Source organism: Rattus norvegicus, chromosome 16 (genome assembly GCF_036323735.1).
Source record: "Rattus norvegicus strain BN/NHsdMcwi chromosome 16, GRCr8, whole genome shotgun sequence".
Classification (NCBI taxonomy): domain Eukaryota; kingdom Metazoa; phylum Chordata; class Mammalia; order Rodentia; family Muridae; genus Rattus; species Rattus norvegicus.
Genome location: NC_086034.1, coordinates 77,513,354 through 77,564,199, shown reverse-complemented (window position 1 = coordinate 77,564,199; position 50,846 = coordinate 77,513,354). Strand labels below are relative to the sequence as shown.

The 50,846-nt window shown below is 42.3% G+C and overlaps 2 protein-coding genes across 2 annotated transcripts; both read right to left on the bottom strand.

The window, feature by feature from the left end:
• Positions 1-21,172: 21,172 nt before the first annotated feature.
• Positions 21,173-23,214, bottom strand: Pkml1 (pyruvate kinase M1/2 like 1). The gene has a single exon (XM_039095246.2). The coding sequence runs from the start codon at positions 23,124-23,126 to the stop codon at positions 21,531-21,533; it is 1,596 nt and encodes a 531-aa protein (XP_038951174.1). The 5' UTR covers positions 23,127-23,214; the 3' UTR covers positions 21,173-21,530.
• An 11,067-nt stretch (positions 23,215-34,281) lies between these two features.
• On the bottom strand, positions 34,282-37,366 carry Defb40 (defensin beta 40). Its single transcript, NM_001037511.2, has 2 exons — positions 37,203-37,366; positions 34,282-34,495 (listed from the first exon to the last, which is right to left on the bottom strand). The coding sequence occupies exons 1-2, from the start codon at positions 37,261-37,263 to the stop codon at positions 34,335-34,337; spliced, it is 222 nt and encodes a 73-aa protein (NP_001032600.1). The 5' UTR covers positions 37,264-37,366; the 3' UTR covers positions 34,282-34,334.
• Between the last annotated feature and the right edge of the window lie 13,480 nt (positions 37,367-50,846).

Below are 50,846 nucleotides of genomic sequence, written 5' to 3'. Positions count from 1 at the left end.
AACAAAACAACAACAAACAACAAACCCTATCATTTGGCCTCATGGTTTTCCTAAACGTAATACATACCCTGGTAGTAGAGGAGAGGAGTCTCAGTCACAAGTTAGGTCACAGGAGAGTCTGGGAAGGAAAGAACTTTGGTGTTCGTTCATTCAGTACCTTGAGAGGTTGTGTCTCCCCCAGAGCTCTACCGTAGCAAATTCCTCAAACACACAACTTGAGTCTAGTGAACCAAACCGAACTGGAGAGTTTATTATTGTCCAGGTCATGAACTCTCTCATCATTGATTCTAGCACATTCCTTTTGCTCCCATGTATATGAGGTCGTCTTCCGCAGGATGGAGTTCAGCGAGAGGCATAAAGTGGACTCTGTCAACACACTTTCTGGGTTAGCAGTTGAGGAACCAAGACTTACAAAAAAGACTGGATAGGTGATTCTATGGTGTCACACAGAGACCACTGGAAGGAACTCAAAAGTGACAGCCCCAGAGGAGTCCTGAGGCTCTGGACCACAGTGTATGTTGGAATTCAGGGGACACTACTGGCTAGTTTCAGGGGTATCTATGGAAAGTTTATCAGGGAGGCTTGCTAAGCTCTCTGGAGACACAATTCCTTTCAAAACTGTCTAGATGAGTAGTGTGAGGTTTCATCATGGGAATAAATAGATACAATCTCAGGTCTGCCACTTTCTCTTGTGCTGTTTGAATCCCGGTCCTTCAGGGAGGCATTTAGCATAAGAACTGAGCTGTCTAGGAGGTTATATCTCTCTTTCCTACTTTCATGACTAGAGACATTTCTGCAACTTAGTGGTTTCTTTTTTCTTCAAAACTGGGATGACATTATTATTAGGCAGTTGTTATGTAGCTGAAGCAAGACAAGAAATAAAACCTCACGGAAGGCGGTTCCTAGGCATGATCCTTCACATCACAAAGTGAAAGGAAAACTATGTCCCAGAAAGGGACTTGGAGGATTGGAATTTCCTGCTCCTAGTCAAGTAGGTGCTTGGTTCTAATGGTTATGTTTATAGAGCTCCAACCATCCCGTGACAATTTTTTGGTTAATTTCTCACAAGCGAACCTTCATTCCAGTTTGAGAGTTTGGTAACCTGCATTCCTCAGCAGAGTATGGGGAAACAGGGTCCTTCCCTGAACTTTCCATTTTGTGAGTAGCTATGGCCATGGTCACCATGAACCCTGAGGTGAATAGGGCAGGGCAGCCACTCCAGAGATGTGTGCTAAGAGTGCTCCCATAGATCCAGTTGCATCTGTCTCAGCGTAAGGCGCCACGCTGATGAGAGGTGGAGTAAGAACCCGCTTTCCTCATCTCTGATGGCATAAGCATGGCCTCACATCAGATATCTCTAGAGGGAGGAGGAGTAAAAAATCAGGGACCAAGGATCAGGGATGAGGACACCAAGCTCGACTGGGATGGAAAGGAACACCTGACAGAGATACCTGAGAGGTCAGAGGGCAGTGAGGCTGCATAAATAAAGCGATGCTAAACTAGGTCACTACTGGAGAGCATAGTGTGTGTGTGTGTGTGTGTGTGTGTGTGTGTGTGTACAGACATATTATTCTCTTTTTGTACACCTACTTTGAATTTTGTAGATTTTTTCAATTTAGGAGTTATATGACTTTTTTTATCTCTGAAAATATGTCCTCTGTATTCTTTGGTAATTTATTTCCCTCATTGTTTCCTGTACTCTCTATGATTTCTTCAGTCATAGAAATTCTTGAGTGACTATCAATGCATTTTTAACTCTAAATTTGTATCTCTCCCTCCTTCCTACTTCTTCTGCACTATAATTTGTCTTTCATATATTTTTTAAATATTTTATTTATTTATTATATATATTTTTTTTATCTTTTTTTATTTTTTATTTTTTTTTATTATCTTGAGTATTTCTTATATACATTTCAAGTGTTATTCCCTTTCCCGGTTTCCGGACAGACATCACCCTCCCCCCTCCCCTTCCTTGTGGGTGTTCCCCTCCCAAACCTCCCCCCATTGCCACCCTCCCCGCATAGTCTAGTTCACTGGGGGTTCAGTCTTAGCAGGACCCAGGGCTTCCCCTTCCACTGGTGCTCTTACTAGGATATTCATTGCTACCTATGGGGACAGAGTCCAGGGTCAGTCCATGTATAGTCTTTAGGTAGTGGCTTAGTCCCTGGAAGCTCTGGTTGCTTGACATTGTTGTACTTTTGGGGTCTCGAGCACCTTCAAGCTCTTCCAGTTCTTTCTCTGATTCCTTCAACGGGGGACCTATTCTCAGTTCGGTGGTTTGCTGCTGGCATTCGCCTCTGTATTTGCTGTATTCTGGCTGTGTCTCTCAGGAGCGATCTACATCCGGCTCCTGTCGGTCTGCACTTCTTTGCTTCATCCATCTTGTCTAATTGGGTGGCTGTATATGTATGGGCCACCTGTGGGGCAGGCTCTGAATGGGTGTTCCTTCAGTCTCTGTTTTAATCTTTGCCTCTCCCTTCCCTGCCAAGGGTATTCTTTTTCCTCATTTAAAGAAGGAGTGAAGCATTCACATTTTGATCATCCGTCTTGAGTTTCCTTTGTTCTAGGGATCTAGGGTAATTCAAGCATTTGGGCTAATAGCCACTTATCAATGAGTGCATACCATGTATGTCTTTCTGTGAGTGGGTTAGCTCACTCAGGATGATATTTTCCAGTTCCAACCATTTGCCTATGAATTTCATAAACTCGTTGTTTTTGATAGCTGAGTAATATTCCATTGTGTAGATGTACCACATTTTCTGTATCCATTCCTCTGTTGAAGGGCATCTGGGTTCTTTCCAGTTTCTGGCTATTATAAATAAGGCTGCGATGAACATAGTGGAGCACGTGTCTCTTTTATATGTTGAGGCATCTTTTGGGTATATGCCCAAGAGAGGTATGGCTGGATCCTCAGGCAGTTCAATGTCCAATTTTCTGAGGAACCTCCAGACTGATTTCCAGAATGGTTTTACCAGTCTGCAATCCCACCAACAATGGAGGAGTGTTCCTCTTTCTCCACATCCTCGCCAGCATCTGCTGTCACCTGAGTTTTTGATCTTAGCCATTCTCACTGGTGTGAGGTGAAATCTCAGGGTTGTTTTGATTTGCATTTCCCTTATGACTAAAGATGTTGAACATTTCTTTAGGTGTTTCTCAGCCATTCGGCATTCCTCAGCTGTGAATTCTTTGTTCAGCTCTGAACCCCATTTTTTAATAGGGTTATTTGTTTCCCTGCGGTCTAACTTCTTGAGTTCTTTGTATATTTTGGATATAAGGCCTCTATCTGTTATAGGATTGGTAAAGATCTTTTCCCAATCTGTTGGTTGTCGTTTTGTCCTAACCACAGTGTCCTTTGCCTTACAGAAGCTTTGCAGTTTTATGAGATCCCATTTGTCGATTCTTGATCTTAGAGCATAAGCCATTGGTGTTTTGTTCAGGAAATTTTTTCCAGTGCCCATGTGTTCCAGATGCTTCCCTAGTTTTTCTTCTATTAGTTTGAGTGTGTCTGGTTTGATGTGGAGGTCCTTGATCCACTTGGACTTAAGCTTTGTACAGGGTGATAAGCATGGATCGATCTGCATTCTTCTACATGTTGCCCTCCAGTTGAACCAGCACCATTTGCTGAAAATGCTATCTTTTTTCCATTGGATGGTTTTGGCTCCTTTGTCAAAAATCAAGTGACCATAGGTGTGTGGGTTCATTTCTGGGTCTTCAATTCTATTCCATTGGTCTATCTGTCTGTCTCTGTACCAATACCATGCAGTTTTTATCACTATTGCTCTGTAATACTGCTTGAGTTCAGGGATAGTGATTCCCCCTGAAGTCCTTTTATTGTTGAGGATAGCTTTAGCTATCCTGGGTTTTTTGTTATTCCAGATGAATTTGCAAATTGTTCTGTCTAACTCTTTGAAGAATTGGATTGGTATTTTGATGGGGATTGCATTGAATATTTATTATATATTATGATTACACTGTCGCTATCTTCAGACACACCAGAAGAGGGCATCAGACTTGTTTCAGATGGTTGTGAGCCACCATGTGGTTGCTGGGATTTGAACTCAGGACCTTGGGAAGAGCAGTCGGTGCTCTTAACCACTGAGCCATCTCTCCAGCCCTGTCTTTCATATTTTTAAGTTATTGTCAAATACTGGCTTTGACAGTCAAAGTGTGGAGTTGGGAGGGGGCTGATGAAGAATTCCATTGGGGGCCACAAGAAGCTGGTGGAAAAACTCTGTGGGGGCTACAAAAGATCATTGGAAAAAAAGAAAGGGAAATCACGCATGTACATGCACACGCACTGGATGGATGAAGCAAACTTCAACAAGATCAAAGGGCAAGCTCCTACAAGTAAGCACCAACAACTTTATTTTTCTCCCACAGCATATACATCCAGCAAAATCTTTCAAACAGCATAGAAATTACAACATAATTGCATTCTATATTTCTTTTAGTGAGTGATTATGAAAAACCCAGTGTGTTCCCTAATACCTTTACATAAAAATTATGTAGTACAGGTAATGAAAACAAATTGTTCTCCCAAACCCACACATGTTTGTAAGTATTGCGCGTAAATCTTAAACTGATAATATTTTCTTCAAATTATCTGATTTTTTAATACAACATTTTCTTCTTGCTTCATGGATCCAATAGCTCATGGGCCATTCACACTTGTTTCCTGAAGTGGTGCTGTTTTCCCTCAGGGGTTGCTTGTGCATTTACCTTTACAGAGCAAGACCAAAACTGTGTTATATGGAGGTGAAACGTACGTCCAAGCGAAATGTACTTCCAAGGTGTTTCACTAGAAGATGACATCTTGCCATAGGGAAAATTGATAAATTATGAGTTTTAAGATATAGTGTACTGGTATATTTTAACTACAGTTGAACATGGGCCTATAAGAAGGCATAACATAAATCATTGGAGCTCTACTTCCAACAGAAAGACAGGGCATCAAGTGAGGGATGGGGTTGCTATCCCACAGCCAAAACTCTGACCCATAAGTCTTAAGAACTACAGGGATGGAAATGGAGAAGAGCCTGAGGAGAAGAAGGTCCAGCGACAGGCCCAAAGTGGGTTCCAGATCAAGGGGAGGCCCCAAGACCTGACACCATTACTGAGGCTATGGAACATTGACTAAAAGGGACCTACCATGTCTGCTCTCCCAAAGACCCAACAAGCGGCTGAAAGAGTCAGATGCAGATATGTGCACCCAACCAATGAACAGAAGCTGCTGATCCCTATGGTTGAATTAGGGAAAAGCTGGACAAAGCTAAGGAGGAGGGCAACCCTGTAGGAGTCCAGCAGTCTCAAATAACCTGAACCCCCGAGGTCTTTCAGACACTGGATCACCAAAGAGGCAGCAGACACCAGCTGAGGTGAGGGTTCCAACACATATGCAGCAGAGGGCTCCTGAGTCTGGGTTCAGTTAGAGAAGATGCACCTAACCTCAAGAGAGAGACTGGAGGGCCCAGGGAGTTTAGAAGTCTGGCAGGGTGGGTAGGGTGGGGACATCCTTGTGGAGTCAGGGTTGGGGGGAATGCAGGGGGAGAATGGGGAGGAGGTCTGGAATGTGGAACTCTTAGGGGTGGACTGGGAGGGGAATAAAATCTAGAGAAAAAAAGAAAGCATAATATATTTCTTAGTGTTGGTTTTCTTTGTTGCCTTGGCTGGCCAAGGGTCCCTAGTGTTTGCCCCAACAGGATGTTCAGAATATGTGTTTGACTTGCTTTGTGTTCTTTTACATTGTGATAAGTCAGGAAAAGTCTTAGAAAACAAAGTTAACCTCACAGACCCAAGAGAAGAGAGGCAGAATAAGAATGTAGGGTTTTCCAGGGGGATTCTGGTAGTGAGGCAGAAGACTCATCCCAGCCTCAGGGAGAAGAAACTTAGTGGGAGTTTCTTTAAGGAGCACAGTCCAATGCATGGTTTGCAGTGGTAAGCTCTAGTTTGGAAAATTTCTGTGGGTTTTGAGCTTCAGAGTTGTCCATGGTTCCCTGGATCCTGAATATTGAGTGACTTAAAATAAACAAGGAAGGACCGACTCCTGCAGTTTGTGGTTTGATGGGGGAGGAAGCTCAAGTCCGTCTACTTTGTGTGTTACAGGAGCCCTTAAGGAGCCATGTTAATTTTAAGAAATGATGGCCCCGTGGAGAAGCATTTTTCTTCATAGCAGAAAGTTGGTTTTAATTTTTTTCCTTTTTGTAACAACAGAATATATTCGTATGAAGCAAATGTAAATATAACACAATGTTTAAGGCTGAAGATGTTAAGGAAGTGGGTTATTCTTTACCTACGTCGATCATGTCAGAGAAAGCACACCTTGGGAGGAGGGCAGCAACTCTTCAGTAGAGCCCCTGCGTAGGAGGACTCTGGGGACTCCATTGTGTACTCTTTCCAAGTCTTCACAACTAGTGAGCCCCTTCCATGAATTTAGCCCCATTCTCTTGGCATCCACACTTGTCTTGCTGGAGTCTTTTACAAACAGATTTTTGGATCTAAACTTCAGCCATCCATGCATTATTTACTCAATTAATTAACTAATTACTTAATAAGTATCGAACATATTTTTATTTATTTTTGATTTTTAATACAATTATATCCTTTTCTATTTCCCTTGACCTCAAATCGTCCCATATGATCCTCATTGCTCTCTTTAAATTCATGCTCCTCCCTTTTTTCACTAATTGTTTTTAGTATACATATTACTAAATGTAATCTGTTCAATCTGTATAACACTACTTTGACATAATTTTTCAGGGCCGACCTTTGATATTGGACAACCAGTTGGTATGGTCTATCCTGCTCTCAGCATTCTTGGTTGACTGTAGTTCTTTGTGTAGGGTTGAAACCTTGTGGGCTTTGCCCCTATCCACTTGGCATGCCCATTGGTGTCCTCCTTGTTCAGCTCATGTGTAGACAGTTGTGTTGGTAAGAATTTGTGGGTATAGTCCCTGACATTCATAAGAGACACAATCTGACAGCAAATCCCTGATTTACAATCTTTCTGTCCACTTCAGTGTATTAACTCTGAACCTTAGGTGTGTTTTAGAAGAGTCACTTGGAACTAAGTTTCACAATGCTGCATTTTAATTATTTCCAGTGGTTTTCTGAAATGGTCTCCACCTTTTGAAAAGAGAGGTTTCCTTGGTCAGGGGCGAAGACTATACTTATTTGTGGGTATATAGACAAATGTTTGGAAAGTAGTTAGAGATCATACCACTTTAGTAAAGTAGTAGTTGTAAGCTCTTTTTTTCAAGATGCACAACTTCACTAACCCTGGGTAGCTAGCTAAGTTTCCAAGCATGATTTCCCTCTTGTTGAGCAGATCTTAAGTGCAATTAGAGAACTGTTGGTTACCATCAATCTGTGTATATCATTACTGTGCTGTTTGAGTTTTGAATTAGAGATCCACCCGCCTCTGTCTCCTGAATGTTGGGATTAAAGGCATGGCCCTTGATTAAGTTTATTATAAATATATATATTATATATGTATGTATTTATTTATCTCATTTATATGAGTACACTGTAGCTGTCTTCAGACACACCAGAAGAGGGTATTGGATTCCAGTATAGATGGTTGTGAGCTACCGTGTGGTTGCTGGGAATTGAACTCAGGACCTCTGGAAGAGCAGTCAGTGCTCTTAACTTCAGAGCCATCTCTCCAACCCTGATTAGGTTTATTACTAGATGTTTCTTTTTCCTTTCCTTTCCTTTCCTTTCCTTTCCTTTCCTTTCCTTTCCTTTCCTTTCCTTTCCTTTCCTTTCCTTTCCTCTCCTCTCCTCTCCTCTCCTCTCCTCTCCTCTCCTCTCCTCTCCTCTCCTCTCCTCTCCTCTCCTCTCCTCTCCTTTCCTTTCCTTTCCTTTCCTTTGCTTTCCCTTCCTTTCCTTTCCTCACTTCCCTTCCTTTCCCTTTCTTTCCTTTTCTCTCCTCTCTCCCCTCCCCTTCTCTTCTCTTTCCTATTTTTTTGAGGCTATTGTGAATGAGTGTAGCCATTATTGCCTCTTCTATGTGTTTCTTGGTGGTATACAGTAAAGATATTTATTTGTTCAAGTTGATTCTGTATCCTGTCAAATTTCTGAGTTCATTTAACATTTCTAGAAGTTTTATGGCAGAATTTTTAGGCTATTTGACATACTGTTTGGTTATCTGCAAACAGGGGTAGTTTGATTTCTTCTTTCTGTATTTACATCCCCTTACTTTAATTATTGCTCTGGCTAGTGCTTCAAGTACAATATTGACAGGAATGAAGATCATTCCTGTCTCATTCCTGACTTCAGTTGCATTGCTTCAAGCCTGACTCTATTTAATATATTGCCTGTGGGAGTTTGTATATAACTTTTTTTATATTGAGGTACGTTCCCTCTTTTTCTATATTCTCCAGGACTTATATCATGAAGGCATGCTAGATTTAGTCAAAGGCCTTTTCTCTACCCATTGAGATGATATTGTGGATATTTTTTACCTTTAAATATTCTTATGTGATTTATTGAATTTATTGACCTGCATATGCTGAACCTTCCCTGAATTTCAGGGAAGAAGTCAACTTGGTCATGGTGGATCATCTTTTTGATATAGGTCTGTATTCTGTTTGAAAGTATTTTATTGAGTATTTTTGTTTCTTTCTTTGTTGTTTTCAAGATAGGGTTTCTCTGTGTATCTCTGGCTGGTCTGGAACTCTCTCTGTAGATTAGGCTGGCTTCAAATTCAGAGAGCCACCTGCCTTTGCCTCCCTAATGCTGGAATCAAAGGCCCGTTCCACCACTGCTGCTTAATGAGTATTTTTGAGTCCATATTCATCAGGGATATTGGCTTGAAGTTTTCAGTCTTTCCTCCCTCCCTTCCTTCCTTCCTTCCTTCCTTCCTTCCTTCCTTCCTTCCTCCCTTCCTCCCTTCCTTCCTTCCTTCCTTCCTTCCTTCCTTCCTTCCTTCCTTTCTTCCTTCCTTCCTTCCTCCCTCCCTCCCTCCCTCCCTCTCTCTCTCTCTCTCTCTTTCTTTCTTTCTTTCTTCCTTTCTTCCTTTCTTCCTTTCTTCCTTTCTTTCTGTTGTTTCTTTACCTGGTTTTGATATTAGAGTAATCACGGATTCATGAAGGAGGTTGGGAGTGTTCCTTTCCTTCCTTTCTCCCTCCATCCCTTTCCTTGTCTTCTTTTTTCTTCTTCAAAAATGGCTATGGCACTTATTCAGAAGTCTTGCAGAATTCTGCTGTGCATCTATCTGGTGTTGGATTTTTCTTTTTCATTTTTTTACTATTTAAAATGATTTTTAAAAATATAAATATATTTTTGATCATATTCTTCCCCTCTGCCAAGTCCTTCCAGATCCTCTCTTTCTCCTTATCCATACAACTTTAAGTTCTTTTTCAAAAACAAAACAAAACAACCAAAAATCCCAACACAACAAACTCTCAAAACCTAGAAAACAAAACACAATATTCAAAATTAAAAACATTTTATTTTATTGATCAAACTGTCTGTCTTTGTGCCAATACCATGAAGTTTTTATCACTATTGCTCTGTAGTAGAGCTTGAGATCAGGGATAGTGATTCTCCCAGACGTTCTTTTATTGTTAAGAATTGTTTTCACTATTCTGGTTTTTTTTTGCCTTTCCAGATGAATTTGAGAATTGCTTTTTCCATGTCTTTGAAGAACTATGTTGGGATTTTGATGGGTATTTTGAATCTGTAGATTGCCTTTGGTAGGATGGTCATTTTTACTATATTAATTCTGCCAATTAATGAACATGGGAGATCTCTCCATTTTCTTTCTTGAGAGACTTAAAGTTATTGTCATACAGATCTTTCACTTGTTTGGTTAGAGTTACCCCAAGATATTTTATATTATTTGTGGCTATTGTTAAGGGAGTTGTTTCCCTAATTTGTTTCTCAGCCTGTTTATCATTTGTATAAAGGAAGGCTATGGATTTATTTGAGTTAATTTTATATCTGGCCACTTTGCTGAAGTTGTTTGTCAGCTGGAGAAGTTCTGGTAGAATTTTTTAGGTTGCTTATGTAGACTATCATATCATCTGCAAATAGTGATACCTGAAGACTCAGAAATAAAACCACAGACTTGATCTTTGACAAAAAAGCCAAAAAATATACAATGGAAAAAAGAAAGCATCTTCAGTAAATGGTGCTGGTCTAACTTGCAGTCTATATATAGAAAAATGAAAGTAGACCTACATCTTGCACAAAGTTCAAGTCCTAGTGGATCAAGGACCTCAATATAAAACCAGATACACTCAATCTAATAGAAGAGGAAGCAGGAAAGAGCCTTGAACTCATTGGCACAGGGGAGATTTCCTGAACAGAACGCCAAATGGCTCATGCTGTAAGATCAAGAATTGATAAATGGGACTTCATGTAACTGGAAAGCTTCTGTAAGGTAAAGGACATAGTCAATAAAACAAGTTTTATTGACTAACCTACAGATTGCAAAAAAACTTCACTAACCCCACATCTGACAGAGGGCTAATATCCAAAATATATAAAGAATTCAAGAAACTAACCACCAACCCCCCCCCCCAAACAATCCAATCAAAAAATGGGGTATAGAACTAAACTGAGAATTCAAAATGGCTGAGAAGCACCTAAAGAAATGCTGAAAGTCTGTAGTGATCAGAGAAACGCAAATCAAAATGACCCTGAGATTCCACCTTACATGAATCAGAATGGCTAAGATCAAAACCTCAGGTTACAACACATGTTGGCAAGGATGTGGACAAAGAGGAACACTCCTCCATTGCTGGTGGGATTGCAAACTGGTACAACCACTCTGGAAATCAATTTGGAGGTTCCTCAGAAAATTAGAAATAGATCTACCTAAAGACCCAGCAATACCACTCTGGGTACCCAAAAGATGCCCCACCATGCCACAGGGGCATGTGCTACACTATTTTCATAGCAGCCTTATTTGTGATAGCCAGAAGCTGGAAAGAACCCAGATGTCCCAGGACAGAAGAATGAATACAGAAAATATGGTTCATTTATACAGTGGAACACTGCCCAGCTATTAAGAATGAGGACATCTTGAGTTTTGCAGGCAAATGGATAGAACTAGAAAATATCATCTTGAGTAAGGTAACTCAGATCCAAAAGAACATGCACATAAATCTTTAAAAAAAAGGAGGGGGGGGCTTAGCGGTTAAGAACACTGAGTGCTCTTCCAGAGGTCCTGAGTTCAATTCCCAGCAACCACATGGTGGCTCACAACCATATGTAATGGGATCTGATGCCCTCTTCTGGTGTGTCTGAAGACAGGTGCAGTGTACTCATATGAATAAAAATAAATCTTTAAAAAAAAAGGCTGGAGAGATGGCTCAGTGGTTAAGAGCACTGACTGCTCTTCCAGAGGTCCTGAGTTCAATTCCCAGCAACCACATGGTGACTCACAAAAGGACATGCACGGTATATCCTCACTAATAGGTGGACATTAGTCAAAAAAGTACAAAATACTCAAGATATAGTCCACAGAATTTAAAAAGGTCAACAAGCTGAAGGGCCCAAGTGAGGAGGCCTCAGTCCCACTTGAGAGGAAGAAGAAAACAACCACAAAGGGTGGAGGAAGGGACCTAGGAGAGAAAGGGGATGGGGGGGAGTAGAGGGGACCATGGTCTGGTATTGGGTGGGGGAAAAGACCTGAAGCCCTAAGGGCCAGTAGAAAGAATGGAAACAGGAAACCTCAGGAGGTAGAAGGTTGGAATTACCCTCCAGAATGTACCAGAGACCTTGGAGGTGCTCTCAGGACTCCAAGGGGACAGGGGATAGATGAAGTGCCCTACAGTGGGGAGGGCGAAGTTGCAGAGTCCACCTCCAGCAGAAAGACAGGGCATCAAGTGAGGGATGGGGTCGTTACCCCACAGTCAAAACTCTGACCCATAATTGTTCTTGTCCGAAAGAACTGCATGAATGAAAATGAAGAAAAACCTGAGGAAAGAAGGTCCAGTGACAGGCTCAAAGGGGGAGACCTCAAGGGGAGGCCCCAAGGGCTGACACCATTACTGAGGCTATGGGGCACTCATAAAAAGGGACCTACCATGACTGCTCTCTGAAAGACCCAACAAGCAGCTGAAAGAGTCAGATGCAGATATTTACACCCAACCAACAAACAGAAGCTCCCCGACCCCTGTGGTTGAATTAGGGAAGAACTGGAGGAAGCTAAGGAGGAGGGTGACCCTGTAGGAAGACCAGTAGTCTCAATTAACCTGGACCCACTCGATCTCTCAGACACTGGATCACTGACCAGGCAGCATACACCAGCTGAGATGAGGCCCCCAACACATATACAGCAGAGGATTTTCCGGTCTGGGTTCAGTCAGAGAAGATGCACCTAACCTTCAAGAAACTGGAGGCCACAAAAGTTTAGAAGTCTGGTGGGGTTGGGAGTGGGGACATCTTTATGGAGACAGGGTAGGGAGTGGGGTATGGGATATGGAACAGTTGGAGGGTGGACTGGGAGGGGAATAAAATCTGAAGTGTAAAAACAAACAAACAAACAAACAAACAAACAGCATCTGAGAGATCTCAGGAGTTCAGGTTAGTTGAGACTGCTGGTCTTCCTATAGAGTCACCCTCCTCCTCGACTTTTTCCAGCCTTTCCCTAATTCAACCACAGGGGTCGCTGACTTCAGTCCATTGGTTGAGTGTAAGTATCTGTGTCTGTCTCAGTCAGCTGTTTGTTGGACTTCTCCGAGGGCAGCCATGGTAGGCTCCTGTCATAAATGTTCCTTTGGGCTTGAGTTACCTCACTCAGGATGATACTTTCTAGTTCCATCCATTTGCCTGCAAAACTCATGATGGCCTCCTCCTTTATAGTTGAATAGTATTCCATTGTGTAAATGAACCATATTTTTAGCTAATGTATTCATTTCTTCTGTCGTGTCTTCAATGCCTGACATTCTCTTTCCCATCTCCTGTGTTCTGTTAGTGGAGTTTGCTTCTTTGGGTCCTGTTTGAGTTCCTAAAATTTTCACTTCCAGATTTTCTTCAGTTTGAGTTTTCTTTATTGATTTAATTTCTAGTTTCAAGTCTTGAATATTTTTATTTATTTTTCCTACTAGTTCTGTTTCCATACGTTTCTTTAAGAGACTATTTTTTGTTAAGGACCTTTCATCATAGTCATAAAGGCCATTTTGAAGCGTTTTTCTTGTGTTTCAGCTACATTGGAATATTCAGGGCCCACTATGGTAGGATATCTGTGGAGACATTCTGTTCTGGCTGTCGCTGTGTTTATGCTGGTATAAAGGCTTCTGGGACTTGGATGATTGTAATTTCAGGTGCTCAGGTACCTGGTCTTATCTTTGTCAAGTGTTTCGTTCCTTGTTATGTCTCCTCTCTGGTTACTGGGAGAGTGCGGTGGCTATGTGTTGTCTGTAGGAAAAATTTCCTGGGGTTTTGATGGGTATGGCCACTAGCGATTCCATGTAAAGTTTTTTTTTTTTCTGAAACTTAGGAATGCAATGGCCTGGGGGTGTTGGAGGTACTTTATAAGAGGGAGGAAATCAGGGTACTCTACTAGGATATGCTCAGTTAGTCTCCAGGGAGTGAGGGTAGAGAATGAGGAGAAGGCGCAGCAGAAGGTTTGCTTCATATTTCTCCATCATTCTTTCTGTTATTCTCATTCTCCTCTTCAGCAAAACATCCTTGGTTCCTGCACTTTCCTTCGGTTTGTTTTGTTGGATATAAATTTTCTCAGACTGTTTATATTGTGATTTTTTTCATTTCTCCCTTAATCATGGTGGATAGCTTTATTAGGTATTTAGTCTTTTAGGACTTGGAGTACATTGTTCCAAGCTCTCTGGCTTTCAACGTTTTTCTTCCTTTCTATGTGTTCTTTAGTTTGTTGTCAGGTTTCAATACACATTTTTTTGTTGTGTATATTTACTGTTTTAATTATGATTTTCTTTTCTGAGTTTGTTTACTTTGTGAGTTATGTGCATCTCTTACTTGCGTGGGTGCATCTCCCCATAGCGGGGGAAGTTTTTCTGTCATCTTTTAGAAGATCTGTTCTACGTCATGGATTTGGGATTGTTTCCCTCATCTATGCCTATAATAGTTTTGATCTTTTTTTCATGGTGGTACATATTTCCTGTGTATTCCTTTTCTATCTATCTATCTATCTATCTATCTATCTATCTATCTATCTATCTATCTATCTATCTACCTTATCGTTTACTCATTTGGTCTAGATCCACGACTTCATCTTCAAGTTCTGGTATTTTATCTTCTACTGAAGTCATTCTTTTCAAAAGGCTTCCCTCCGAGTTATGTGGTTGAGATATTGGTCCAAGCCTGGAGTGTGGGTTATATCTGGCTGGGTGGAAATTTGTATGTGACATTGGAGGGGCCTGTGGATTGGGGAATAGATAGGAAATGTACTGGCAGATGCCACAGGTAGGGAGAGACAGACTATACCAGGGCACGGAATGTGGGTCTCAGGCTGGATCTGGTGGGTTGGAGAGAGTGTGTGGTTAGGGAGGGTCAGGGAAACTCACCAGTCTAGACCCTGGAGAAGTATGTAGATGGTGTGCCTGGGCAGAGAGATTTTTTTTGTTTTTTTTAAATATTTTTTTAAAAACATTTATTTATTTATTATATGTAAGTACACTGTAGCTGTCTTCAGACACACCAGAAGAGGGCATCAGATCCTACTACAGATGGTTGTGAGCCACCATGTGGTTGCTGGGATTTGAACTCAGGACCTCTGGAAGAGCAATCAGTGCTCTTAACCACTGAGCCATCTCTCCAGCCCCGGGCAGAGAGTTTTGATGTGGTGCAGAGTTCTAGTTTTTATTTTTAATTGACATGCAAGGTAATAAAGTTCATTAGGCCATTCGTACAGGTTGGTTTTTTGTGTCCACTTGACACAAGTTAGAGCCATCAAAGACAAAGGAGACTCAGTTGAGGAAATGCCTCCATGAGTTCCAGCAGTAAGGCATTTCTCAGTTAGTGATCAATGGGAGAGGCCCAGCCCATGGTGAGTGCTACCGTCTTTGATCTGGTGGTCTTGGATTCTATAAGAAAGCAGGCTGAGTAAGCCATATAGAGCAAGCCAGTAAGCAGCACTCGTCTGTGGCCTCTGTGTCACGTCCTGCCGCCAGGTTCCTTGCCTGCTTGAATTCTTGTCCTGGCTTCCTCCAATGAACTGGAAGTGGGAGCCAAACAAACCCTTTCCTCCCCAACTTGCTATTGATCATGATGTTTCTGTGCACCAATAAAACCCTAGCTAAGACACCACTGTCATGCACACTTTTGATTGATCCTCTTCCTTCTTTTCCTTCCTCCATAGCCTTCCATCATTAATACTTGTCCTTCTGCTTTCAGTATGTTTAATTTTGATCAATCTTCCTCCATTCCCAAATTTTCTCTTTAACCATGTCGTGGTCCTCTTTCAAGTCCCACAACCTATACATAGACATATAACCATACGTATCGGAAGGATGCTTTTTCTTTATTTATTTACATCTAAAACACTGCTTCCCCTCTTGGTCCCTCCCTCACAGGGTCCTCCCTTCTCCCTCCCCTTCTCCTTTGAGAGGGCGGGGCCCCATGGGTATCCTCCCACCCCGGCACATCTATCAGATTAGGCACATCCTCTCCCACTGAGGCCAGACAAGGCAGCTATGGAGACTGAGCTGATGTTGGCTACATATGTGCTGGGGTCTTTGTTCCAGACCATTTGTTCTTTGGTTGGTGACTCAGACTCTGAGAGCTCCCAGGGGTCCAGGAAGACTCTGTTGGTCTTCCTGTGGGATTCCTGTCACCTTCAGGGTCTTCTAAAGTAGCAACTTTCCACCCGATTTCTCTGAAAAATCTTTATCTTTCTCCATATCTCTCCTCTACCCTGCCCTATATTTTCTAACCTAATTTAAGCCTCCCTGTCCCATTTTTCCCCCTTAATCTCTTACAGATGAGTTTCCTGTGTTGTTTCAAAAATTTCCACAATTATCTATATTTGATGAATTCATAGATTCCAGGGAATGCTGGTGTAGCTCTAGTGTGTATAGAACATTGATCAGTGATGACATCTTAAGGAAGTTAGTACCAAGTATCTCATATTTTGGAATACTTTTGAAACTAGCAAATATTAGAAGAGTAGAGGTCTACTCCTAGTATCATTTATCAAAATGGAGGCCTGAAAACATCATCTCAGAAAAGCCCCTTTCCAGGTGAGTGTTTGCCGTACAGTGAAGACCTTCAATATCTCCTGAGACTCGTCTCCAGTCTCAGGTCTCCTCTGGCTCAGATTTGGGGATACACTGCCATTAGAAGGGAGAGAGATGGGGGTAGATGCGATCATATTTTTATTAATATATGTATTAAATTCTAAAAATTAAAAAAGGACTATCCATAATTGCATACTTTATTGGAAGAATGTAATATTTAGATAGAAATCCGTGGTATAGAATTATTAAACCTGCCTTACAGTAAGCAGTCATTTCCATTATTTGTGATGTGACAGTTGAGATTCACTGTCCCATTATATATCATCAATAGATATATTCACTCAGCTGCCACATAGTTTGAGTTTTTTGGCCCCTGTCAAATTAAAAGTACATGTTCTGTGGACAGTAGATTCTCATTTACTACATGGCCCTGTAATGAGTCATAGGCTTTTCTTATTCACCGCTTTTTTTTTTTTGGTTCTTTTTTTTTCAGAGCTGGGGACCGAACCCAGGGCCTTGCGTTTCCTAGGCAAGTGCTCTACCACTGAGCTAAATCCCCAACCCCTATTCACCGCTTCTTAAGTGTGACATTTCCACACGTTAATGTCTTCCTATGGTTGTGTGTGTGGTGTTCGGCCAATTCATCTGTTTGCCACTGGCAGAAGTCTATTATTTTTTAATGTTGGAATGGTATTCTGGCACATATGTATTCCAAATTTTCCTTGTTCCTTATTCAATCAAGCTCCATGGCAGTAAATTACATTTTTGATTATTATAAATTGTTATGACCTAGTGAATGAGTGCAGATATATTTTGGGCAGATTTTCTTTCAGTCCTTTTGGGTATGTATTCATTAGTCCTTTTGGGTGGCATATAGTCCAGTAGTTGTTCTGAGGACATCCACAAGAGAGATAATGATTACACAATAGTTGTGTTGATATTCCCTGCCAGGAGCATCGTGGAAATAATCACTGTATCTCCATCTACTGTCATCTGTTGTTTAGATGATGGCCTTTTAAATGAGAGCTGAATAGCATCTCATTTGGATTTTAAATTTTATTTCTCCAGTGATTAGTGATGTGGAGCACTGTTTCATTGACAACTGTTCTTTGCACACCAGCCTATGAATAAATACGTTCATGTTTTTGGCATTGTTTTAATTGGGCTCCTTTATGTGTTTCTCTTTATTGTCTTATTTCCTACTATAATTAGGATGTTGCACACACATTAGATATATGGATTATTTACATTTTGACTAGTTCCTGGTATTATTCTTACTTTGTTAGCCCCTTTCTGTGAAAAAGATTTTTAGCTTGATTTATCCTCATTTGCTTAATTTTGCTATAAATGCTTACTTTCCTTGGGTCGTAGTAACAGAGCTGCTCTTCTGAGAGATGGTGCAGAGATCTTGCACCATATTTTTTCCTGTTTTATATTGTGAGGTTTTACATAAAAGTCTTCAACCAGTTATCTTTTCATTTTGTATGTGACATGAGACAAGGGGCTGCAAGCAAAACCTAGGATTTTATCCTGTGAGTGACTGAGTTAAAGTCTAGATGGAATTTTTTTTTGGATGATAATCTGTCTATGATTACAATGGTTGTGAAACCATTACTGGCTGGAAAACCATTAACTCCTAATACCAGACTTGAGGTAGGTGGATTTATTCTTTATCTAAATTATAAAGACCTTGGGTGAGTTTAAAATGCTTCTTGAGGTTCTTGTAACTTCCAAAAAGATCTACTTTTATGCCTATGTTTTTGAACCCCAAACGTAGACCCATTGAATCACCTAACCACTTCTGAGGAAATCTATGTTTTTTTGGCTAAGAAAATGGTGATGGTCATTTTTAGATAAGGGCCTTCCTTGTCCTGTGTTTTCTTAGGACTTTCCCAGATCCTCTGTACTTCGACATTCATAGAGGCATTGACTTCTAATTGGTGCATCAAGATGAATCATACTGTGTTATTCATAAAGATGTATACTGTCTTTCCCAAAACTGTTTTTACTTTTTTGATTTGTAGAAACTAATTTGGATATAATGTATGGAAATGAATATTAAGGGTGTAGGGTGTTGAAACCCTTATCTGCAAATTTGGATCAGGTCAGATTTAATAATAAAGTTTTAGTTAATGGATATCTTTTTTTCCATCTTTATTAACTTGGGTATTTCTTATTTATATTTTGATTGTTATTCCCTTTCCCAGTTTCCAGGCCAACATCCCCTTAACCTCTACCCCTCCCCTTCTTTATGGGTGTTCCCCTCCCCATCCGCCCCCATTACCGCCCTCCCCCCAACAATCCTGTTCACTGGGGGTTCAGTCTTGGCAGGACCCAGGGCTTCCCCTTCCACTGGTGCTCTTACTAGGCTATTCATTGCTACCTATGCGGTTGGAGCCCAGGGTCAGTCCATGTATAGTCTTTAGGTAGTAGCTTAGTTCCTGGAAGCTCTGGTTTGTTGGCATTGTTGTACATATGGGGTCTCGAGCCCCTTCAAGCTCTTCGAGTCCTTTCTCTGATTCCTTCAACGGTGGTCCCGTTCTCAGTTCAGTGGTTTAATGATGGCATCCGCCTATGTATTTGCTGTATTCTGGCTGTGTCTCTTAGGAGAGATCTACATCCGGCTTCTGTCGACCTGCACTTCTTTGCTTCATCCATCTTATCTAGTTTGGTGGATGTAGATGTATGGGCCATATGTGGGGCAGGGTTCCTTCTGCCTCTGTTCTAAACTTTGCCTCCCTTTCCCTGCCAAGGGTATTCTTGTTCCCCTTTTAAGGAAGGAGTGAAGCATTCACATTTTGATCATCCGTCTTGAGTTTCATGTGTTCTGTGCATCTAGAGTAATTCAAGCATTTGGGCTAATAGCCACTTATCAATGAGTGCATACCATGTATGTCTTTCTGTGATTGGGTTACCTCACTCAGGATGATATTTTCCAGTTCCAACCATTTGCCTACGAATTTCATAAACTCGTTGTTTTTGATAGCTGAGTAATATTCCATTGTGTAGATGTACCACATTTTCTGTATCCATTCCTCTGTTGAAGGGCATCTGGGTTCTTTCCAGTTTCTGGCTATTATAAATAAGGCTGCTATGAACATAGTGGAGCACGTGTCTTTGTTAAATGTTGGGGCATCTTTTGGGTATATGCCCAAGAGAGGTATAGCTGGGTCCTCCGGTAGTTCAATGTCCAATTTTCTGAGGAACCTCCAGGCTGATTTCCAGACTGGTTGTACTAGTTTGCAATCCCACCAACAATGGAGGAGTGTTCCTCTTCCTGAGTTTTTTTTTTTAATTTTTTTTATTAACTTGAGTATTTCTTATATACATTTCGAGTGTTATTCCCTTTCCCGGTTTCCGGGCAAACATCCCCCTCCCCCCTCTCCTTCCTTATGGGTGTTCCCCTCCCAACCCTGCCCCCATTGCCGCCCTCCCCCCACCAGTCTAGTTCACTGGGGGTTCAGTCTTAGCAGGACCCAGGGCTTCCCCTTCCACTGGTGCTCTTACTAGGATATTCATTGCTACCTATGAGGTCAGAGTCCAGGGTCAGTCCATGTATAGTCTTTAGGTAGTGGCTTAGTCCCTGGAAGCTCTGGTTGCTTGACATTGTTGTACATATGGGGTCTCGAGCCCCTTCAAGCTCTTCCAGTTCTTTCTCTGATTCCTTCAACGGGGAACCTATTCTCAGTTCAGTGGTTTGCTGCTGGCATTCACCTCTGTATTTGCTGTATTCTGGCTGTGTCTCTCAGGAGCGATCTACATCCGGCTCCTGTTGGTCTGCACTTCTTGCTTCATCCATCTTGTCTCATTGGGTGGCTGTATATGTATGGGCCACATGTGGGGCAGACTCTGAATGGGTGTTCCTTCAGTCTCTGTTTTAATCTTTGCCTCTCCATTCCCTGCCAAGGGTATTCTTTTTCCTCATTTAAAGAAGGAGTGAAGCATTCACATTTTGATCATCCGTCTTGAGTTTCGTTTGTTCTAGGGATCTAGGGTAATTCAAGCATTTGGGCTAATAGCCACTTATCAATGAGTGCATACCATGTATGTCTTTCTGTGATTGGGTTAGCTCACTCAGGATGATATTTTCCAGTTCCAACCATTTGCCTACGAATTTCATAAACTCGTTGTTTTTGATAGCTGAGTAATATTCCATTGTGTAGATGTACCACATTTTCTGTATCCATTCCTCTGTTGAAGGGCATCTGGGTTCTTTCCAGCTTCTGGCTATTATAAATAAGGCTGCAATGAACATAGTGGAGCACGTGTCTTTTTTATATGTTGGGGCATCTTTTGGGTATATGCCCAAGAGAGGTATAGCTGGATCCTCAGGCAGTTCAATGTCCAATTTTCTGAGGAACCTCCAGACTGATTTCCAGAATAGTTGTACCAGTTTGCAATCCCACCAACAATGGAGGAGTGTTCCTCTTTTCCACATCCTCGCCAGCATCTGCTGTCACCTGAGTTTTTGATCTTAGCCATTCTCACTGGTGTGAGGTGAAATCTCAGGGTTGTTTTGATTTGCATTTCCCTTATGACTAAAGATGTTGAACATTTCTTTAGGTGTTTCTCAGCCATTCGGCATTCCTCAGCTGTGAATTCTTTGTTTAGCTCTGAACCCCATTTTTTAATAGGGTTATTTGTTTCCCTGCGGTCTAACTTCTTGAGTTCTTTGTATATTTTGGATATAAGGCCTCTATCTGTTGTAGGATTGGTAAAGATCTTTTCCCAATCTGTTGGTTGCCGTTTTGTCCTAACCACAGTGTCCTTTGCCTTACAGAAGCTTTGCTGTTTTATGAGATCCCATTTGTCGATTCTTTTTTTTTTTTTTTTTTTTTTTGCTTCCGCTGCTGTTTATTGACCTTCAGGTGGGCACTATAGCAACAGGCCTGGAGACGCTGCAGAGTACGAGGTGGAGAGTGGAACATCTGCAGGGACAGCAGTGGAGTGCACGAGGAGAGAGGCCAAAGCTGTTGGGAAAGCAAGTCAGGGATAGGGCCAAAAGTCATCTACATGGGAACCCTGGGCCCCCAGCCTCTGTTCTTGCTGTCTCCTGATTCCAGGCCAGGGCTGGGAATTCTCTGGAAAACTTTCTACAGGAGCAAAGAACACAGAGATAATGCTGCCCTTCTGTGATAAAGTCAGAGGGTTTCCAATCCTGCATTCCTCCTTCACCCCTGGCTCAAGTAGGGCCATGAAAAATAGCTGGGCTCTATTGCATGTTTCAGAGGCATTAATTTTTCCTGGTGTCCCAGCCCACCAGCGCCACACTATGGCCCAGAGTGAGCACTACAAGCGTTGCTGGCCTAATGGATAGGATAGGGGAGGGGAAGGGACAGGGGCTAGAAGAGAAGCTCCAGAGGATCATCATGGTACAGGCACTACACGCATGGTGTTGGTGAAGCCAGAGCCAGGGCGCCATCCAGTCAGCACAATGACCACATCTCCCTTCTTGAAGAAGCCTCGGGTCTTGCCAACATTCACGGCCAAGTTCACACGAAGATCAACGTCCTCAGCCCAGGCATCCAGTACGGCATCCTTACACAGCACAGGAAAGATGCCACGGTACAGATGGGCCTGGCGGGCTGTCTGGGGATTGCGTGTCACAGCAATGATAGGAGCCCTTGGGCGGTACCGGGCCACTTGGTGAGCACTCCTGCCAGACTTGGTGAGCACGATAATGGCCCCACTGCAGCACTTGAAGGAGGCCTCCACGGCACCCACGGCGGCAGCTTCTGTGGGGTCGCTGGTAATGGGCGCCAGGCGGCGGAGTTCCTCGAATAACTGCAAGTGGTAGATGGCAGCCTCTGCCTCTCGGGCAATCAGGTGCTGCATGCGAACAGCCTCCAGAGGGTAGTCCCCTTTGGCTGTTTCTCCGGACAGCATGATGCAGTCAGCTCCATCTAGGACTGCATTGGCCACGTCACTGCCTTCAGCACGGGTGGGGCGTGGCTTCTTGATCATGCTCTCCAGCATCTGGGTGGCGCAGATGACTGGCTTCCCAGCTCGGTTGCATCGTCCAATCATCATCTTCTGAGCTAGGAAGACCTTCTCTGCCGGAATCTCAATGCCCAGGTCACCACGAGCTACCATGATTCCATCGCTGGCCTCCAAAATCTCATCAAACCTGCGGACACCTTCATGGTTCTCGATTTTGCTGATGATCTTGATGTTCTTGCCCTTCTCTCCCAGGACCTTCCTAACCTCATGCACGTCAGCCGCCTTGCGGATGACAGACGCAAACACCATGTCCACGTCCTGCTCCACCCCAAACTTCAGGTCCTGGATGTCCTTTTCTGACACAGCAGGGAGGTCCACAGCAGCACCAGGCAGGTTCACGCCCTTCTTGCTGCCCAAGGAGCCACCATTTTCCACTTCTGTCACCAGGTAGTCAGCACCTTTCTCCTTCACCTGCAGGGAGATGAGCCCATCGTCCACGTAGATCTTGCTGCCCACCTCCACCACCTTGCAGATGTTCTTATAGTCCAGCCACAGGATGTTCTCGTCGCACTTCTCCATGTAGGCGTTGTCCAGGGTGATCTTCAGTGTGGCTCCCTTCTTCAGCTCCACCTCTGCGGTGCCGCTGCCCTTGATGAGTCCAGTCCGGATCTCAGGTCCCTTTGTATCCAGAGCCACCGCAACAGGTCGGTAGAGAATGGGATCAGATGCAAAGCTTTCTGTGGCTGCACGGACATTCTTGATAGTCTCTGCATGGTACTCATGGGTTCCATGAGAGAAATTCAGCCGAGCCACATTCATCCCAGACTTAATCATCTCCTTCAGCATCTCCACAGATCGGGAAGCAGGGCCAATGGTACAGATGATCCCAGTGTTGCGGGCCGTGATGGGTGCGGAGTCAATGTCCAGGCGGCACATGTGTTCCAGGAAGGTGTCAGCCATGGCTGCATGGAGCTGCTGGGTCTGAATGAAGGCAGTCCCTGCTTCGCTGTCTGGCTTGGGCATGGTTTCTGAGATCCTCGGGGGTACTTCAGATCCTGTTGCAATACCTAAAGAGGACGTCTGTCGACTTAGGACGGGTCGCTGCTGTGCCCCATTTGTCGATTCTTGATCTTAGAGCATAAGCCATTGGTGTTTTGTTCAGGAAATTTTTTCCAGTACCCATGTGTTCCAGATGCTTCCCTAGTTTTTCTTCTATTAGTTTGAGTGTGTCTGGTTTGATGTGGAGGTCCTTGATCCACTTGGACTTAAGCTTTGTACAGGGTGATAAGCATGGATCGATCTGCATTCTTCTACATGTTGCCCTCCAGTTGAACCAGCACCATTTGCTGAAAATGCTATCTTTTTTCCATTGGATGGTTTTGGCTCCTTTGTCAAAAATCAAGTGACCATAGGTGTGTGGGTTCATTTCTGGGTCTTCAATTCTATTCCATTGGTCTATCTGTCTGTCTCTGCACCAATACCTTGCAGTTTTTATCACTATTGCTCTGTACTACTGCTTGAGTTCAGGGATAGTGATTCCCCCTGAAGTCCTTTTATTGTTGAGGATAGCTTTAGCTATCCTGGGTTTTTTGTTATTCCAGATGAATTTGCAAATTGTTCTGTCTAACTCTTTGAAGAATTGGATTGGTATTTTGATGGGGATTGCATTGAATCTGTAGATTGCTTTTGGTAAAATGGCCATTTTTACTATATTAATCCTGCCAATCCATGAGCATGGGAGATCTTTCCATCTTCTGAGGTCTTCTTCAATTTCTTTCCTCAGTGTCTTGAAGTTCTTATTGTACAGATCTTTTACTTGCTTGGTTAAAGTCACACCGAGGTACTTTATATTATTTGGGTCTATTATGAAGGGTGTCGTTTCCCTAATTTCTTTCTCGGCTTGTTTCTCTTTTGTATAGAGGAAGGCAACTGATTTATTTGAGTTAATTTTATACCCAGCCACTTTGCTGAAGTTGTTTATCAGCTTTAGTAGTTCTCTGGTGGAACTTTTGGGATCACTTAAATATACTATCATGTCATCTGCAAATAGTGATATTTTGACCTCTTCTTTTCCGATCTGTATCCCTTTGATCTCCTTTTGTTGTCTGATTGCTCTGGCTAGAACTTCAAGAACTATATTGAATAAGTAGAGAGAGAGTGGGCAGCCTTGTCTAGTCCCTGATTTTAGTGGGATTGCTTCAAGTTTCTCTCCATTTAGTTTAATGTTAGCAACTGGTTTGCTGTATATGACTTTTACTATGTTTAGGTATGGGCCTTGAATTCCTATTCTTTCCAGGACTTTTATCATGAAGGGGTGTTGAATTTTGTCAAATGCTTTCTCAGCATCTAATGAAAAGATCATGTGGTTTTGTTCTTTCAGTTTGTTTATATAATGGATCACGTTGATGGTTTTCCGTATATTAAACCATCCCTGCATGCCTGGGATGAAGCCTACTTGATCATGGTGGATGATTGTTTTGATGTGCTCTTGAATTCGGTTTGCCAGAATTTTATTGAGTATTTTTGCGTCGATATTCATAAGGGAAATTGGTCTGAAGTTCTCTTTCTTTGTTGTGTCTTTGTGTGGTTTAGGTATAAGAGTAATTGTGGCTTCGTAGAAGGAATTCGGTAGGGCTCCATTTGTTTCAATTTTGTGGAATAGTTTGGATAATATTGGTATGAGGTCTTCTATGAAGGTTTGATAGAATTCTGCACTAAACCCGTCTGGACCTGGGCTCTTTTTGGTTGGGAGACCTTTAATGACTGCTTCTATTTCCTTAGGAGTTATGGGGTTGTTTAACTGGTTTATCTGTTCCTGATTTAACTTCGATACCTGGTATCTGTCTAGGAAATTGTCCATTTCCTGAAGATTTTCAAGTTTTGTTGAATATAGGTTTTTATAGTAAGATCTGATGATTTTTTGAATTTCCTCTGAATCTGTAGTTATGTCTCCCTTTTCATTTCTGATTTTGTTAATTTGGACGCACTCTCTGTGTCCTCTCGTTAGTCTGGCTAAGGGTTTATCTATCTTGTTGATTTTCTCAAAGAACCAACTTTTAGTTCTGTTGATTCTTTCTATGGTCCTTTTTGTTTCTACTTGGTTGATTTCAGCTCTGAGTTTGATTATTTCCTGCCTTCTGCTCCTCCTGGGTGTATTTGCTTCTTTTTGTTCTAGAGCTTTTAGGTGTGCTGTCAAGCTGCTGACATATGCTCTTTCCTGTTTCTTTCTGCAGGCACTCAGCGCTATGAGTTTTCCTCTTAGCACAGCTTTCATTGTGTCCCATAAGTTCGAGTATGTTGTATCTTCATTTTCATTAAATTCTAAAAAGTTTTTAATTTCTTTCTTTATTTCTTCCTTGACCAGGTTATCATTGAGTAGAGCATTGTTCAATTTCCAAGTATATGTGGGCATTCTTCCCTTATTGTTATTGAAGACCAGTTTTAGGCCGTGGTGGTCCGATAGCACGCATGGGATTATTTCTATCTTTCTGTACCTGTTGAGGCCCGTTTTTTGACCAATTATATGGTCAATTTTGGAGAAAGTACCATGAGGAGCTGAGAAGAAGGTATATCCTTTTGCTTTAGGATAGAATGTTCTATAAATATCCGTTAAGTCCATTTGGCTCATGACTTCTCTTAGTCTGTCAACATCACTGTTTAATTTCTGTTTCCATGATCTGTCCATTGATGAGAGTGGGGTGTTGAAATCTCCCACTATTATTGTGTGAGGTGCAATGTGTGTTTTGAGCTTTAGTAAGGTTTCTTTTACGTATGTAGGTGCCCTTGTATTTGGGGCATAGATATTTAGGATTGAGAGTTCATCTTGGTGGATTTTTCCTTTGATGAATATGAAGTGTCCTTCCTTATCTTTTTTGATGACTTTTAATTGGAAATTGATTTTATTTGATATTAGAATGGCTACTCCAGCTTGCTTCTTCTGACCATTTGCTTCGAAAGTTGTTTTCCAGCCTTTCACTCTGAGGTAGTGTCTGTCTTTGTCTCTGAGGTGTGTTTCCTGTAGGCAGCAGAATGCAGGGTCCTCGTTGCGTATCCAGTTTGTTAATCTATGTCTTTTTATTGGGGAGTTGAGGCCATTGATATTGAGAGATATTAAGCAATAGTGATTATTGTTTCCCTTTATATTCATATTTGGATGTGAGGTTATGTTTGTGTGCTTTCATTCTCTTTGTTTTGTTGCCAAGACGATTAGTTTCTTGCTTCTTCTCGGGTATAGCTTGCCTCCTTATGTTGGGCTTTACCATTTATTATCCTTTGTAGTGCTGGATTTGTAGAAAGATATTGTGTAAATTTGGTTTTGTCATGGAATATCTTGGTTTCTCCATCAATGTTAATTGAGAGTTTTGCTGGATACAGTAACCTGGGCTGGCATTTGTGTTCTCTTAGGGTCTGTATGACATCAGTCCAGGATCTTCTGGCCTTCATAGTTTCTGGCGAGAAGTCTGGTGTGATTCTGATAGGTCTCCCTTTATATGTTACTTGACCTTTTTCCCTTACTGCTTTTAATATTCTTTCTTTATTTTGTGCGTTTGGTGTTTTGACAATTATGTGACGGGAGGTGTTTCTTTTCTGGTCCAATCTATTTGGAGTTCTGTAGGCTTCTTGTATGTCTATGGGTATCTCTTTTTTTAGGTTAGGGAAGTTTTCTTCTATGATTTTGTTGAAGATATTTACTGGTCCTTTGAGCTGGGAGTCTTCACTCTCTTCTATACCTATTATCCTTAGGTTTGATCTTCTCATTGAGTCCTGGATTTCCTGTATGTTTTGGACCAGTAGCTTTTTCCGCTTTACATTATCTTTGACAGTTGAGTCAATGATTTCTATGGAATCTTCTGCTCCTGAGATTCTCTCTTCCATCTCTTTTATTCTGTTGGTGAAGCTTGTATCTACAGCTCCTTGTCTCTTCTTTTGGTTTTCTATATCCAGGGTTGTTTCCATGTGTTCTTTCTTGATTGCTTCTATTTCCATTTTTAATTCCTTCAACTGTTTGATTGTGTTTTCCTGGAATTCTTTCAGGGATTTTTGCGATTCCTCTCTGTAGGCTTCTACTTGTTTATTAATGTTTTCCCGTGTTTCCCTAAGTGTGTTCATGTCTTTCTTGAAGTCCTCCAGCATCATGATCAAATATGATTTTGAAACTAGATCTTGCTTTTCTGGTGTGTTTGGATATTCCATGTTTGTTTTGGTGGGGGAATTGGGCTCCGATGATGGCATGTAGTCTTGGTTTCTGTTGCTTGGGTTCCTGCGCTTGCCTCTCGCCATCAGATTATCTCTAGTGTTACTTTGTTCTGCTATTTCTGACAGTGGCTAGACTGTCCTATAAGCCTGTGTGTCAGGAGTGCTGTAGACCTGTTTTCCTCTCTTTCAGTCAGTTATGGGGACAGAGTGTTCTGCTTTCGGGCGTGTAGTTTTTCCTCTCTACAGGTCTTCAGCTGTTCCTGTGGGCCTGTGTCTTGAGTTCACCAGGCAGCTTTCTTGCAGCAGAAAATTTGGTCTTACCTGTGGTCCTGAGGCTCAAGTTCGCTCGTGGGGTGCTGCCCAGGGGCTCTCTGCAGCGGCAGCAACCAGGAAGACCTGTGCCGCCCCTTCCGGGAGCTTCAGTGCACCAGGGTTCCAGATGGTCTTTGGCTTTTTCCTCTGGCGTCCGAGATGTGTGTGCAGGGAGCAGTCTCTTCTGGTTTCCCAGGCTTGTCTGCCTCTCTGAAGGTTTAGCTCTCCCTCCCACAGGATTTGGGTGCAGAGAACTGTTTATCCGGTCTGTTTCTTTCAGGTTCCGGCGGTGTCTCAGGCAGGTGTCCTGCCGCTCCTGGGCCCTCCCCCACGGGAGCCCAGATGCCTTATACAGTTTCCTCTTGGGCCAGGGATGTGGGCAGGGGTGAGCAGTGTTGGTGGTCTCTTCCGCTCTGCAGCCTCAGGAGTGCCCACCTGACCAGGCGGTTGGGTCTCTCTCTCACCGGGTCTGGGAGCAGAGAGCTGCTGCGGGCCGGGATCCGCGGGTGTGGGACTTCCCTCTTCCTGAGTTTTTGATCTAAGCCATTCTCACTGGTGTGAGGTGAAATCTCAGGGTTGTTTTGATTTGCATTTCCCTCATGACTAAAGATGTTGAACATTTCTTTAGGTGCTTCTCAGCCTTTCATTAGGTGTTTCTCAGCCGTTAATGGATATCTTTACCTTTAATGTTTTACCTCAGTGATATAGAAAGGACTAAATTCTATGCGTAGTTATTAGTTTGGCATCCAAAGCCCATAGTATCCACTATTAAAAAAAGTAGCAGAAAGCTAGCCCTGAGGAGCGACTTCGTGCTGGAGACCAGAGGTAAGACCAACTTTTCTGCTCCAAGTGACCTGCCTGGTGGACTCAGGACACACAAAGGCAAAATTCCTCTGGGACTGGACACTTCCAGTTTCTAGCTGGCACTCAGACCTCTCTGATCCTGGCCCACAGCTCTCTGCTCCCAAACCCCATGGGAAAGAGAGCAGATTGCCCAGAAGTGTGGGCAATCCTGAAACTGCAGGGCAGGAGAGACCACCACTTCTGCCCACCTTTGCCGTCATCTTTGGCCCAAGAGGAAACTGTATAGTGCCTCTGGGTGCAGGAAGATTGTAGCAGTCAAGCTGCAGGAGCCCTGCAGCCCAGACTGTGCCCAGATCTGAAAGGACCCGGCCAAACCATTCCCTGCACCCAAGTCCCGTGGGAGGGAGAGCTAGACCTTCAGAGGGGCAGACATGCCTGGGAAACCAGAGGAGACTACTCTCTGCCCACATTTCTGATTCTAGAGGAAAACACCTAGCAACATCTGGGCCCCTGCACACAGGGACCTAGGAGAAGTAGCAGCAGACCCTTCTGGTTCCCACCCACAGGGACAGCTGAAAGCCAGTGGACAGGAATGACTACATGCTTGAGAGCAGAACACTCTGTTCCCATAACTGGCTGAAAGAAAACAGGTCTACAGCACTCCTGACACACAGGCCTATAGGTAGGTCAAGTCACTGTCAGAAATAGCAAAACAAGTAACACTAGAGACAACTTGATGGTGAGAGCCAAGTGCAGGAACCCAAGCAGCAGAAACCAAGACTATATGGCATCATCAGAGCCCAATTCTCACACCAAAGCAAACACTGAATATCCAAACACACCAGAAAAGCAAGCTCTAGATTTAAAATCACATTGATCATGATGATGGAGGACTTTAAGAAAGATATAAAGAACTCCCTTAGAGAAGCACAGGAAAACACAAATAAACAAGTAGAAGCCTATAGAGAGGAAACACAAAAATCCCTGTAAGAATTACAGGAAAACACAATCAAACAGGTGAAGGAATTGAAAATGGAAATAGAAATAATAAAGAAAGCACAAAGGGAGACAACCTTGAATATAGAAAAACAAAGGAAGAGACAAGGAGTTGTAGACACAAGCATCACCAACAGAATACAAGAGATAGAAGAGAGAATCTCAAGGGCAGAAGATTCCATAGAAATCATCAACACAACTGTCAAAGATAATGTAAAATGGAAAAAGCTACTGGCCCAAAACATACAGGAAATCCAGGACACAATGAGAAGATCAAACCTAAGGATAATAGGTATAGAAGAGAGTGAAGACTCCCAACTCAAAGGACCAGTAACTACTTTCAACAAAATCATAGAAGAAAACTTCCCTAAACGAAAGAAAGAGATGCCCATAAACATACAAGAAGCCTACAGAACTCCAAATAGATTGGACCAGAAAAGAAACTCCTCCCATCACACAATAGTCAAAACACCAAATGCACACATATACATGGAAGTTGAACAATGCTCTACTCAATGCTCTACCTGGTCAAGGAAGAAATAAAGAAAGAAATTAAAGATTTCCTAGAATTTAATGAAAATGAAGGTACAACATACCCAAACTTATGGGACACAATGAAAGCTGTGCTAAGAGGAAATCTCATAGCTCTGAGTGCCTGCAGAAAGAAATGGGAGAGAGCATATGTCAGTTACTTAATAGCACACCTAAAAGCTCTAGAACAAAAAGAAGCAAATACACCCAGGAGGAGTAGAAGGCGGGAAATAATCAAACTCAGAGCTGAAATCAACCAAGTAGAAACAAAAAGGACCATACAAAGGATCAACAGAACCAAAAGCTGGTTCTTTTGAGAAAATCAACAAGATAGATAAACCCTTAGCCAGACTAACCAGAGGACACCGAGAGTGTGTCCAAATTAACAAAATCAGAAATGAAAAGGGAGACATAACAACAGAATCAGAGGAAATTCAAAAAATCATCAGATCCTACTACAAAAGCCTATATTCAACAAAACTTGAAAATCTGCAGGAAATGGACAATTTCCTAGACAGATACCAGGTACTGAAGTTAAACCAGGAACAGATAAACCATTTAAACAACCTCATAACACTCCTAAGGAAATAGAAGCAGTCATTAAAGGTCTCCCAACCAAAAAGAGCCCAGGTCCAGACGGGTTCAGTACAGAATTCTATCAGACCTTCATAGAAGACCTCATACCAATACTATCCAAACTATGTCACAAAATTGAAACAGATGGAGTGCTACTGAATTCCTTCTATAAACCACAATCACTCTTATATCTAAACCACATAAAGACCCAACAAAGAAAGAGAACTTCGGACCAATTTCCCTTATGAATATTGACGCAAAAATACTCAATAAAATTCTTGCAAACCGAATCCAAGAGCACATCAAAACAATCATCCGTTATGATCAAATAGGCTTCATCCCAGGTATGCAGGGATGGTTTAATATACAGAAAACCATCAACGTGATCCATTATATAAACAAACTGAAAGAACAAAACCACATGATCATTTCATTAGATGCTGAGAAAGCATTTGACAAAATTCAACAGCCCTTCATGATAAAAGTCCTGGAAAGAACAGGAATTCAAGGCCCATACATAAACATGGTAAAAGCCATATACAGCAAACCAGTAGCTGACATTAAACTAAATGGAGAGAAACTTGAAGCAATCCTACTAAAATCAGGGACTAGACAAAGCTGCCCACTCTCTCCCTACTTATTCAATATAGTTCTCGAAGTCCTAGCCAGAACAATCAGACAACAAAGGGATCAAAGGGATATAGATTGGAAAGGAAGAAGTAAAAATATCTCTATTTGCAGATGATATGATAGTATATTTAAGTGATCCCAAAAGTTCCACTAGAGAACTACTAAACCTGAGAAACACCTTCAGCAACGTGGCTGTGTATAAAATTAACTCAAACAATTCAGTAGCCTTCCTCTACACAAACGAGAAACAAGCTGAGAAAGAAATTAGGGAAGCGACCTCCTTCATAATAGTCCCAAATAATATAAAAATACCTCGGTGTGACTTTAACCAAGCAAGTGAAAGATCTGTATGATAAGAACTTCAAGCCTCTGAAGAAAGAAATTGAAGAAGACCTCAGAAGATGGAAAGATCTCCCATGCCCATGGATTGGCAGGATTAATATTGTAAAAATGGACATTTTCCCAAAAGATCCACAGATTCAATACAATCCCCATCAAAATTCCAATCCAATTCTTCAGAGAGTTAGACAGAACAATTTGCAAGTTCATCTGTAATAACAAAAAACCCAGGATAGCTAAAATTATCTTCAACAATAGAAGGACTTCCGGGGGAATCACTATCCCTGAACTCAAGCAGTATTACAGAGCAATAGTGATAAAAACTGCATGGTATTGGTACAGAGACAGACAGATAGACCAGTGGGATAGAACTGAAGACCCAGAAATGAACCCACACACCTATGGTCACTTGATTTTTGACAAAGGAGCCAAAACCATTCAATGGAAAAAATATAGCATTTTCAGTAAATGGTGCTGGTTCAACTGGAGGTCAGCATATAGAAGAATGCAGATCGATCCATTCTTATCATCCTGTACAAAGCTTAAGTCCAAGTGGATCAAGGACCTCCACATCAAACCAGATACACTCAAACTAATAGAAGAAAAAGTGGGGAAGAATCTCGAACACGTGGGCACTGGAGAAAATTTCCTGAACAAAACACCAATGGCTTATGCTCTAAGATCAAGAATCGACAAATGGGATCTCACAAAACTGCAAAGCTTCTGTAAGGCAAAGGACACTGGGGTTAGGACAAAATGGCAACCAACAGATTGGAAAAAGTTCTTTACCAATCCTACAATTGACAGAGGGCTTATATCCAAAATATACAAAGAACTCACAAAGTTGGACTTCAGTAAGATAAATAACCCTATTAAAAAATGGGGTTCAGAGCTAATCAAAGAATTCACAGCTGAGGAATGCCGAATGGCTGAGAAGCACCTAAAGAAATGTTCAAAATCTTTAGTCATAAGGGAAATGCAAGTCAAAACAACACTGAGATTCCACCTCACACCAGTCACAATGGCTAAGATAAAAAACTCAGGTGACAGCAAATGCTGGCGAGGATGTGGAGAAAGAGGAACACTCCTCCATTGTTGGTGGGATTGCAGACTGGTAAAACCATTCTGGAAATCAGCCTGGAGGTTCCTCAGAAAATTGGACATTGAACTGCCTGAGGATCCAGCTATACCTCTCTTGGGCATATACCCAAAAGATGCCCCAACATATAAAAAAGACACGTGCTCCACTATGTTCATCGCAGCCTTATTTATAATAGCCAGAAGCTGGAAAGAACCCAGATGCCCTTCAACAGAGGAATGGATACAGAAAATGTGGTACATCTACACAATGGAATATTACTCAGCTATCAAAAACAATGACTTTATGAAATTCATAGGCAAATGGATGGAACTGGAAAATATCATCCTGAGTGAGGTAACCCAATCAGAAAAACACACATGGTATGCACTCATTGATAAGTGGCTATTAGCCCAAATGCTTGAATTACTCTAGATGCACAGAACACATGAAACTCAAGAAGGATGACGAAAATGAGCATGTTTTACTCCTTCTTTAAAAGGGGAACAAGGATACTCTTAGGAGGGGATAGGATGGTAAAGTTTAGAACAGAGACTGAAGGAACATCCATTCAGAGCCTGCCCCACATGTGGCCCATACATATACAGCCACCAAACTAGATAAGATGGATGAAGCAAAGAGGTGCAGGTTGACAGGAACCGGATGTAGATCTCTCATGAGAGACACAGCGGAATATGGGAAATACTTAGGGGAATGTCAGCAACAAACCACTGAACTGAGAACGGGACCCCCGTTGAAGGAATCAGAGAAAGGACTGGAAGAGCTTGAAGGGGCTCGAGACCCCATATGAACAACAATGCCAAGCAACCAGAGCTTCCAGGGACTAAGCCACTACCTAAAGACTATACATGGACTGACCCTGGGCTCCAGCCTCATAGATAGCAATGAATATCCTAGTAAGAGCACCAGTGGAAGGGAAAGCCCTGGGTCCTGCTAAGACTGAACCCCCAGTGAACTAGACTGTTGGGGGGAGGGCGGCAATGGGGGGGCAGATGGGGAGGGGAACACCCAATCGAAGGGGAGGGGGAGAGGTTAGGGGGATGCTGGCCTGGAAACCAGGAAAGGGAATAACATTTGAAATGTAAATAAGAAATACCCAATTTAATAAAGATGGAAAAAATAAATCTAAGAAAAAAAAGTAGCTGTGTGTCTTTCCTCCTTCACATTAGCACACGGAATTACTCTTACTCTCTGCTCACTACACTGGCAGCCTCCTATGTGTAAAGTCTCTCTAGATTCATGTGGGACACAAGTTAGTGGATTACAGGTATAAAGTCATCAGCGTCTCTGAAGAGTGTTGCAGGAGTCTTTCTGTTGGTCCCAACTTGGGGTGGGAATCGTGGCCAGTGGATTGGGAAACATAAATACAATGGTTATAATTGGGTCCAAAGGAGCCAGTACTTGTGGCTGCAGAGAAACTGCAAATGTGAAGGAGGGACAAGCCCTGACTGCATAAACTAATATAGGTAGAAGTGGCTCTGGGCCCCTGCTTCCTACTTTTGCCACTCGAGTTAACTTTCTATTTGGTCCTCTCTCAATAGTACATTTCTTGAAAAATCGAATGGGATCATATTTGCTTAATTCTTGGCCATATTTTTTTCTTTATCATACAAGGGTATCTGTCCTGTTCTTCAATGCAGGTGCCCTGAAATGCCCGTGTTTTCTCAACATAATACAGATTCATTGAAGACTCATTTTTAGTATGAAGAAGCTACACTTCAGAGTGTTTTCCTTTATTGAAGCAATGGTTACACGTTGTTCACGTGACTCCTGGTAAACCAACGACGTTTTTGGCAACAGCTGCCTTTTCCTGAATAACAGGTGCTGATTAGAACGAAAAACCACGGGCATCTGTGCATGTGACAGTTGTTTTTTCCTCGGACACATTTCATTGTGTCAAGGCCAGCACCTGCAAAAAAAAAAAAAAAAAAAAAAAAGAACAAGAGAACCTCAGATGCTTGCTATAGCTGTAGTGATCTTTAGCACGCTTGATGAAGTCACAAGACCTCTACACAAATTTCACTATTTAAAGAAAAAAATTCCACAACCGATACTCTGAAAATCTGAGCTGAACTAACTTACGAGGGTGAGTCCCACAGCTCAATAGCTATTTGTGGTTATTACACTAGGAAGAGCAAATGAAGGACACTTTCTTTTCTATTAATTTTGAGACAAGGAAGATCCACGATCTCTGGCCATAGAGCACTCTCATCACCACAAACTCTTCCGTGGGACAGTGGAGCTATGGTGGTGGGAGGAAATGGAGCGATACTCTGATTTCCCTGCCCCAGAACTTTCTAAGAAAACCATCACAACCCAAACCACTCACTTGCTCATACTAAATCCCTCTTCCCGAGTTCCGTCTCACAGCCTTTCTCTACATTCTATGGGTTCTGACTTCTGTGGTGTATGTTGAAAGAGCCATGAGCTAAATCTAATGTTGGCCTCAAAATGATCATTCCCAGTCGGACCCTCCTGAGGTGACCACCTTCAGGTTTTGTTTCCTTTTGTGGTGTTGCTTGTGCTGAAAAGATTCTAAGAGCATGATCAGCATATTCTGTGTTCCCTGGTGAAGTGCTTGCAGCTGATTGTCTGGCACTAGAGCGAGCAGTAGAAATCAAGTTTTGAAAGCTCTTCGACAGAGACCCACATTGCTTTGTTTCTCCTAATGACATCATTAATCTAAGTATTCCTATGTGTGCTCCTCCTCTTTGTTTTCGATCAGTGTATTTGTTGTGTATTTAAATGATTAAATTGACAGAATCTTGAGAGTCCTTTGGGAGACGGGCCTCTTGTATGTATGCCTGTGGGAAATGATCTTGATTGTGTTAATTGATGGTAACCTGACCCATTTTAACTGTGAATGGGGCCCTTCCTAGGCTTGCACCATGGAATATATAAAATGGAGAGACTGAGGAAGCTTGTACTCATTCATGGCTCTCTGAGTTTGGACCATGGCTTTTTGTAGTTTCCTTTCCAGTTGCTATGACAAAATATTCTGACCAAAACAACTTATGAGAGAAAGGGCTTAGTTCATAATTAGAAGTAGAAATCTATCAGTACAAGAATATTAAGGTGGCTGGAACTTGAAATCTATCAGTACAAGGACATTAAGGTGGCTGGAACTTGAAGAAGTTAGTTGACACAACCATGATCAAAAGCAGAGAGAGAGAGAGAGAGAGAGAGAGAGAGAGAGAGAGAGAGAGAGAGAGAGAGGTTGCATGCCAGTGCTTAACTAAACTTTGGAAGTCTTTTATAGTCCAGGCCCTAAACCCTGGAAATGGTGACTTTTTTTAATGGGCAGATCTTCCCTCAGTTAACACAACGAAGACAATCACCTATAGATAACCTAGACAATCCACAACTGATATTCTCTTCCCATGCTGTTCTCAGTTGTGTCAAGGAGACAACAGTGTCATGTGGATGTCATGTGACCAGCTCCTTGAAGTTCATATTGCCCTGGTTTTCCTGCCACAGTATACTGTATATTTCATTTTCTCCCCTTTGTTGTTCTTCTGAATATTATATCATATCAAAAAATAAACCAAGGCTAAGTAGAGGAAGGTTAAACATAGTAGGATGGTTTTAAGCCAAAGAGAGAATCAGAACACAGTTCATTCAATGTCTCTCTGATCTAACAGATGACAAATGTGAAGTCATTGCTGTTCACAGAGCAGAAAGGTCACAAAGGCAGACCTTGGACCACAATGGATTCTCCCAGCCCCTTTTCGATTCTCATTCTATTGGAGTACATCCCTAGCTGAGCATTGCATCCTGCTGCGCCATAAGGATCACTTTCTGGCTTTCCTTTACCAAATTGTGTTCATCACAAGAAAGTGACTATGGGCTCTGCCTGAAGTAATTCAGTTACATTTTGAGTTCAAGACCTGCCTGAAGTAATTCAGTTACATTTTGAGTTCAAGACCTGCCTGAAGTAATTCAGTTACATTTTGAGTTCAAGACCTCCTTAATTTGACGATGGTCAACTTGATTCCTGGTCTATTGGACTGTGCTCTTGATTTACTGATTACCAGTCATAAGACTGGGGTAAACTATCCAAGAAATAGTGATCGTAACTCCTTTTTATTTACAAGGAAATTGTAAGGAATGGGTTCAAATGACAGCCCTTGTATTTCATTCAAGGGCTATGTTTCCTACACACAGCCTTTCAAGATATTTGTCATTTGTCACCAAACTACCTAATCTAAAACATCAAGTTCACATTTCTCATTAGCCAACTGTATTGTGGTCATGTGTTAAATGGTCCTGTGAAAGGTCATTAAGGAGTGGGTGCCTGTGTCTTGATAGAAATCTGACCTCTTGGTGAGCTATGCCTCCCTGGGGGTAAGAAAGAATGGTTTCTACAAAGATATTTTCTAGGGAACCATGACAGGAAGTGGGTTGAAGATCTTGGAAATCTCTATTAATTACTAGCTGGTCAGGCTCATTGTCTGATACCTAGGACACAAGCTGAAGCCCCTGATGTTAATTTGCTACATGCTTTTGAGCCTTGGAATGCTGTCCTGCTGATCGCTCCTTAGACACCAAACTAATTTTTCACCTATTCTGGGACCCACTGTACTCAGCTCAGGTCAGGGGCAGTTCTTGGTACTTACCTGAGTTCATCTGGAAGCAGGACAGAAAGAGGACCAGCATCAGAAAGCAGGAGATCTTCATGCTTTCTGCACACAGAGCTGATTAAAGACAAGGCCAGAGCTGGAAAGCTTAGCTCACTGATGAACCCAGAGCACAGAGTGCATCTGTCCTAATAGAGAGGCAGGAATAAATAACCTCAAAGTTGAGCTTTAAGGAGGGATGGCCATCTAGAGTGACTGTCCAATAGTTAAGCTCTACATTGTTTATCCAGAGGCATCTCAAATCCCGAAATTATTTTGTCTCTGTTGCCTGGGCCTAGATTTTGTTCTCACCTTGGAAATGCCAATTACCTCTTGTCTTAACAGGTCTCATAAATGCTCCATAGGAAATACACAATTTCTTTAAACTATGTTTTCTGTCAAGATTTTTAATTTACCATAATTACACATCGGATGGTTTCCCTCAAAGTTTGCACGCTGGTATATTTACAGTACAGGACTGGATAGGAGGCAGAGGGAAATGTCTTCCCCAGAATTTCGTCTTATTATGATTCAAATGGCATCATTTAAAAAATATGGTAGATATACCACAAGCTTTTAGAGGGAAACTGACTATGAAAAATGTCCAAAATTCTATCAAGAATTTGCTACAAATGGAGCATTCTAAACCCTGATCAGAGTCAACTAAAAGAAGGGTGGAAACCAGGAACCTGGATCCTGTTGCTTTTTCTGTCAGCCATTGTCCCTAGCTGATGCACAGCTGTCTATGCTTTTCAACCTCTGGGGACAGCACTGGTCAGTAATCCCAGATGTTTAAGAAACTAGCAAAATGAAAATACTTAAATATTAAAATATTTATTTTTGATTCCCATGAGGGGTATTTTTTGTTTTTACCAGTTTAGGTGTCCAGGCTGTTGATATTGTCCAAAGTCACCCTTCATTACAGATGACTCAGATTGTAATGCTGTCAGTCCCTGAGTATAAATGTCCTCAGTGACCACAGAATCACATACCTTCTCACTGTGGATCCAAAATGGCCACACTCTGAGTTTGGCTCCTTTCTGTCTTGCAGTGTAAAATATCCCACCCTTCTCTTAACTTTTGGTTCTATGAGAAACTAGGTAGCTTTTCTTAAAACTCTTTCCTACTCTCTTGGACTGATTCAGAATTATTTTCTGCTCTCTTTCACTCCTGCTGTCTCTAGATTAGCAGTAAGATCTGGAAGGTCAACTAGATTCAATGTCATCTGATGGCAAGAGTGTCTCATTGCGTGCCTGTGTCTTCCTTTGTCTCTCACAAGAGGCAGCGCAGTAGTGCCTGTATCTCTCAGTAAGGCCAAGGCTGATCCTCTGGTGGGGTTTGTCCTAGCCTACTCCTCCATTCTTCCACTCTAGGGTGAGTGTTTTACGGAGTGGCCTCATAACAATCTGTCAACTTTTTACATTGGCGACTATATTCAGAGTTGTAAAACAATCCTGTCTCCTTACTTCATTAATATCTACTTACCATGAAACATTTTAATACAGAATGCAGATAATGATGCTGAGTTATAGTGAGAGATCCATATCACCTAATATCAAGAAATTGTGCTCGTCACAGTACACTTCCCTTTTGAAATAGCATATCAGTATGGCGATAGAATGTTCATAGTCACTTCATAGAGGAGTGTTTGTAGGAAAAATAATTATAGTTCTGTTGCATTGGAAAAATGTCCTGACCTTGCATTTATATGATGAGGAGTACATTGCTAACAGGCTGTGGTTCTCCTCTTGTAGCTGTGACAACTCAGGGAAGAATGGGTGTATTTTGGCTGATAGTTTCAGAGACACAGTCCACGATGGCACAGAGGGTGTGGAGGAAGGAAGGAGCATGTGTTCACATTGAATCCACAGTCAAGAAACTCACAAGGGGCCAGGGAAAGGGTCTGTTGGGGAGAATAATTGTTGTGTAAGCACAAGGACCTGGGTTTGTACCTTCAGCGCCCACTTGAAAGCTGTACATGGTCTTACTTGCCTTGCTTGTGACCCCACTGCTTGGAGGGGTGGGGCTGTATGCAACAGTAGGATTATTGGGACTTGCCGGCTAGCAGCTTCACTGAAACAATTAACAAGCAAGCAGACACACAATTAGCTCCAGGTTGTGAGAGATTCTGGCAGAAGAGCCGAGTGTGATGGAGTGGGAGAGTTATCATTCTTCTCTGGGACCTGTGACTTAACATAGGTGCTCAAACATGCAACACACATACATACTTTGCAACACAGACACGCAACAGGCAGGAAGAGGGTTATGTTGTTAGACTTCAACTCCTGCTTTTAGCAACATCCCTTCTCCAGTGAGCCTTTCCTCATGATTAAGTGCGAACCTCCTCTCTCTATAGGCTACTCAGCATAACTGTAATGCCAAATGTACTCATTCCAGCTCCAAACCTTTTTATACTGTTTAATAGTGCATATACTTCTCAAAAGTCCAACTTTCATGTTTCCTTTGAAGGCGATCTTTAACATATGACTGCCTGTAAAATAATGAAAACAAATGACATCATCGCAAAGTCTAATGGTACCGGATTAATGTTCTCTCTGTAAAAGGGAGGAAGAGGAGTGGGTACACAACAAGAATGTGCCGAAGGAAAAAAAAAACCCTTAGCTTAATTGAGTGGACTTCAAAACTAATGGAGACTGGCGGATATGAAAATCTATCATTGTCCTAGCAGGTGAAAAGGCGAAAAATCAGAGAAATCTCCAGTGAGAACAGATGTTAATGATTTTCCTTAGATACATATTATAGTAAGAACAGTCTGTTATAACACATTGCTATAATTATATCTGTTTGATGAGCACGCATCTTGTTCAATCTCACACACACACACACACACACACACACACACACACACACACAAACAATAATAATGCATAAGTATTTAAAGACAACCCAGTGAGCTAATTTAGTGTCATTTGTACGTACATTTAATCTGGGGCTGAGCACTTGGGGCTGGGCAACCAATTTGGGGCTTGTTATGGTTTATATATTCTTGGCCCAGGGAGTGGCACTATTTGGAGGTGTGGCCTTGTTGGAGTAGGTGTGTCACTGTGGGTATGGACTATCAGACCCACTCCTAGGGGCCTGGAAGTTAGTCTTCCATTGGCAGCCTTCAGAAGAAGATGTAGAACCTGACTGTGCCTGCCTGGATGCTGCCATGCTCTTGCCTTAGTAATAATGGACTGAGCCTCTGAACCTGTAAGCCAGCCCCTATTAAATGCTGTCCTTATAAGAGTTGCCTTGGTCATGGTGTCTGTTCACAGCAGTAAAACCCTAACTAAGACAGGGCTCATCCCTGGGAAAGCATGATTTTCTGTCTCTTAATAATCACCAGGAGCTTGTAATGCTTTGCATATGGGTGGACTCCCTTAAGAGTCCTCTCCCATATTAATATGTCTATTAATATGTCTATTAATGTTGTCATTGTCCAGTTCTTATTTTACGTAGCCATATGTTTAAGGATTCATAAGTGTAGCTTCCCTGTCATTTCTAGAAGTCACAAACTCAAGTCAACTTCTGGGCCTTAGCAATATACTGCGGGGGTCACAGGGCCGTAGATGGAGGAGTTGTGCTATAAATGTATCCTATTGATGCTGAAAATCCCACAATAAACTCTTCCCTGTATTGTGACTACTTGATGTTTTCGGAGACGATCTCTGCTGCAAAGAGAAGCTTCTCTCAGGAGGACTGAGAGCTACACTTACCTGCGGATATAAGGATACTGTATAAAATGCAGTTAGAAATTATGCTGACTCAGTAAATCGGCAGGAGTAGGTGCTCCTCTAAGATCCATGACCTACCTCAACAGCCTAGATAGTTTGCTAGGTTTCTAGAACCTGGCATGGTTTGCTTCCAGTTGATTCAGTCTTTTGTCCCATTAGAGAGTTTTTGGTTACCACCAAGATATGCCTACCACTTATTACATCTTCAGGAGTATCTTTCAATACTGTACCTAACCACAGAGACTCTTCCTTAAAACTAGTTTTCATAATACCAGAAAGTGTTATGCGAGCTGTCAAAGGGGAATGGTCAATAGTTCTACCTAGCAACAATACCTATGAAACACATGTAATGTGTTGATCAAATCCTTCCCCAAATTCCTTCTCCTTGAACTCCTCTTACAACCCATCCACCACTTTGCCCTCCCAACTTTGTGTGTTCATTTAAAAAAACAGACTGAGTTCACTTACTGTTGCCTCTGTGTATGTGGGTGTATGTAGAATTAAAAATTTAAATAAAATCCCATTGTAGGACTTCTGCTACTTGCCCCAATGCTTTGTGTCCCCAAATGAAACACACACACACACACACACACACACACACACACACACACACACACACACACACAAAACCTTTATATTTTGATATGCCTTAAACAGTGTAATAGCTGGGCCACTTCCTAACCTCCAAGCAACCTCCCGATGATAACCCTGAGTTATTACTTAAACTAAATTCTATTTTCGACCTTGGCTGCCATAAACCCAGAGGGCTGCCCAACTGGCCTACCCTTTTCTGGCTCCTTCACATGTGAGCTATGCCTCCCTGTCATTCACTATTTTCAGATCTTCTTCTTCCTCATTCCTCTATGTCCCAAGCCAGATTCCTAAACGTTCTGCCTCTGTCTGCCCTGCCCAGCCATTGGATATCAGCTTCTTTATTTACCAATCAGAACTAACTGGGGGCAGAGTCCCTCAGTGTCTTCTATGCAGACAGTCATGTAAGCAATTTTGGGGACCAAGATTAACATTATAGTACAAGAAGCATTAAGCCAAACCCACGATACAGTTAAAGGGCCATCCACCACAGCATGGGTGTGGGAACCATTTCCCCGAGGAGGAAAAAATCTGACTCTTTTCACTACTTGCCATCAATTTCCAATAGCTTTTTAGTTATGACTTTACGTGATAGTGCCCATTTCTGCTGATATTTTGACAGTCTTGATCTTGTCCTAGGCCTTTATCCATAGCTTCTGCGAGGTCGATCGTCAGAGGCTCTGTCCTGTTAAGAAAACATCTTTTTCCTGCAGACATGTTCTATCTTTACTCTTACATTGTTTTCTGTCCCCTTGTGGTAGTTTGAATAGCTTTGGCCAACATAGATTCATGTGTTTGAATTCTTGGCCACAGGGCATGGAACTCTTAGGAGGTGTGGCCTTATAAGAGGACTTTTGTCACTGTGTAGGTGGGCTTTGTTTGATCCCATGCCTAATCTCTGCTCAGTGTGGAATTACAGTCTTTTCCTCGCCTCTTTCAGATAAATATGTAGAATTCTTGACTCCTACAACACCAAATTTGCCTGCATGGTACCATTCTTCCCACCACTAAACTTTTGGCTTTTACATGAGTTGCCTTGGTCATAGTATCTCTTCCCAGCAATAAAACCCTAACTAATAGAAAAGTTGTTACCAGATGCTGGCTTATTGTTGTGATAGGCCTGACCATGCTTTTGTGGGAGGAATATGGACTGTGGGTTTGAAAATCATTTGAATGATTTAAGTGGGGCTTAATGGGCTACCCTGGTAGGAATATGAAAGGCAGTGGTATTGAGGGCAATTTGAATTGTGTGTGTGTGGGGAGCTGGCTCAAGATGTTTCTGAGGAGAAGTAGTTTAGTATGTTGCCTAGAGACTGTTCTTGTGATAATTTTGAGAAATGTAGCTGCTTTTGCCCTTGTCCCAAGAGTCTGCCTGAAGCTAAGGTGGAGAGATTTAGAATAATTGCAATCTCAAAGGGAATCTCAAAGTAACCTAATTTAGACTCTTGTCCAGTGGTTCAATGTTATGAAGAGCATTTTGCTCAAGCATAGCAAGCTTAGAAAGGAAAAATACAAAGTGTATGGTTCAAGTATTAATGGGGCACCAGGAAGGGGATTGGAGTGAAATCCTACATGCAAAGAGAGGAAGAAGAATTGAGAGAGTGTTACCTTGGGGCAAGATCCCTCCCAGCTAAGCTTATTGTTTATGTTTTTGCAGTTTACCAGGTATATGTCTATCATGTTAGGCATTATTTTTTTTTTTTATTAACTTGAGTATTTCTTATATACATTTCGAGTGTTATTCCCTTTCCCGGTTTCCGGGCAAACATCCCCCTCCCCCCTCCCCTTCCTTATGGGTGTTCCCCTCCCAACCCTCCCCCCATTGCCGCCCTCCCCCCATAGACTAGTTCACTGTGGGTTCAGTCTTAGCAGGACCCAGGGCTTCCCCTTCGACTGGTGCTCTTACTAGGATATTCATTGCTACCTATGGGGTCAGAGTCCAGGGTCAGTCCATGTATAGTCTTTAGGTAGTGGCTTAGTCCCTGGAAGCTCTGGTTGCTTGGCATTGTTGTACTTTTGGGGTCTCGAGCCCCTTCAAGCTCTTCCAGTTCTTTCTCTGATTCCTTCAATAGGGGACCTATTCTCAGTTCAGTGGTTTGCTGCTGGCATTCGCCTCTATATTTGCTGTATTCTGGCTGTGTCTCTCAGGAGCGATCTACATCCGGCTCCTGTCGGTCTGCACTTCTTTGCTTCATCCACCTTGTCTAATTGGGTGGCTGTATATGTATGGGCCACATGTGGGGCAGGCTCTGAATGGGTGTTCCTTCAGTCTCTGTTTTAATCTTTGCCTCTCCCTTCCCTGCCAAGGGTATTCTTTTTCCTCATTTAAAGAAGGAGTGAAGCATTCACATTTTGATCATCCGTCTTGAGTTTCGTTTGTTCTAGGCATCTAGGGTAATTCAAGCATTTGGGCTAATAGCCACTTATCAATGAGTGCATACCATGTATGTCTTTCTGTGATTGGGTTAGCTCACTCAGGATGATATTTTCCAGTTCCAACCATTTGCCTACGAATTTCATAAACTCGTTGTTTTTGATAGCTGAGTAATATTCCATTGTGTAGATGTACCACATTTTCTGTATCCATTCCTCTGTTGAAGGGCATCTGGGTTCTTTCCATTTTCTGGCTATTATAAATAAGGCTGCGATGAACATAGTGGAGCACGTGTCTCTTTTATATGTTGAGGCATCTTTTGGGTATATGCCCAAAGAGGTATAGCTGGATCATCAGGCAGTTCAATGTCCAATTTTCTGAGGAACCTCCAGACTGATTTCCAGAATGGTTTTACCAGTCTGCAATCCCACCAACAATGGAGGAGTGTTCCTCTTTCTCCACATCCTCGCCAGCATCTGCTGTCACCTGAGTTTTTGATCTTAGCCAATCGCACTGGTGTGAGGTGAAATCTCAGGGTTGTTTTGATTTGCATTTCCCTTATGACTAAAGATGTTGAACATTTCTTTAGGTGTTTCTCAGCCATTCGGCATTCCTCAGCTGTGAATTCTTTGTTTAGCTCTGAACCCCATTTTTTAATAGGGTTATTTGTTTCCCTGCGGTCTAACTTCTTGAGTTCTTTGTATATTTTGGAAATAAGGCCTCTATCTGTTGTAGGATTGGTAAAGATCTTTTCCCAATCTGTTGGTTGCCGTTTTGTCCTAACCACAGTGTCCTTTGCCTTACAGAAGCTTTGCAGTTTTATGAGATCCCATTTGTCGATTCTTGATCTTAGAGCATAAGCCATTGGTGTTTTGTTCAGGAAATTTTTTCCAGTGCCCATGTGTTCCAGATGCTTCCCTAGTTTTTCTTCTATTAGTTTGAGTGTGTCTGGTTTGATGTGGAGGTCCTTGATCCACTTGGACTTAAGCTTTGTACAGGGTGATAAGGATGGATCGATCTGCATTCTTCTACATGTTGCCCTCCAGTTGAACCAGCACCATTTGCTGAAAATACTATCTTTTTTCCATTGGATGGTTTTGGCTCCTTTGTCAAAAATCAAGTGACCATAGGTGTGTGGGTTCATTTCTGGGTCTTCAATTCTATTCCATTGGTCTATCTGTCTGTCTCTGTACCAATACCATGCAGTTTTTATCACTATTGCTCTGTAATACTGCTTGAGTTCAGGGATAGTGATTCCCCCTGAAGTCCTTTTATTGTTGAGGATAGCTTTAGCTATCCTGGGTTTTTTGTTATTCCAGATGAATTTGCAAATTGTTCTGTCTAACTCTTTGAAGAATTGGATTGGTATTTTGATGGGGATTGCATTGAATCTGTAGATTGCTTTTGGTAAAATGGCCATTTTTACCATATTAATCCTGCCAATCCATGAGCATGGGAGATCTTTCCATCTTCTGAGGTCTTCTTCAATTTCTTTCCTCAGTGTCTTGAAGTTCTTATTGTACAGATCTTTTACTTGCTTGGTTAAAGTCACACCGAGGTACTTTATATTATTTGGGTCTATTATGAAGGGTGTCGTTTCCCTAATTTCTTTCTCGGCTTGTTTCTCTTTTGTATAGAGGAAGGCAACTGATTTATTTGAGTTAATTTTATACCCAGCCACTTTGCTGAAGTTGTTTATCAGCTTTAGTAGTTCTCTGGTGGAACTTTTGGGATCACTTAAATATACTATCATGTCATCTGCAAATAGTGATATTTTGACCTCTTCTTTTCCGATCTGTATCCCTTTGATCTCCTTTTGTTGTCTGATTGCTCTGGCTAGAACTTCAAGAACTATATTGAATAAGTAGAGAGAGAGTGGGCAGCCTTGTCTAGTCCCTGATTTTAGTGGGATTGCTTCAAGTTTCTCTCCATTTAGTTTAATGTTAGCAACTGGTTTGCTGTATATGGCTTTTACTATGTTTAGGTATGGGCCTTGAATACCTATTCTTTCCAGGACTTTTATCATGAAGGGGTGTTGAATTTTGTCAAATGCTTTCTCAGCATCTAATGAAATGATCATGTGGTTCTGTTCTTTCAGTTTGTTTATATAATGGATCACGTTGATGGTTTTCCGTATATTAAACCATCCCTGCATGCCTGGGATGAAGCCTACTTGATCATGGTGGATGATTGTTTTGATGTGCTCTTGAATTCGGTTTGCCAGAATTTTATTGAGTATTTTTGCGTCGATATTCATAAGGGAAATTGGTCTGAAGTTCTCTTTCTTTGTTGTGTCTTTGTGTGGTTTAGGTATAAGAGTAATTGTGGCTTCGTAGAAGGAATTCGGTAGGGCTCCATCTGTTTCAATTTTGTGGAATAGTTTGGATAATATTGGTATGAGGTCTTCTATGAAGGTTTGATAGAATTCTGCACTAAACCCGTCTGGACCTGGGCTCTTTTTGGTTGGGAGACCTTTAATGACTGCTTCTATTTCCTTAGGAGTTATGGGGTTGTTTAACTGGTTTATCTGTTCCTGATTTAACTTCGATACCTGGTATCTGTCTAGGAAATTGTCCATTTCCTGAAGATTTTCAAATTTTGTTGAATATAGGTTTTTATAGTAAGATCTGATGATTTTTTGAATTTCCTCCGAATCTGTAGTTATGTCTCCCTTTTCATTTCTGATTTTGTTAATTTGGACACACTCTCTGTGTCCTCTCGTTAGTCTGGCTAAGGGTTTATCTATCTTGTTGATTTTCACAAAGAACCAACTTTTGGTTCTGTTGATTCTTTCTATGGTCCTTTTTGTTTCTACTTGGTTGATTTCAGCTCTGAGTTTGATTATTTCCTGCCTTCTACTCCTCCTGGGTGTATTTGCTTCTTTTTGTTCTAGAGCCTTTAGGTGTGCTGTCAAGCTGCTGACATATGCTCTTTCCTGTTTCTTTCTGCAGGCACTCAGCGCTATGAGTTTTCCTCTTAGCACAGCTTTCATTGTGTCCCATAAGTTTGGGTATGTTGTATCTTCATTTTCATTAAATTCTAAAAAGTTTTTAATTTCTTTCTTTATTTCTTCCTTGACCAGGTTATCATTGAGTAGAGCATTGTTCAATTTCCACGTATATGTGGGCATTCTTCCCTTATTGTTATTGAAGACCAGTTTTAGGCCGTGGTGGTCCGATAGCACGCATGGGATTATTTCTATCTTTCTGTACCTGTTGAGGCCCGTTTTTTGACCAATTATATGGTCAATTTTGGAGAAAGTACCATGAGGAGCTGAGAAGAAGGTATATCCTTTTGCTTTAGGATAGAATGTTCTATAAATATCCGTTAAGTCCATTTGGCTCATGACTTCTCTTAGTCTGTCTACATCACTGTTTAATTTCTGTTTCCATGATCTGTCCATTGATGAGAGTGGGGTGTTGAAATCTCCCACTATTATTGTGTGAGGTGCAATGTGTGTTTTGAGCTTTAGTAAGGTTTCTTTTACATATGTAGGTGCCCTTGTATTTGGGGCATAGATATTTAGGATTGAGAGTTCATCTTGGTTGATTTTTCCTTTGATGAATATGAAGTGTCCTTCCTTATCTTTTTTGATGACTTTTAGTTGAAAATTGATTTTATTTGATATTAGAATGGCTACTCCAGCTTGCTTCTTCTGACCATTTGCTTGGAAAGTTGTTTTCCAGCCTTTCACTCTGAGGTAGTGTCTGTCTTTGTCTCTGAGGTGTGTTTCCTGTAGGCAGCAGAATGCAGGGTCCTCGTTGCGTATCCAGTTTGTTAATCTATGTCTTTTTATTGGGGAGTTGAGGCCATTGATATTGAGAGATATTAAGGAATAGTGATTATTGCTTCCCGTTATATTCATATTTGATGTGAGGTTATGTTTGTGTGCTTTCATTCTCTTTGTTTTGTTGCCAAGATGATTAGTTTCTTGCTTCTTCTAGGGTATAGCTTGCCTCCTTATGTTGGGCTTTACCATTTATTATCCTTTGTAGTGCTGGATTTGTAGAAAGATATTGTGTAAATTTGGTTTTGTCATGGAATATCTTGGTTTCTCCATCAATGTTAATTGAGAGTTTTGCTGGATACAGTAATCTGGGCTGGCATTTGTGTTCTCTTAGGGTCTGTATAACATCAGTCCAGGATCTTCTGGCCTTCATAGTTTCTGGCGAGAAGTCTGGTGTGATTCTGATAGGTCTCCCTTTATATGTTACTTGACCTTTTTCCCTTACTGCTTTTAATATTCTTTCTTTATTTTGTGCGTTTGGTGTTTTGACAATTATGTGACGGGAGGTGTTTCTTTTCTGGTCCAATCTATTTGGAGTTCTGTAGGCTTCCTGTATGTCTATGGGTATCTCTTTTTTTAGGTTAGGGAAGTTTTCTTCTATGATTTTGTTGAAGATATTTACTGGTCCTTTGAGCTGGGAGTCTTCACTCTCTTCTATACCTATTATCCTTAGGTTTGATCTTCTCATTGAGTCCTGGATTTCCTGTATGTTTTGGACCAGTAGCTTTTTCCCCTTTACATTATCTTTGACAGTTGAGTCAATGATTTCTATGGAATCTTCTGCTCCTGAGATTCTCTCTTCCATCTCTTGTATTCTGTTGGTGAAGCTTGTATCTACAGCTCCTTGTCTCTTCTTTTGGTTTTCTATATCCAGGGTTGTTTCCATGTGTTCTTTCTTGATTGCTTCTATTTCCATTTTTAATTCCTTCAACTGTTTGATTGTGTTTTCCTGGAATTCTTTCAGGGATTTTTGCGATTCCTCTCTGTAGGCTTTTACTTGTTTATTAATGTTTTCCTGTGCTTCCCTAAGTGTGTTCAGGTCTTTCCTGAAGTCCTCCAGCATCATGATCAAATATGATTTTGGAACTAGATCTTGCTTTTCTGGTGTGTTTGGATATTCCATGTTTGTTTTGGTGGGAGAATTGGGCTCCGATGATGGCATGTAGTCTTGGTTTCTGTTGCTTGGGTTCCTGCGCTTGCCTCTCGCCATCAGATTATCTCTAGTGTTACTTTGTTCTGCTATTTCTGACAGTGGCTAGACTGTCCTATAAGCCTGTGTGTCAGGAGTGCTGTAGACCTGTTTTTCTCTCTTTCAGTCAGTTATGGGGACAGAGTGTTCTGCTTTCGGGCGTGTAGTTTTTCCTCTCTACAGGTCTTCAGCTGTTCCTGTGGGCCTGTGTCTTGAGTTCACCAGGCAGCTTTCTTGCAGCAGAAAATTTGGTCTTACCTGTGGTCCCGAGGCTCAGGTTTGCTCGTGGGGTGCTGTTCAGGGGCTCTCTGCTGCGGCAGCGACCAGGAAGACCTGTGCCGCCCCTTCCGGGAGCTTCAGTGCACCAGGGTTCCAGATGGTCTTTGGCTTTTTCCTCTGGCGTCCGAGATGTGTGTGCAGGGAGCAGTCTCTTCTGGTTTCCCAGGCCTGTCTGCCTCTCTGAAGGTTTAGCTCTCCCTCCCACGGGATTTGGGTGCAGAGAACTGTTTATCCGGTCTGTTTCCTTCAGGGTCCGGCGGTGTCTCCGGCAGGGGTCCTGCCGCTCCTGGGCCCTCCCCCACGGGAGCCCAGAGGCCTTATACAGTTTCCTCTTGGGCCAGGGATGTGGGCAGGGGTGAGCAGTGTTGGTGGTCTCTTCCGCTCTGTAGCCTCAGGAGTGCCCACCTGACCAGGCGGTTGTGTCTCTCTCTCACCGGGTCTGGCCATGTTAGGCATTATTATGACCTGATCATCGTTTTCATTTGGAAACACAATTTCCTGTGAAATTGACAAGGCACATATCGCAGTGGATAGTCTCAGTTGTCAACTTGACTATATCTGGAACGAACTGCAATCCAGAAATGGAGGGCACACCTGTGATCCAGATCTTGAAGCACAGTGACCATGATTTTAAAGACCTTGTGAGAAGAAATTAGAGAAAAGTTTGGCTTCAGGTGAGGAGAAACAAAGGCATGCAGATCTGTGAGTTCAAGGTCAGTCTACAGGGCAAGTTCCAGGACAGCCAAACTTAGGCAGTGAAGTCAGTGAAAACAGAAAGCTGGTGAAGATGTAATTGAACAAGGTGTGGGGTGTGTGTGTGTGTGTGTGTGTGTGTGTGTGTGTGTGTGTGTGGTGTGTGGTGTGTGTGGTGTGTGGTGTGTGTGTGTGGTGTGTGTGGTGTGTGGTGTGTGTGTGTGTGGTGTGTGTGGTGTGTGGTGTGTGGTGTGTGGTGTGTGGTGTGTGTGTGTGTGGTGTGTGGTGAGTGTGTGTGTGTGTGTGGTGTGGTATGTGGTGTGTGTGGTGTGTGGTGTGTGGTGTGTGGTGTGTGCGGTGTGTGCGGTGCGTGCGGTGTGTGTGGTGTGTGGTGTGTGGTGTGTGGTGTGTGTGGTGTGTGGTGTGTGTGGTGTGTGTGTGGTGTGTGTGGTGTGTGGTGTGGTGTGTGGTGTGTGGTGTGTGTGGTGTGTGGTGTGTGTGGTGTGTGGTGTGTGTGGTGTGTGGTGTGTGGTGTGTGTGGTGTGTGTGGTGTGTGGTGTGTGGTGTGTGTGTGTGTGTGGTGTGTGTGGTGTGTGTGGTGTGTGTGTGTGGTGTGTGGTGTGTGTGTGTGTGTGGTGTGTGGTGTGTGGTGTGTGGTGTGTGTGTGTGTGGTGTGTGGTGTGTGGTGTGTGTGGTGTGTGGTGTGTGTGTGTGTGTGGTGTGTGGTGTGTGGTGTGTGGTGTGTGTGGTGTGTGTGTGGTGTGTGTGGTGTGTGTGGTGTGTGTGGTGTGTGGTGTGTGGTGTGTGGTGTGTGTGGTGTGTGGTGTGTGTGGTGTGTGTGTGGTGTGTGTGGTGTGTGGTGTGTGTGTGTGTGGTGTGTGGTGTGTGTGTGTGTGGTGTGTGTGTGTGGTGTGTGGTGTGTGTGGTGTGTGTGGTGTGTGTGTGGTGTGTGTGGTGTGTGGTGTGTGGTGTGTGGTGTGTGTGGTGTGTGGTG

Excerpts from the sequence above, each read along its gene's own strand:
- Pkml1 (XM_039095246.2), bottom strand. The coding sequence starts at position 23,126 with ATGCCCAAGCCAGACAGCGAAGCAGGGACTGCCTTCATTCAGACCCAG.
- Defb40 (NM_001037511.2), bottom strand. The coding sequence starts at position 37,263 with ATGAAGATCTCCTGCTTTCTGATGCTGGTCCTCTTTCTGTCCTGCTTC. Across the intron at positions 34,496-37,202 it reads CTGCTTCCAGATGAACTCAG|GTGCTGGCCTTGACACAATG; the intron begins GTAAGTACCAAG and ends TTTTTTTTGCAG.